The 69,771-nt window shown below is 56.9% G+C and overlaps 1 protein-coding gene across 1 annotated transcript; it reads left to right on the top strand.

Moving 5' to 3' along the window:
• The first annotated feature begins 10,201 nt into the window (after nt 1-10,201).
• On the top strand, nt 10,202-63,747 carry HS6ST1 (heparan sulfate 6-O-sulfotransferase 1). Its single transcript, XM_055261254.2, has 2 exons — nt 10,202-11,014; nt 60,403-63,747. The coding sequence occupies exons 1-2, from the start codon at nt 10,488-10,490 to the stop codon at nt 61,109-61,111; spliced, it is 1,236 nt and encodes a 411-aa protein (XP_055117229.1). The 5' UTR covers nt 10,202-10,487; the 3' UTR covers nt 61,112-63,747.
• Nucleotides 63,748-69,771: the final 6,024 nt, after the last annotated feature.

Below are 69,771 nucleotides of genomic sequence, written 5' to 3'. Positions count from 1 at the left end.
CATCTCTAATAAAAATACAAAAAATTAGCAGGGCGTGGTGGCAGGTGCCTTATAATCCCAGCTACTCAGGAGGCTGAGGCAGAGAATTGCTTGAACCCAGGAGGCAGAGGTTGCAGCGAGCCAAGATCACACCACTGCACTCTAGCCAGGGTGACAGAGCAAGACTGCATTTCAAAAAGAAAAAAATTAAATTTTTTGCTCTTTTCAAATTCAGAAAGATTTTAAGAAATGACAATATTCTATGCTGTAAGAGGGGTGAGGCGGCACTGCCATTTACTGCTTATGGGAGGCCAAACTTGAACCATCCTGGAAAGGAGCTTGGCATTATGAATTAAGACTCTTCCAATGATTCCTCCCGCCAGCCCCCATTTGGTCCAGCAAATGCTCCTTTAATAAAGTATCCAAAAAAGCCTGAAATGCAGACAACAATTTGTGCATAAGAGTGTTCATTACAGCATTCTTTTAAATGAGAAAACAATGAACGATCAGAAACAAAAAAGTGAAATACCAAAGAAGCACAAAGGCCCAACACTAAGGGAATGGGGAAGTAAATTATGGTATGTCCAAAATTGGAAATATTGAGTAGTCAAATATTATGTTTATGAAGTTATTCTTAGTAATTTACGAAAATGCTGAGGATAAAATATTAAGCGAAATAAAGCAGGATTCAACACCATACATGTGATGTGCTCTCAACTGCTACATGAACATGCAAAAGAAAAAGGACCAGAAAGAAATAAAATCATTAGGAGTTCATTCTAAATAATTAAAGTATAGATGATTGGCATTTTTTCCTTACAACAGTTTTCTACTTCCCTACAGTTTAAATGTTTTCCAGAGTTGATAATTACCAAAAACAAAATCCACCTGTTAAAAATTTCAGAAACTGAATATGCTTCAGCTTGCTATTCCACTCTGCCCCAGCCCAGGTCCAGATACTGCAGTGGGGAATGGGTGCACCTGAAGGGGGCGGGTGACGCGGCTGCAGGGCAGGTATAAAACGGCAACTCTCCTCCCCTGAGCCTAGCTCCTGGAAGGAGGCTTGCCCACTAGCTCCTACAGATTCCAGCCCAGCATAGAGCCAGGCCCAAGCCACCACCCCTGTTCCAGCGACAGGTGGGCAGGTGGAATGGGTGTTCTCAGCCCTAGCTCCATGTCACAATCACCCACAAGCATTTCAAACCTGGTGCCCAGGCCCCCTACAAGAGGCCCCCTACAGACTCTGGCTGGCCCTGGAGCCAGCATTTCAAAGTTCTCCATCTGATTCTCTTTGCCCAGGGCCTAGCCCTGCTGGGGAAGTAAAATCCTGGTAAAAGGGGCACAAAAACCAGAGGGCTAGAGATGGCGGAGGATGGTCAGAGGGTGCTTGGACTGGGCCTGTGCCACCTGCCTGAACCTGGGAGCAGGACTGCCCCTCTCATTGGCAGTCCCAGCCAGGGCAGCAAGCCAGACCAGGCCCCACAGGCCAAGGCTGGGAGGTGCAGGCCAGCACCGGGCGGCAGTCACAGGGAGTCTCAGGCGAACAGAGCAGGTGCCTGGACAGGACTGCTCCTCCATCATTCATACCCGCCTTTGATGAGTGCTGATCAGACAGCAGGTGGGCAGGGCCCACAGGGCAGCAGGGTGCACCCTGTAGGGCCTCACAGAGCCAGGAGACTGGCACCGTGATGCCCACTCACTCCAGACGCAGACGTACTTTTCTTTCTTTCTTTTTTTTTTGAGACGGAGTCTGGCCCTGTCACCCAGGCTGGAGTGCAGTGGCGCGATCTCGGCTCACTGCAAGCTCCGCCTCCCGGGTTCCCGCCATTCTCCTGCCTCAGCCTCTCCGAGTAGCTGGGACTACAGGTACCCACCACCACGCCCGGCTAATTTTTTGTATTTTTAGTAGAGACGGGGTTTCACCGTGGTCTCGATCTCCTGACCTCGTGATCCGCCTGCCTCGGCCTCCCAAAGTGCTGGGATTACAGGCGTGAGCCACCGCACCCAGCGTTTTTGAGACAGAGTTTCACTCTTGTTGCCCAGGCTGGAGTGCAATGGCGCAATCTCGGCTCACCACAACCTCCACCTCCTGGGTTCAAGCGATTCTCCTGCCTCAGCCTCCTGAGTAGCTGAGATTACAGGCATGTGCCACCACGCCCAGCTAATTTTTGTATTTTTTAATAGAGACAGGGTTTCTCTATGTTGGTCAGGCTGGTCTCAAACTCCCAACCTCAGGTGATCCACCAGCCTCGGCCTCCCAAAGTGCTGGGATTACAGGCGGGAGCCACTGCACCTGGTCGGATGTGCTTTTCTTCACGTTAAACTTTTTATTATAACTGTGGGTTTGCACGCAGTTGAGTTCCTTCACCAGTTTCCCCCAATGGCAAGTGGCTACTATCCTGTGGAAATACAGCACAGTATTTTAAGCAGGCTATAACACAGGGACAGCAGCAACCTTGTTCAGATTTCCCCAGTTCTGCCTGCTCTCATTGGTGTGTGTGTGTTCGGTTCTGTACAACTTGATTGCATTGTTTGAAATATGTGAATACACCTATCTTATTTGCATCTCCTGGTCCTGCCACCTCCCTCTTTTGCAGGAGGCATCTTTTTGCCTCGGGTGGCCTGGACTTTCAAGAATAAAAACTCAGCTTTAGAATTCCAAAACCAGGCTTTCTGAGTTTGCACCTGGCCCACGGGCTTGAAAGGCAGACTTTGCTGAGATGAGGATTTTGTAAATCTTTTATCTCTTAATATTTCATGATAGGACTAGATGCCCTGGAATACAGGGGTGTCTGTGAGGGGCTCTGTCTGCCCTTAGGAGCCTCTGGGTGGAGGCTGCTCTGCAGGGCAGGCCCAGCAGGATAGACACGGTGGAGCAGAGGGGCTGAGTTTGTCCTTCCTGGGTTTCTCTGTGGCAGAGATAGAGGCCAGAAGCTTCTTATGCCTCAAATGGGGATGCAGAGCTTGACTGAGGTATGGGCAGGGGCAGGCCGGCCCCCCATGGCCCACCAGGGCTGGGCTTTTCCTATGACAGCCAGGTCTGGGGGTTGTAGTAAGGCCCAGAGTCCTGCCAGCTGCAGACCTGGTACCTGTGCCCATGGCACGCCAAGCAGGCTCCACCAGCCTCCCTAGCTGGACAGTGGCCAGCTCACACCGGGGCCAGCCGCTGCCTGTGAACCTCGCCCTTTGCTCTTGCTTTGGGGCCCTCTGGGACTCCCAAAGAATTCAGATCTCGGAAGACCACACATTCTCTTGGGGTGTGTGAGTAGGGACCAAGCAGCCTTGAGACAGGGCCTGAGGGTGGCCTGAAGCTAGAAAGCAGAGGGCAGCACTAGCAGGGAAGGCCCGTGTTGTCCTGGGTTGGCTTTCGGTGCTCTGCTGGGGAGGGCAGGCTGCAGTGGAACAGGCATGGGCTGCCAGCCGTGGACGCCGGGGAAGGGCAGGAATTGGCTCACTGTGCTACCCTCTCTACTTTTGTGTGAATTTAAACTCTTTGTAAACAAAAGTTAAGAAATCAAATAGAGCCTAACAATTATTGGATCAGATTGGGATTACAGGATGGAAGTAATACAGGTTTTCTCTGCCACACAGTGGGATGGGCTCTCAGGAAGATGGGAGCAGATAAAAAGAAAAAGCCATGATGGGGTTCTGGTCTGTACAAGGAGGTATAGATTTCTCCAGCTCCCCTCTTCTAAGTCCAGCTACAAACCCTGGAAATGGCACCAGAGATAGAGTCAAAGGAGGGTGTGGAAAGATGGAAGAGGAAGGTAAGCACGTCAAGACCCTAGGACAGGAGGAACAGCCCAGCAGCAGGGCACCTTACAACCCCACCCGGCAGGAGGAAGTGGTCCAGGCCGGGCTGGGGGCTGGGCTCTGCCCAGGAGCCCAGGACTTGGGTTTCCCCAAGGGCTGGCAGTCGGGAAATGGGAAGGTGAAGAGGACCCTCAACCAAGGCTCTCACCAGGGAGGGGACACTGTCCCCTTGGCCGAGTCACTATCCTCTGCTCAGCCTCAGCTCCCTGACCTGAGAAATGAGGGAATTATGCCCATAGGGCAGCCGAGAGCACCGAATACAATCATGCACAGAGGAGGCCAGTGCACTGGAGGGCCTGGCACACAGGAGAAGCCGCATAGCTGGTTTTGAATATGTGGATGCTGATACGATGCTTCCCACAAATCGACAGTAGGAATACCTAGCCCTTGGCGTAGACAGGGCTGTGGAATAAGCGTTTGCTTGCTCATTCCTTACCATGACCCTATGAAGTAGGTCCCATTATTATCCTCACTTTACAGATGAGAAAACCAAGGCTCAGAGAGGTTAAGTAATTTGCTGAAGGCCACACAGCTGGTTAGACAGAGCTGGGGTGTGAACATAGCACCTTTACTCCTAATGATAATGCTTAACTTTGTTTTCCTACAACTAAGGCTGAGACCTTCCTCCTTGACCTCCAGCCCAGGTGGTCCCTCCAGGGACCAGCCTGAGGGTAGCAGGAGTGTCCCAACCCCAATCACTCAAAAGCCAAAGTCAAGGGCAAAACACCTACCAGGAGGCCCTCACCCGGCCCAAGGCTAGTCAAGACAGCATGGCAGTCGCGACGGTATAGACGTGGGTGGCCTCGGTGTGGACTCTCTTCTCCAGCCCCCTTTCCTGAGGGGTGCTTCTCCCAGCCTCATGGGCTCAGCTGAGCACCCACTGGCTTTGTGACCTTGGCAAGTGGCCTCACGTCCCTGGGGCTCAGCCTCCCCATCTGTAAGAAGAGGCCCACAGAGCTGCTGTTGGATTATAAGAGATGCAACCTGACAAGGGCTCAGCACGCAGACCTTGCCCATAGGGTGATTATTGTCGTCAAAGACATGGCCTGAGGCCCTGGGTGGAGCGCAGCCTCCAGCCCAGCAGGTGTGAGCCACACCCCATCCCGTCTGCTGACAGAAATGTGCCTCCCTCTTGTCTGCTGGCCTGAACAGCACTTGTCACCAGCCCAGGCCTTCAGCCAGGTGGACCACTTGGTGCACCGCACACCCATGGTGTGACCGTGTCCCTGGACGCTCTGAGAATAGAGGAGATGCTGTTGCTGCCCCATAGGCCCTGGGCCAAGAGAAGGATGCAGACTCCCCACCAGGAGCCGAGGCCCCCCCCAACCCTGAGTGTCTAATTCCCACAAACTCTCCTTCTTAAAGGAGGGCAGGGAGAGAAATGAACAGCAAGAACCATTGCTATTTGGTGCAAAAAGAAACATGGTCACTGAGAGATTCCAGGAAGTGTCAAGGCCAGCCAAGTTTACCGCTGCCGTGCTGATCCCTGGCCTAGGGACAGGTGAGCCCCCTCCCCACAGTGCCACAGGGGTGGGCAGGGCTCACTCCATAAAGCCACCACTGTGTCCCACCTCTGTGCCGCCACCCAGGGCCCGGGTCCCACCAAGGCCCTGGGGCCCTGCCCAAGAAGAAGCTTCCATCAGAACAGTCAACTGACTTGTCAAGCCAACTGTAATCTAGCAAGAGGGCGACTCTTTAATGGCAGTGGCAATGAATGGAGGTAAAAAGAGCAGGACCTGGTGACGAGGAGCATGGGGGCCGGCCATCATCCTCCAGGAAAGGCACTGGCACCGAGTGAACTCCACAGACAGAGGGGTGCCCAGTCCAGCCAGTGGAAAGTGGAGCAGAGCGGGAGCTGGTCCCGTGCCCCAATGGTCAGGTGAGGCTGCCTGGAGGGCACTGACCATGCCCTTCTGGACACCAGGGCCCGGGACTGAGGCCACCTTCTTCCACCTGTCCTCCGGCCCCTGGTGGCTCAGGCAGCTGGGGTGGGAGCAGCAAGCACCCCACGGTTGAGTGACTTTTCTCGGACTAGACCATTTCACCCTCAAAAGGGCCGCCATCCACCCCACTCCACCCCCAGGGAACTTCCCCACCAGTGGAGCTTGTCAAGCTGCTCAGTGCCCTCTCTGGTGGCTCCCCCGACCCGGCTGAGTCGGAACCCCTCTGGGCAGTGAATGACAGCCATCTGGGAGGAGACCCACTGGCCACTGGAAGCTGCAAGCAGTCACCCCCACCCCATCCAGGCTGTGAGCCTGCCTCCACCCCAGCCGTCTAAAGACATGTCCCTTGGGAAGTTCCAAGCAGAAGAACCAGTCGATGCCCTTGGGGCAACGTTACCAGGTCCCTGTCCTGCCTCCCAAGCTGGCAGAACCCGCCAGGCCTGCCCACAGCCCCGCTGCCCGGGGAGGAGGGTGGGCTCCACTGGACAGACTCGGAATCCCGGCCGGGCAGAAGGCCAAGCCCCCCACCTGCCAGCAACCCCACATCACACGCGAGGGCAGGGGGCCAGCCAGGGGGAGGTCACCGGGCCAGCAGGGCGGGGGGAGGGGGGCAAGGGCCGGGGAAGCCCGGGACCACACTGCCGCTCCGAATTGCTCAGGTTCTCCTCCTCTATTTATCCTACCCTCTTCCCCTAAGGACTGAAGCGGGCCTGGACGTCCTGGAGAGAGGGCACAAAGAACAGCGAGGCCTTGGGCGGGCGTGGAGGGAAGGGAATGGCCCTTCCGAAGCCCCGGGCCTCTTCCAGTGCGGTCCTCGAACCGAACCGCAGGACCTCTGCTGTCCCCGGGCAGCGGCGGGAGCGCGTCCCTCGGGCCCTGAGAAGACCTGCCGCGTCTGCGGGCTGCGTGGGAGCCCAGGCGCCCCGCGGTGCTGGAGGAGGAGCCCAGCACGGGGCCGCTGGGCGGCAAAGGGGCAGAGGGAGCCGGCTCCCTGGAGGAGGCGGCTGCGGACGGGGACTGGCGACTTCGGAGAAGGTGGCGTCCACGGCGCGCAGCCCGGCGCCCCAAGCCTGCCGCCGGGTTGCGGTCGTGCCCGGGACCGGGCCCCGCGGGTCCGCGCGAGCTGGAGTCCCCTCTAAAAGTTTGTCCCCAAACAAAACCCCTCTCTCCGCCCCGCGTGGGCAGCGGGGCCCGCTCCAGGGGAGGCTCTGAGGACAGACGCGACTGCCCTCCTACACCCCTTGGCAAACAACAATGGGCGGCCGCCGGACGAACAACGAGGGAAGCGAGTGTGGAAAATCCCCCAATTTTTTGCAAAGTCAACCGCGGGCGCTCGGGGGCCGGGCCGCGTGCTGCCCCCGCGCGGCCGTCCGCGGGACTGTGCGCCGGGAGGGGGCGCTGCGGTTGATCTCGTGGTTCTCAGACTCTGAGACCGCACGGTGGGCCGGGAATGAGGCTTTTTTCCTGAAGACGAACGTTAATGCCTTTTCTGGGATCATCACAGTCTGCTACTAGCCGTGTTCTTTTACTTTTCTTTGCCATTAAGTCAGAGATCAGACATCAAAGAATTGGTGAAGTGGATCTTCAGGGGACAAAGCCACTGAGAAGAGCTGCCAGTGCTTTTCTCTGGACTCCACAAGCAGTCAGGGCTAGAAGCTGCCCCTAGCAAATACTTAGTGCATATGCACTCTCGGGGCTGGGGCAAACCTTGGCCACAGAGGAGATCACCCAGGGAAGAAAGGAAACAGCATGCAGAGCGCGCCTCCTGAGGGCCTGGCTGTGTCCGCTGACCTCCTGGAACCCCACGCCAGCCCCGGACTGCGCGCTTCTGTCCATTTTCCAAGACATGACGCTGAGGACTCATGGCGGAGAGTACTGAGAAGTGGTGGGGAATAGCGTGATGCAAGCTGCCCCGCCAACGAGGGCTCGAGCTGCCTTCCACTCGGCTCAAGTGTCCACTGATGGGTGGCTCATCTGACTTGGTTTTCAGACCCCAGAAACTCACCTACAGCCTTGGGGTCTCAGGTGCATGTGCAGGGCTTCAATCAAAGTGGAAGATTGAGCAAAGTCCTGTAGGCAGCCAGGCAGATTTCCCTCCTCTTAAGAGAATTCTGGAAAGAAAGGGCTTCCTGGCTAATGTGAGTGCTCCCCATCAACCAGTGTGGCAGGTATGAAGTTTGATTAAATAGCTTGTCCTGGGAGATGTTGCTCCATGGGTCAGGCTGCTCTGGCTCCCATTCAAGGGTGGGACCTTATCACAGGCACTTCGTCCCTGCCTGGGCCTCAGTTTCCCCCTTGGGACAGTGAGATCATCACAGGGTGGAGCCATGGCCCAAGTACTGATGGCTTTGTTGGCCTTCGGAGCTGCTCCAGCTTTCCCTCGAACACTCTGGGCCCACGTTCCCCCTTGGTGGCAGTGACGGTCACCAGGCTCTGAGGAGTAGCCCCTGTAGACGCTCTCGCTGCCCTCATCCCTGGCCTGGGGAGCTGGGGCAAGTGCAGAGGTGGGGAAGGGCAGGGTTCTGGGGCTCACAGCAGGAATCAGGATCCCAGCTCCGCTGACTCTCATGGGGTGAGAATGGTTGACCTTGGAACCAGGGTCTTAACCCCTTTGAACCTCAGTTTTCTCTTCTGTAAATGGATATCACAGCCTACCCCCGCAGATTTGCTGATGGAATTGGAAATGACACCTCTACAATGCCTGGCACCCAGCAGGTCTCCAAAAGAGCAGCCTTAATTATGATGTAGCACTTGGTAGAGGATTCTTATCTGGGTAAGGACATCTAGGGGGTGGACCCGGGGCAGCTCTGCTCCCCTAGGCCATACAGGAAGGCTCCCCAGGGCTCAGGCACAGACTGTGTCAAGGGGCTGCAGGCAAAAGCAGGCAGGTCTAAGCACACTGCAGGGCGGCCCCACCTGTGTTCCACGGGGACTGCACCCCCACTCCTACAGGAATGAGTCACTTCTGGAGAAGCTTGACCAAGCTGCCCCCAGGACCCTCGGGCCAGGGACAGTTTTAAAGCAGCCTACAAGATGAGCAGGGGCTTCGGGGCCCTAAGTCCCACTGAGGACCCCACACCATGGACTCCAGGGTGCGCTGGGCTGTGTTGAGGGTGCTGCACCCGCCTGTCCACAGCGGATATTCCTGCGGTCCCTTTGGAAAATGCATGCCGCCCGCTCAGCTGGGTTTGGGGTGTTGGTTTTTCCAGCTCTCTGGGTTTGCTTCCAGGAGGGCTTTCTGGTGTGACGTTGTCTACGTTTAACAGCTTTACTGAGGCATGATTGACACCCGATGATCGCTTCCGGTCCCCAACAGAACGGAAGGCAGGGCACCACCACCCCCGCCCCGCCCCTGGCAGGGCTTGATGTGGACACTGGGAACCCACGCCTGGCAGCCAGACTCGCTCCCAGAGCCCGCGCTGGCCTGAACCAACACACTAGGGCCCACCGCGGCCGGCCCTGCAGCTGTGAGATCCTGGCAGGTCCCAGCCCCGCTCCTGCGCTTCCGACGGGCTGCAGCCTCCGAGTACTGCCAGAGCCCAAGCAGCGTGAGTGGGCACCTGGCGGGACCCCCGCCCACGAATGCCGCGTGCTTGCCAGGCTGGACGGCGGCAAGTGAGGAGCCCGCACCACCCGGCCCACACGTGAGCCAGCGGGGAGCGAGTCCTCCGCAGCCAGGATGGGCCCGGGCCGCTGGACTCTCCAACTGACCCACGAAAGACACGTTTCTTAAGAATTGGCTTAATGTTTTGTAACTCTTTCATTGGAGTATAATAAACATGGAGGGGGGAAAATGCACCTTGTCTGAAATTCCTTTCAAACAAGGAGGGAGCCATAAAGCCGGTCCGCAGACCTCTGCAGACAGCCCAACATCGCTTCAATGCGGGGCTGCGGGGCACTGTCCCAAAGCCAGCCGCAGGGGTGAGGGGGTCGAGCAGGAAAGGAAAGCCTCGCTTTCCCTCTCGGCCCCGGTGGTGGGCGGCCCCCGCCGCCCTGGTCCCTGGAAGTGCAGCCCAGTCGGCTAGCGTCTAACTTCAGCGCCCCAGCGTGCAAGGTCAAGGCCTTTCCTCCCGTGCGGGCTGCGAGGACGCGGGCGGCCGGGACTTGGGGAGGAGGGGTTACGGACCCAGGCTCCAGATGCGCCAGCCGCCGGGCCCCCTTGCCGCGGCCCCAGCCAAGACAGCCTCCCACGCCTGGGCTCCGCACTGCCGGTTGGTCCCCCCTTCCCCTGCGGGCGGAATCACTTCCCAGTCGCTGGCTGCCCGCCTGCTAGCGGCCTCGCCACCGCAGCAGACCCAGGTCCCGCGCCCAGCACCCGCGGCGAACCCCGGCACTCCGGAGGCGGGGCCGAGGATCGGCGCGGGCGGCAACTGCAAGAGACGCCACGGGGGCGGGCCGGGGGCGGGCCGGGGCGGGGCGGCGGCGGACTGCGGAGACGCGGCGGCGCGCGGGGCGGCGCAGAGCGTTCTCGGCGCGGAGCGGAGCGGAGCGAGCTGGTGCTGGGGGCGCGGGGCGCGTTGTGCCGGCCGGGGCCGAGCGGGAGCGGAGTCGGGCGTCGGGCCCGGGGAGCCGGGACCGGGCGGGGAGCAGCCATGGCGCCGCGGAGGGTCGGGGCCCGCGCCGCTGCGGGCGGCCTGGGCGCCGAGTAGCCGGGCCGGGCCGGAGCGCGGGCGGCGGCGGAGGCAGCTGCGCCCGCGCCTCCTGCCCTCCCAGGCCCGGCGCCCCGCGCCCGGGCCCCGGCGATGGTGACACATGCGGCGGCGGCGCGCCGGCGGCAGGACCATGGTTGAGCGCGCCAGCAAGTTCGTGCTGGTGGTGGCGGGCTCGGTGTGCTTCATGCTCATCTTGTACCAGTACGCGGGCCCGGGACTGAGCCTGGGCGCGCCCGGCGGCCGCGCGCCGCCCGACGACCTGGACCTGTTCCCCACGCCCGACCCCCACTACGAGAAGAAGTACTACTTCCCGGTCCGCGAGCTGGAGCGCTCGCTGCGTTTCGACATGAAGGGCGACGACGTGATCGTCTTCCTGCACATCCAGAAGACGGGCGGCACCACCTTCGGCCGCCACCTCGTGCAGAACGTACGCCTCGAGGTGCCGTGCGACTGCCGGCCCGGCCAGAAGAAGTGCACCTGCTACCGGCCCAACCGCCGCGAGACTTGGCTCTTCTCCCGCTTCTCCACCGGCTGGAGCTGCGGGCTGCACGCCGACTGGACCGAGCTCACCAACTGCGTGCCCGGCGTGCTGGACCGCCGCGACTCCGCCGCGCTGCGCACGCCCAGGTGAGCGCCCGGGCGGCGGGATCCTCGCGCAGCTGCGCCCCCGAGGCCGGGCCGTATGCCCGCCGGGCTGTGCTGGGTCGGCCCTGCCTTCCCCACCCCCTTCTGCCCTCTTGGGGGCCCCCACTCGCCACCACCCCTCCCAACCTGCCGAGCGCCCGAGGCTCCCAGCTGCTCTGGTTGGGCCGGCTGTCACCGCGCTTTCTGACCTCGCTCTCACCCTCTTCCTTGCCTTGTGCTGCCCCACTGCCGGCTTGGCTGCGCAGCGCCCGGGTTTTCTCCGGGGTCCCCGCCCGCTGCCCTCGGGCCACCTTACCTGCTGTGCGCGGTGAGGTCTGGCCCGCCGGACTTGGGGACGCGGGCTTCTGGGTGTGTGCGTGGCCTACTTGGAATGTTGGCTTCCCCGTGCCGCTTCGGTGCTGTGGTCCCAAAAGTGGAAGTGAGAGTAGTGAGGTGCCGCCCCTGTGCCTGGAGTGCCTGCCTTCGAAGGGTGGGGGAGCTGCCAGGGAAGGGGGCTAGCTCTGCCCGCCTGCCTGCCGGTGTGTGCAGGTAGAACAAAGGCCCTGTTGACCTGGGGCTGGAGGCAGGGAGGAGGCAGTACCGCCTGTCCTCCCAGTGGGGCCTGCCAGCCGAATTCTTCCAGGCACAGGCTTGCCTGGAGAGAGGAACAAAAGCCAGCCTATGGGGGACCACCTTCCCCAGGAAGCCACCAGCCAGGTTGGGGGTAGTTGAGCTGGTCCAGGGGACTTGTGCTGCCACAACCCTTCTCTGGGGTCCCCCAGCCCCATGTCTGCGGGAGTTGGGGAGCATAGAGCTGGGCTGCGTGAGGACACGGAGCATGGGAGGGGTGCCGGGGCAGCTCTTCTGGGAAGCCGTTTGTAGGGAAACCTGGGGTGCTGGTGGGTTTCCAGCAGTTAAAGTTGGGGTTATTTTCCTCCTGTTCCTGTTGGTGCCCATTCGTCCTGCAGGGATGTCCTGCGAGGCCTTTCTCCCCAAAGTCTGGGCTGGGAAGGGCCAGGAGCAGGGCTTCTTGTCTGCCTTTTGTTTCTCTTCCAAATTTGCCTTAGGATTGAGTTTGCAGACAGGCTGGTGGTAGGAGGCTGGGCGGTTGTAGGCGTGTTGGCTGGCACTCTTGGGTCCAGAGGCTGTAGGCTCTCAGGTGTGCCTGGGGAGCCTGGAAGGTCCAGCCAGCCTGGAGCTGAGTCGAGTCCGAGACACTGCTCCCCTGCACAGACCTCAATCCTTGCTCTGTGGTCTTTCTCAGACTGTCAGGAAATTGAGGTCCTAGAGTTGGAGGGGCATCTTCCCACTTTCCTTTCTCCCCCCACCCCCCACTGTACACACACACACACACACTGCAGCTCCCAGCCTGGGAGGTGATGTTCTGGAAATTGGGATCCTAGAGTTGGAGGGGCATCTTCCCACTTTCCTTTCTCCCCCCGTCCCCCACTGTACACACACACACACACACACACACACACACACACTGCAGCTCCCAGCCTGGGAGGTGATGTTCTGAGCCCCTTACGGCCACATTCTACACTTGGCGGTCACAGAGCTGCCTGTCTAGGGCCCCTGAAGGATTGCTTCCGGCCCAGCACTTAGTCTGCTCTGCACAGATGCACGTTCCTGCTGCAGGGCCCCCCAACCCTGGTCCAGGCGCTCTGTGCTAGGTTCAGCTGTGCCTGGGACCACAGCCATGCCCCCACCCACCCTTCCGCCAGCCAGAGCAGTAGGCTCCCAGAGTTGGTCACTGACCAATACCAACAGACGCCTCCCTACCTGTGGGGGCTGCAAGGGTGGGGGCCACCCCCTTTGCCAGAGGGACTTAGCTCAGCAGCTTAAGAGGAGTGCGTGGAAGCTTCGGGCCGCCAAAAAGCTGGAGCTTTTGAAGCAAGCCTGCTCAGCAGAGACCATCTCAGCCCTAGATTGCAACCAGGACGCTCTTCCTGCAGCCCCGCATGCCTGTGGGTCCCCAGGGTGAAGGGCCTTGGCCTCCTTTCTCTGGAGTTTGTCCATGAGAGTGGGAGGACCAGGTGGGGCCGATGGGGCCCCAGGTGCTACACCAGGAAGGCCCGGCTACCCCTGCCCAGGGACCATATGTGGAGCAAGAATGGAAAACGCAGATGCCTCTGGCGGAGGTGGGCTGCCAGCCTGGAAATTGCTAGCTCAGCAGCATGCGGCAGGGTTGGGAGAGGCTTCCAGGGCCGTCAGGAGGCCCCCTCTGCCGCCCACTCTGGAAGTGGGTTGTGCTACCAGGCAGGTGACAGCACCCCACCCTCTTCTCCGCCTCCACTCCCTTCAGTTCTGTTGCAGGCACTAGGTAGATTGCTTTTTTAATGAGCTTCCTCAGGAGGCAAGGTAATCTTGGCTTTGTGCTCACAAGGCCGAGCTGCACTGAGTTCCACCTGCTGAGCACTGCCCCGCCACCTGAGTCCTCTGGCCCAGGCTGGGGCTGGGCTAAGCTGCTGTGCTGTGGCGGTTGGGATGTGCTTCCTCCATCTGCCCAGGGACCCAGCAACTCTCTATCAGGGGCGGTGCCCGTCCCTGCTGGGGTGCTTGGTGTTAAGTGGGCTTGGTGTCAGGAGACTCAGGTGTCACCCTGGCCCTCCTGCGATGTCTTCACTCTGGCTCTGCACTGCCCTCTCCATGTTCTCTGAGAACTGAGACCCTCTTTTCCTCTTGGCTCTGCCCGCCTCCCTGCCCAAGGCTGCCTCCTGGAACGTCTCCACCAAGCCCCTCCCATCCCCTGCTGCGGTTTGGGAGGGCCTCAGTGGGCCTGTGGTGTGCGTCCAAGAGAGGTGGGGCTCTTCCGGGCTGCCAGCCTCCCCATTGCACAGTGTCAGCCTGGGCTGCTCTGAGCTGGGCGTCCGTGGAGATGGACAGGCTTTTGACGTCTTCCTGGAATATGGTTTGGAACTTCCAGTGGCTGTTAGTGCTTGGCTGCCTTGGTAGAGAAGAACAAGTGTGAGCAGAGCGTTGGCGGGTCCGTCTTTGGTCCCGTGTTCACCGTGGGGGCTGCCTCATCTGCCGACATCAGCCAGGGTGCTTGTAAGACTGCACTGGAAGGACTTTTGCTGGCTGGCCTCGAAGAGGTGTGGCCATCCCCAGGCAGCAGCCAAATGGCCAGCCATTCCAGAGACCACTTGGTTAGAATGTCTTAGCACCCCACACTCCGCTGTCACTCAGAGGGTCCAGACGGTGGTGCTCCAGAGCCAGAACCTCCCTCCTTCCTCTTCTCGTCTGCCTGAAGGCAACGCAAGAGCAGGCATGGTCAAGGTCTTGCCCAGGCTACCCTGGAAATGTCTCTGAAATCATGTAGGCTTCATTTGGGGCCACGGAGGGTATCTGGAGCCCAAGTGTGGCGTCTGGGCCACCGTGGCTAGGGACCCGGGCCCAGCTCATGTCCTCTCTGCACCAGGACCTCTCTGGAGCCTTTAGTGGGCTCGCAGCTTCTGTGACGTTGCCCTGCAGAGACAGTGCTTCCTTGCAGGAGGGATGGCGCAGTAGCCCGCACCCTCGCCTGTGACCTGCCCTCCGTGATCCTGAAGCCTTCTCAGACTCCAGAAATCCGCCTGGTGCTGGGCCGGTGTGCCCTCCACCTGGCGTGCCTGCTCCCTTCTCCCACTGTTCTGCCTGCTCCTCCCCTCCTTTCAGTCTCTGCTCAGACGCCCCTTCCTCCAGGAAGCCTTCCCTGGCTTTCTGTTCCTAGGCTCCCCGTTGCCTTAGGCACCTCAGCTGCTCTCCCGTCTGCCACCCTGGCACCTGTACAGTGCATTGGCACTGCCCTCGTGCTGGCACCGTGAGAATTTTTTTTTCCTGGGCTCTGTCCCCGCCCTTTCCCTGTGACTTGGGTTCACAGAGTCAGCTTTGAGTGTCATGCTGTTCCCTGAGAACCTGGGGACTCCTTGCTGGGGCACCAGGTGGGGGTGGGGCTCCTTGGTGGGGCACACCAGGTGGGGGTGGGGCTCCTTGGTGGGGTGCACCAGCTGGGGGTGGGCTTAGATGAGAGCCTTTGTTTCCGTGGCACACGACAGTTTCCACCTTACCTTCATAACCACTTTCTTCTTTGAGATCAAGGGACAAACCTTCATCCGCTGTGATGGGGACAGATGTTACCCAGAGCATGTGACTGGGGCCAATGAACAGGACCTGGGGACCAGGCTGGGGGTGTCACTGTGCCTGCATTGCCTAGAGAGGGCTTTGGTTAAGATGAGAAAGGAATCTGTGGTCAAGATGCTCGTAGATTTTCACTAAAAACAGATAAAAAATCGTTGTTTTTTTTTAAGCAGACACATGATAAGGCAAACTTGTGAATGGTTTGGTGGCAGGATCATTTTAGATGGTCCTCTGGCTTGGGAGATCATTTCTGCCATGCTGCTCTGGTGGTCTTCAAGCCACAGCTTCCTGTCCTAGGCACTTCACACATAAAACCTGGGCTGCTCCTGCTCCTGGATCAGAGATCCCAGTCCCAGAGAGTTCAGTGCCCACCTTGGTCCCCAGGGCCAGGGAATCCAGGTTTCTTTCTCAGCGGGAGTTCTGGCTGCCACGCGGGGGAGTGGCCATGTTGGGTCTGGCGTCCTCCAGGGCCCAGGAGGAAGGAGGAGAAGGGGCCTGGTCTTCTTGTCCTTCAGGGACTTGGAGGCTTTTTCTCTCACACCCCCCTTTGTTGTGGTTATAATGATTGTTTGGTAGAGGAGTGGGAGGAAAGTATGAGGCAGAGGGAGAGAAGGAAACTCATCCATTCCCCATACATGGTTTTTCCACTGTAATTGAAGCCGTCGTATACATTACACCATAAATGTTGTCTGTTGTCATGAAAAACTTAATATTTGAGTGGCTGCAGCTGCTCCACTCTAGGTGTGCCACCGCTGGCTGGCAGTGGGTGAATGTGCAGGTTGCCCGTTCTGTACTCTGTGGGGACTGCTGCAGGAATGCTCCTCATGTGTCAATGTTCTGCATAGCTCTCATTTCCTCTGGAGATGCCTAGGAGTGGAATTTCTGAGTTGAATAGTCTGAATGTTTTACTGCTCTCGGTACAAGTGTTACCTTCCTCTTCAAAACACCCACTCCTGGTATGCTCCCAGCTGTGGTCTGTGAGCACCCATGTCAGTGGCACGCTCATTGGTACTGAATGGCGTGTGAATATTTTTTTGAGATGGAGTCTCACTCTGTCCAGTGCAGTCTGGACAATGATGGCACGATCCAGCTCACTGCAACCTCTGCGTACCGGTTTCAAGCGATTGTCCTGCCTCAGCCTCCCAAGTAGCTGGGATTACAGGTGCCCATCACCACACCTGGCTAATTTTTTTTATATTTTTAGTAGAGATGGGGTTTCTCCATGTTGGCCCGGCTAGTCTCGAACTGGGGACCTCAGGTGATCTGCCCGCCTTCGCCTGCCAAAGTGCTGGGATGACAGGTGTTAGCCACCGCGCTGGCCTATTGTGAATTTTTTTTTAATTTTATTTTCTTAAATCACCAAAAAGTGCCAATCTTATGGTTTTTATTGCAAAGCCTTGCCCAATGAGTATGCCCTTGGAGTGGCCCATCTATGTAGGGCGCTTGGGAGCAGCCATGCCCAGCCACCCACATGTCCCTACCTGCTCACAGGTGGCTGAGTTTCACCCCTGCTGAGAGAGGGTTGCAGCTCCCAGGGGCCTGGGGTGCACCTCCTCTGGGTGCCCATCACCATCCCACATGGCATTTTGTGGGACTGAATTCCACCTCTATGAGGAACAGGCATGACAAGCCATGGGGGCATGTAGAGAGGCTGGCAGGGTGACTCTTGTCCCCTGCGCGCTTAGCAGGCACTTGGAATGGGTCATCTTGTTTGGACCCAACACTCCCCCAAGACAAGTATATGAAGATCGGCCGCATGTTCCACACAAGGAAGTCAGGCCCCAGAGAAGGTGGGGAATTTGTCAGTCCCTCAGCCTGGAGGGCCAGGAGCTAGCATGTGGACATCTGTTTGTCTGTCCTGAAGGCTATATGCCGCACCCAGCCCTCTGCTCCCAGCAACCCCTGCATGCTCATGGAAGGCTGTCCGCAGGTGGGGACGATCGTCGCCGGCCCAGACCAGCCAGATGTAGAACACGAGGGCTTCTGAGACCTGGGCAGACATGGGCAATTTCACATGTAGGCCTGTGTCGTTGCGTTTACTGGAAGACATCTGGCAGCCTTCACTCAGAGCAGAAGGACAGGCATCATGCCTGGGCCCTGGGCTTTGCAAATGTAGTGCTGGCAAGGCTGCCTGAGAGTCGGCCCCTGGCAGCAGAGACTGCCCATGGCGGTGCTTGGCTCCTGGCACAGTGTGGCCACCCCTTCTGCCACCTCCCCCATAAGATTGGGCTGTTTTCAGGTACTCCTCTGGTCCTGCACCACCGATGCCACCACCGGCCCAGAGAGGATCAGCCGTGCAGGAGGCAGTGCTGTGAGCATGTGTGGGTGCAGGTGGGTCTAGGCCATCCCTCTGCTCCAGTGTCCTTGCTCTGCCCCAGTGAATGCTGGAGGGTGAGGGGCTGGGAAGCCCAGGAGTCTCCCCAACCCCTCAGCTTCCCTCTCTGGGTGCCATCACCATCCCACATGGCATTTTATGGGGCTACATTCCCCCTCTGTGAAAGACTGTGAGGTGTTTCTGGGTCAGACCTCAGCCCCCGCTTGGTGGTAGCGTGTGGTGCGTCTTTTGGGTTTGAGGCGGGAAGAGCATGAGAAGCCGAGCTCTGGGGAGCAGTTGCGGAGTGGTAGCATGTGGGGCCCAGTCAGAGGGGAGCCCCACTGGAAGGGCTGCGTGATTCAGGTGGGAGGCAGACTCGGGCCATCCCCTGCCAGCTGCTTTTTGGGCACTTCTCTGCAGCCACCTGTACACTCACTGGCACCTGCTCTCCTCTCCTTGTGGCCCACTCCACAGCAGTATTTATAGGTGAGGTGACATTTTGTTTGCAAAAATGTTTTCATCTCTTAAGACTGTTGTTCTTGCCTTTTCAGAAACTCAGTTGGCTTTTTGTGAAGATTTACTGTCTGGCTTGGGTTTGGGTGGGGTATGTTATGCTAAAAAAAAAGTCCTAAACCTAGAGGATAAGTTGCTCCAGCCAAATGACGGTGAGCTGGTGGTAGCAAGAGGTGTGGGCTCCAGTGCCCTGAGTGGGTGGAGAAGCCTCCCACACACAGGGTTTTGCAGGATGAGCAGGAGTGTGGAATGGAAGCAGCGCTCGGAAAGCACAGCTGGGTTTCAGACACATCATCCGAGACCTGGCCACTCACAGCAAGAGGGGGCAGTGGAGATGGGACGGCGTGAGTGGAGAGAGGCCCCTGCTTGCAGGCCAGTTGCTTTCTGACTGTAGGACGTGTGGCCTAATCTCTCTGTTCCTTTCCTGAAAGTGCCCCTTTCCTGATAGGACATTTTTCCCAAGTCCCCAGCTTGCAAGGGATGTCATTTTGGAAAAACATGGCAGGTACACGCCCACACAGGAGCATTCAAGTGTCGATCCTAGACCACCCAACCCAGGGTGGAGGCTGTTAGAGGACATTTAGGATCCGCAGATGGGCGGAGGGAGGCTGTCCAGCCACCAGAGACCACACACATCCTACCCCAGCTGAGGTGTGAAGCTGGGGCTGTTTTCCTTGACCATGGAGCGAAAACCATCCAGGACAGCTCTCCCCCTCCATGCCACCAGCTGCTCCTGAGCCAGCTCTGTGGGTGCTGGGAGCTGCGCTAAGGATTTGCACCTGTCCCCGCCAGCCTGTGGCCTTCTGCTGCCGCGGTGCCCCTGCCCTGAACTCCCTCCAGGGCACAGGACCTTTGAGGCCTCACACCCACCCCACCGTTGGTCCTTGATTCCTTGACTCACACAGTGTGTGGGCTGGGGCTGGGGCCCGGCTCACTGCGGGGGGATGCCTGTGGGGGTGACATGCCCCAAGTTCCACAGGGCCACCTCGGGAGCTCTTGGGTCCTCTCTCTGCAGACCAGGCGCTGAGGCTGCGGTGGAGGGCAGGGAGTCCGTAGGGACTCAGCTGCCTGCTCAGGCCCTGGGCTGTGTGTTGGGTGGGCTTCTTCTGGAAAGCTCTGCTGAGAGTCCAAGGAAGAGAGGAGTGCCCTGGGCAGCCCCTCCTACCTTGTGGCTGGAGCCGGTGGGTCTCATGGGCCCAGGTGGATATCTGTCTGAGCCTCAGTCTTCCCATCTCTAAAAGTGGGGTGGCAGTCTGCCATTTGGTTCTGTAGAGGAACCAGTGACTTATTAACTGTGACCCAGGTGACCGCATGATCCCTCAGCCCCGGACTGTGTCCATGTCTTATGGGAGCCATGGCCCCTCATAACCCCTTAGCGTTCTGCAGCCTAGTGCAGGCCCAGTTCCTCATCTGGAGAGCCAGCCGTCAGCAGCTGTCCGCGTGCCATGAGGAGACTGACCGCGGGGCCAGGGCTTCAGTGAGAGGCAGCTCCCAACAGCCTGCACCTGGCCTGCCTTTGAAGGCCACACGTGACCAGCGCAGCTGCCTAGGATTGTTTACACAGAGAACGTTAAAAGGCCCAACAGGAGGGCCATCAGAGCAAATCACTAATTGTCTGGAAGGATACAAACTGGAGAGATTGAAACTCTGGAGTTAATTGTTTACGAAGCCTTGAAGGCCACAGAGGTCAGTGGCCATGGGTGACCGCCCCCGCTGGGCAGGGGCAGGGGCCTGTTATCTCCCTGTGACAGGGCCTCCTGCTGGGGCAGGCCTGGTCCTTGTCCAGGATCCCAGCTGTTCCCTAGGAGGGGCTCTCCACTGGTCAGCCCAGGCCACTGCTCAGAAGTTGTATCAGGTGGACATTGGAACGTCCGATCTCTGGGGCCAGCCCAGTTTGCATTCTAGCTCTGGCCCCATTCCCGCCTGGAGAAGTTGGGAACATTCAGCCTCATTTTCTTTTCCCACCTCATGGAGGGGTAGGAGATGAGAGTCCACTCTGTAAGCTCCACACCATCCTTCACCCTCCACAGCAAACAGGGACAGAAGGTTCTATGGGTAAGCCAGCAACAAGGAGGGCAGGCGAGGCTGGCCAGGACCCACCTCGGGGCTGGGAAACCCTGGGACCATACCAGGGGTGGCAGCAGAGCAAAAGAGAGGCCCCAGGCTTGCAGCCAGACCAGCTGGGCCAAATCCTGGCTTTGCATCTCAGAGGCTTCTGCAGCCCAGATTCCCCATCTGTAAAATGGGCATACTAATGCCTGTGCGGTAGGTAGACAGTTGGAATTGTACCCACAGTTCCACTGTGGCCTCTGTACTATAAGAGGCTAGAATCTGACCCATCTCTCCTGGAGACAGGGAAGAGACCTCCAGAGCCAGCTAGGAAGTCAGCTCTTGTTCTCACTCCATGAATTGGGTGGTTTGCAAGGAGCTTCCCTCAAAGCAGCTGAAGTCTGTGCAGGTTGGGTCCTGTTATCTGGGACATCACCACCAAGCGTCATCACTGGCCTTCCAAGGTGATGACCTGGAGCATGCTGTGTTTTGGCTGTGAGGGTCTCCTGCTCACCTTGGGCTATGGCCTTGGGACCACCCAGTGTCTTCCTGACTGTGCCCATTTGACAAAAGGCTGTCTCTACCAGGATCTCCAGAAAGCTCTGGCCCTCCCTGGCCAGCAGCCAGGATGTAGAGACTGTGCACATCTGTCCTGATGCCCAGGTCGTGAGACCCTGTGGGTGGCAGCCTGACCCCACCCCCCGGCCATCTGAGAACCTCGAGACCCAACCAAGAGGAACTCAGGGTCAGGTCAAGAGGAGGAAGGGGTGGATGCCACGTGATGCTGGCCCTGCACAGAGGCCCGCCTGGCTGAGGGCCCAGGCGTTGTTCCTTGGATACAGTGGTTCCTTCCTTCCCTGGACCCCACCAGCTGCTATCACCCCCTACATGGTATCTCCGGGGGTGTAACTGGGAAGCCTTGTGGAGTTTCACCTGTGTTCCCACCGCAGGCTCAGCTGGGTGCGGCTCGCAGGTGAAGACCCCGGCTCCACCCCACCCCTGCCTCCCCACAGCCATGCTCAGCACCACTGTCCCGTGTTTCACGTGTTTCCTGCCCTTGTGTTTATGCTTTCGCTGTAGATGTGTGTATTCCTTAAACGATACACAGTGCTGTTTTGATGTTACTAACTTTCCAGAACCGTTATCAAACTCTGCTTGACCTTCTGCAAGTTGCTGTCTTCACTCAGCCTTGTTTTGAGATTTATCCCTGTTGGTCCCTGACATACATGTTTAATTCATTGACTGCTTGACTTAACATCAAGGTAGTCCAGACGGATCTCTGCTCGGTTCTAATGCAGCTGCGGGGAGCATTTCACTTTGGCCATCACAGTCCAGGTGCGGCCACGGTGCTCGCTCACGGTCCTTATGTGTCCGTAGGAGTGTGTCAGAGGGAGGTTCTCCTCACCACCATGCTCTGCCTGTGGTTCCCGATTGGGCGGGCACTCTTGGCTCATTTCTGCCAGGCCAGGAGCCGGGAAATGGGACCTCTGTGCTCTTAGTGCATGTTTCCCCATGGCGGAGAGGTGGCATCTTACCATGTGTTTATCTGCCATTGAGGTCTCCCCCACCAGCCTGTTCACGTCTTTGGCCTGTTTTCCCCTACAGGGTTGTTTGTTCTTTGCATATGGGTTTGTAAGGGTTCTTTATGTGTCCTGGTGCCAGGTTCTATGGGTAGCATGCTCCCTCTTCTCTCCTCCTGTTCATCATTTCTCCATGTGTGGGCTTGGGCCTGTGGCATCCCGGTGCCTGCACCAGGTAGGGCCAGGCTGGCCCAGGCACATCCCATCCTCCAGCTGAGGCACATGCCAAGAAGAGGTATGCCTGCTGACCTCTGAACCCCATGGGACCCTGCTGGTGGTGAGAGCTCAGCCGGGGGCTTGTTAGTGTGAGCGGGTGGACAGATGGCAGCTGACCAGCATCCTGCCTGCAGCATGCACCCCCCCAGGGCCTTCCCTGGAGGTCCTCAGCAGTGCCCACGGTGGCACCTGCACGGCCCTGAGCCCAGGAAGGCCAGAGGAGCAGGCAGTTCCTCCTGGGCCAGGGCCCCCTCACAGCAATTTTGCCCCATGTATTGGAGTCCCTTTGAGATTGAGTTGGAAGGAAACCCAACTAAAACCAGCTAAAACCAGAGCCTGGAACCCACGGCTGTGAAGTCACAGGGCCCCCCCACCCCAACTCCCAGTGAAAATCTGGGTGGGCCTTTCCCAGAGTGAAGCCTGCCTGTGTCACCCCTCAAGCCCGGCCAAAGAGCTGGATGTCCACGCCCTGTGCCTCTCAGCCTCCCCCCATGACAGTGACGACACTGCTCTCTGTGCCTCCAGCCTGGTGTCTGGCCCTACCCTCACTCCCCAGGCCCCTTGGGCACTGTCTGCTGCGGGCGCACCCAGGGCTGCCCCTGCGGGGCACAGGTCTGTGGATAAAACTTCTCGCATCCCCTCGGAAAGGAGCGTGGGGATGGCAGCCCCCTCATCATCCCAGCCTTGGAATGTGCCCCCGCCCCACATGGCCCCAGCCCCATATTTGCAGCACCCCTGCTGCCGTGCCCCCACTGGCTTAGGACAGAAGGGCCTACACATCACCGTCCACCTGAGAATTAGAAAGCGCCTTCTGCTGCAGGGCTTGCAGGAACAAATGTTTGCAGCCCCTAGGTGGCAGGCGGAGCATCTCCCCTCTGAGTTATGAGCTTTAGAGGCTCCTGTGTAAATATTTACCTCTCTGGAGCATTGGCGACCTTGGGAGATCGGGATCTGTAAGCACTGAGGTTTTCTGTTTGCGTCATCATGGCCAGGGTGGGGTGGGGGTGTTGTCGTGGAGCAGGGAGCCGGGCTGTGGAGTGTGCAGCTGTGTTCTCCCTGGAATCCTGGCCCACATTCCCTGGCAGGGAAATCTCCGCAGCGGCACAGCCACATCCTCCAGCCCGACCACATTTGATGGAGGGAAAGCCAGGGAAGGCACTGTCCTGTGGTGTGACACCAGCGTGGTGGCACTGCTGAGGAGCAGAGGCACAATGAGGGTATTCCTGTCCCGAGGGTGCAGTCTGGGAGCAGGGAGGGGCTGTGACCAACTGCCACCCACTCCAGGCCAGGCCAGTCTCATTCAGGCCACACTGTCAGGGGCGCTGTTTTGCAGATGAGTAAACTGAGACTCAAAGAGCCTAAATAACTCATCACCTAAGGTCACCAGTGGCAGAGCTGGGATTCACACACAGGCCTGTTCCTCCAGGATTTCCCCCAAACTCCTCCTAGTGACAAGGCGCAGGCAGGTCACTCCCCAGAGTGGGGAGCCAGGCGTCAGCCAGGCGTGGGGCTCATGTCCGCCACAGTGCCTGCCTCTGGGAGGGTAACGCAGCTGCTCTGCGAGCAGGTGGGCTTGCCAGGGAGCCCAGGATGGTGCAGGGACCCTGGGCAGGTCCTGAGGGACTGCTGGCCCACCCTCCTCAAGGTCCAGCTGAATGAGTGGCCGCCTGCTGGAAGCAGCTGTCACCAGGTGTGATGCATCAGCTCCCCTGAGAGGATCAAGGGCAGGCAGAGCAGATGGTCTCCCGGGGGAGTTGAGAGGGTTGTGATGTCACCTGTAAGGAGAGAGAGGCCCTGCCCAGGCACTAAGCCGGGGAGAAGGTAGGCCCCAGAATGAGAGCGGGTTCCAGCTCTGCCTGGAGAACAAGGGCCTCAGCCAGCCAGGCTTCAACCCTTGCCACAGCCTCCTTCCTTCCCGCCCACCGCAGACCCCAGGGCTCCCGGTTGGAGGGGCTTGGCCCCTCCTCTCCTGCCTCTGTTCCCTTCTGGCGGGCAGGAAGGTGAGCAGGTCTGGGCAGTTGGTTTAGCTCACGCAAGTCCAGACAGGGCTGCTTGTCGGCACACGTCCTGAGCCCTGCAAAAGTTCAGGCCTCCCAAGTCATGCTTTAAAACTGTCCAAGCAGGCCCGTCGGGAAGCCAGGCCCGGCAAGGAGGGGTTTGTTACTCTGCTTTCCTGGAAGCCGGGCTGGCAATGTTCCCAGCAGAGAACATCGTTCTTATAAAGTAGAGGGGTGTCAGGTTTCAGCCAAGTGGGTAAAAGGCAGGTAGTGGGATTGATGTGGCTGTTCCAGGACAGGAGCAAACCCCCATCCTTAAGCAAGTGGGTCAAATGGGGACCCAGGCAGGCAATGGGTCAGGCCAGCAAAGGCTGGAGAATCCCAGAATGGAGAGCTTAGGAGGCCCTCATAGCAGGGAGCTGCCTCCTGCATGACACCCTGTGCATATCACGCAGATCACAGGCACTGCCCTGGGCCACCAGGAAGGCCCTGGGGACCACGTTCCATGGGTTGCCACGGAGCCAGGGGATGAAGGCCTGCAAGTGTGTGTGGGTGCTCAGTCACCGCCCGCCCCCCCCCCCCCCCGCCCAGTGCAGCCCAGCCCAGCTGCAGGAGAGGAAGGTAGCCACCCCTGAGTGTCATGAGATGCTGAGTGCTCCAGGGTGGGTCCTCTCACTGACCCAGTGAGGGCTGCCACCGCTATGCAACATTGCTGTGAGCACTCTGATAGGATACAGTGTCCCTGTCACTGTCCTCTGGTACAAGGGTGCCTCCATACCTTCCCAGTAGCAGAGGGGTTTTGGCCAGCATCTGACTACAGCAGCTGTGTGCATTGCTGCAGTGCTGGGCTCTCCCGAGAGGGGACCCACAGGCAGAAGTCACCAGCCAGACGGACATGGTCAGGGTTTGCACCAGCCAGCCCAGGGACCTTTCTGGAGTCCTGTGCAGCTGTCCGTTAGCAAGGCAGCCTCCAAGGGATGCCAGGGCCTTACAGTCTGTGACAGGTACTTGTTTCGTCCTCCTGCGCCTTAGCCAAAGACAACTTAGTGCCCAGGCAGTGGTCCTGGTCCTGAGGGGCTAGAGGCCCTCCTCTCGCCAGGCCTGTACCATGCACCATCTCTGTCCCTGGGGAGCACCCACACAGGGGGAGACTCCGTTTCTAAAGGCTCGGACTCACTCCAAGAGGATGAGCATGGCTGGTAGCATCACCCCGCGTAGGGGTCGGGGAGGGGGAGCTAGCTATATTAGGGTTCTCCAGAGGGACAGAGCTTGTAGGATATATAGAGACAGGTGCGAGAGGATTTATTAGGGGAATTGGCTTATGCAATTAGGGAGGCTAAGATGACCTGAAATCTGCCATCTGCAAGCTGAAGAACCAGGGAAGCCAGCGAGGAGGTTTAGTCCAAGGCCAAAGGCCTGAGAACCTGGGGGCTGTGGTGTTAGGTCCCGGAGCCCAAAGGCCCGAGAACCTGGAGTTCTGATGTCCAAGGGCAAGAAGATGAGTGTCCCAGCTTCAGAAGAGAGAGGAGATTCGCCCTTCCTCCCCCTTCCTGTTCTGTTCAGGTGTGCGGTAGATTGGAAGATCGCTGCTCGTGTTGGAGACGTCAGTCTTCCTTTCTCAATCCACCGATTCAAATGCCAATCACAGACATACCCAGAAACAAAGTTTTACCAGCAATCTTGGTGTCTCTTAACCCAGTGAAGTTGACACCTAAAAGTAGCCACCACAGTGGCATTTGGGTGAGGACCTGGGCACCCACACTGGGCTGCAGTAGCATTCTCCCGAGAGGGCCTCAGCCATTTATTTCCAGGTACCTCCCAGAGGTCCCTTTAGCAGGCAGGCTGGATGTCATGAAGCAGAAGGATGTTGGCCAACAGGTGGCAAGTGCCCACTTGACGGGGTTGGCCAGCCAGTGTCCCCCCACCATGTATGGAGGAGCGTCTGGGCCCAGACAAGTGCGTGCACAGGTGGGACTTTAAGCTCAGGGTTTTGCATGATTGGGTGCTAGACGTGGAAACTACGTTTTAGGTACTTCTCTTCGGTTTTGTTCTTACTGTAACAGTAATGCATGCTGGTTCTAGAGCTTGTTCTCAGGCACAGAGGCACTACATAGAGCTGTCCTCAGCCCTCAGGGTGGCCCCATGAGTGTTGTGCTGTTAGGGTCAGGGTCAGCCTGCTCCCAGCTCCCCAGCTCCTCTGCGTGGGCCCGTGTCCCTGGGCACTTCACATGTCCTCCTGGCCCTGCCTTTACTGTCTTCTGTGATGCTGCGAAGCACCTCTTGGCTGCATGTTTGGTCTGCATCTTGGGGCATCCTTTCAGAGAACATCGAGAGTGGAGGTGTCCTGGCTGTGTGCCTCGCCCTTGGGCATCAGGGGCGGGGCAGGCCCAGGCCCCAGAAAAGCCTGGCATTTCCTCCCGGCAATGGGCAGCAGGTCGGATGTGTGGGCCTGGCACCCGGGGTTTAGACTGTGGGGGACCAGAGAAACATGTGGTCAGCACTTTGGAGGAACACACAGGGAGGGGTGAGGACAGGAGGGCGTTGCAGGCAGAAGATGCCATGAGCAAGGCCCTCAGGGGCAGGAAGTCGGGGGAGAAGAGGCTGGAGCTGGTGAGAGGCCAGGCCTTGCCCTGTACAGAGCAGGGACCTGGCCGGCTGTCTTCCCAAAAGAGGCCTTGGGAGGGCGGACTCAGATGGGGGCCGATGCGGAAGAGGTCCCACCACAGAGCCGTTGGAATGGGAGACCTAGCCGCGAGGGCTGGGCCTGAATCAGGAAATGCCTTGAAGCCCAGTGGTGGCAGGGGCATGGTGGGGAGCATCCCCAGTGCAGCTTGAGGGAGTGAGGGGAGGAGAGGGAGCCACCATGTCCAGGAGCCACTCAGTCACCAGCACCTGCGTGCAGAGCCATTCCTGGGCCCCAGGAGAGGACTGGGTCCACCCTTGGGGAGCCGCTAGCCCTACACCTAGAGGAGCTGCAGATAGTCACAGGGCCGGGGCTGGGAGGGAGTGGATCAGATGGGAGTGTCTTCAGCTGGATGGTTAGTGAGAGAGTCCCACACATGCACTCCCACATGTGAACACACCACGTACACATCAGTAAACATGCAGACACACACACACCCCTAGCCTTGGCTGCAAAGCCCCAGCTCAGCCTGACCCGTGTGTGCTGCCCATGGCATTCTTTGACCTCAGGGTCCCCAGTTTAGCAGGTGGCCAGTGAGTCATGGGGCCTGAGACCAGGTGTCCTCCCCTAGTTACGCCTCTCAGACTCCCTGAGGCAACAGCACCAGCTCGGAGCACAGCACCTGGCCAGAAGTCCCCATGCACAGCCTCCACTCTGGTCACAGTGAGCGGTGACACCCACTGCCTCAAGGTGTCCTGAGGGATGGGACTGGCTTCAGGGCTCTGACGGGAATGTCTTCTGATTGGGGCATGACTTTATCCAGGGAGAGGAGCTGGCGGCACCATGGAGAGCCCAGTCCTCTGCCTTCCCTCCCCTCAGGCCAAGCTGGAGCCTCTGAGCTGTTCCCACCAGGGAGACACCGGCCAGCATGGTGTCCCTGACTGCCTGGCAGCCGCGATGCCTGCGTGAGCCAGTGGGGCCCAGGGACACATGCTGCCCAATGTCCATGAGTGCCGGGGACCCTGTGGAGGCTGGGCCCAGCGGGCAGTATCAGCTGCAGGCCTCAAACCAGCACACATGTACCCCTGAGGGTGAGAGGCTGGAGAACTCCCAGGGTTGACCAGGGGCTGACAAAGCACCCACGCTCTCCCACACACACACACGCTCAAACCCGTATACACACATCCCCGGCAGTAGCTCATGCTTTGGCGCCAGTGGTGACTCAGAAACATTCTGGAACAAGAATTCCTTTTTTCCTTACAAGTGGTTGGCACTTGGGGACGTTTCTTTGTATTTGAAATTCCTTCCCACTGGTCCCTTTAAGAGCTGAGCAATTTTCCACTCTGAGCTGGGCTGCTCTTCCATCCTGAGCCCTCAGAAGTCTTTGGAATGGTCCCAGGATATTAGAGGAGATGCTTTTCCAAAGAAGATGTGCTGTCATTGCAGACACAGGAAGGGTAGCCTGGAGCCACATGGGCCCTGGGAACCCCTGCCTGACACACAGGGTGCAGGAGCCATGCAGCCCCTGGGGATCTCTGCCCAACACAGAGGGGTGCAGGAGCCATGCAGCCCTGCCTCACACGAGGGGTGGCTACAGCTACGCAGCCCCCAGGAGCCCCTGCCCCTCACAGAGGGAGGGAAGGCTGGTTTCTATAGACCATTCAGGAGGCTGTTGCTGCATGTGCCCAAGCACCCAAAAGCCCAGACTCCTCAAACTTTGTGACCCAGGGCTCCCATTCCTTTCTTTTGCCCTCCCCAGCTAATGACAATGACAGAGGCACTCATTTCTTAGGCATGTGCCATTGCACCCACCCACAGCACACGGTGGCGGCTCTCCCTTGAGAAAGATACTGGCCGAGGCTCGGACGGGGTGTGGGACTAGCTGCTCTGGAGGGTGAGACACGCCCAGAGCAGCTGGGAGGAGGGTCTGCACTAGGCACCTCATGGATTGACTATGGGGGCAGCTGGCATGGCAGGGGCCCTGGGTGTGGCCGGGTGATGGTGCCAGGCAGGAGTTGGGCCCAGTCCTGGGCATCCTCGTCCTCCACCTGCGTAACTCAGGGCGGCCCGCCCACCCTGCCCTTAGTTGTTACAGCCTCAGCCAAAGAGATTAATTACCAACAAGTGCTGGACAGACAGTCCTATGGGGGTCCCAGCTGTCCCTCCCTACTTGCTGGGAGAGGGACTGGAGCTGCTCAGCTTCAGGGGCCAAGAACCCAGAGATACCCCCGTGCACACAGCGCCCTAAGTAGACACCTCCACCAACACACGGCCCCCTTGGCATGGCCCAGGTGCAGGGCTGGGGGCAGGCGTACTGTGGAAGCCACACCTGGTCACCAGCATGGTCCAAGGTGGCGCTGGTTTGGGAGAGAGGGTGGGTGGTCCCCCCCGCTTCTCCAGTGTCCCATCCCTGCCAGGGTCCAGGTAGGGAAGGTAGCTGTGTCCTGGGGCTGCAGGCCCTCTCCAGAGGGCAGGCTCCCCTGTGTGAGCCTCCTGCACAGCCTCGTCCATGCCAGCTATGCCCTCAGCTTAATGCCGTGGGTTGGGGATGGGCCTGTAGTTCTGGTTGCAGGAGCTTGGAGTGTGCTTGGGACTTTGGAGAAGCCCCCCATTTTACAGAGGAAGCCGCTGGGGTCCTTGGTTTGGTGAATTCAACAGTATAAGTAGAGTGTTACCCAGGTCCAGGTCTGACTCCCATGCTGCCCCAGCCTGGGCTTCTTCACAAGACAACCTGAGTGCTGATGGGAAGCGGCTGGCGAGACCCTGGCCTGGAAGTGGGGTAGCCCTCTGCCCACCAGAGCCACCCTGCCTTGCTGGCACTGGTGTTTGTGCTGCCGCAAGCCGTGTTTCCTCCATCTGCTCAGAGCCCAGGGGTCTGCCGCCCTCACCTGCACCCCCAGCCTCCGCCTGGCAGATGGGCTGTGTTAGCAGGGCCGGGATGGGGGAGGGGTTATGAGCCTCTCGGCCACAGCTCCCTACCCTGTGTGCCTCTGTCTCTCCGCCAGTTGGGGTCCCTCCAGGCAGGCCTGGCCCACTGTGATTACCCTCTGTGCCCCAGCTTTCTGCCAGGGCCTGGCACAGGTCATGCGTGGCCTTCAAAGACAGAGATCCACTGTGCTCCTCACCGGCATGTGAGCTCTCTGCTTCAGTTTCCTCATCCACCACATGGGGCTGGGCCTCAGTGTGCCTTCAGCTGCTGCTGTGGCTGTTCCTCACTGGGCCTGGGGTGTCCAGGGTAGGGGTCTGGAGGACAGGGCATGACCTGCCATCCACTCAGTCTCCCCACATGTTGCACTGAGACTGGGGCCAGCAGAGCCTCAGCAGCATAATTTGCAATCTGTGTTGTGTTGACCTCTTATAGTTTGCTAAGAGTGGGCTGGCCAGGGCGGAGGCCTCGCTCCTGCTGATGGGCCTGTGTCTGAGGGTGCAGCTGCAGCCTCAGTTTGCTCCTTTGGAGGACAGGAGAGCAGAACACCACCTCCCATGCTGTTGGGGTGCGTCGGGGAGTTGTGGTGCAGAGCAAGGAGGGAGCTGTGTGCTCTCTGCTGCATGGCAGGAGGCAGGCACTTGCGGAGCCTGCTCTGTCCCTCCAAAGAACAGAAACTGGGTCCTTGGCTAGGTCACACCTGGGCCCTGGGCCACGTCCAGGTGTGTTTCTGCCCCATCTGAGGCCGATTCTGGTGCTCTTGACCTCTGGTCCTCTCATTCTGAGAGCCGAGGAGTACCCCACACACTCATGCAGGAGGGAGAGAGAGTGAGGGGTGGGTTAGGCCTGGGCCAGCCCCACTGGTGGGCCCGGGGTGGCCGTGCCCAGGGAAGTGCTGCTTTCCCTCCTGAGAAGCTGCTGGGACTTGGCTCTTGAAGACACTCATTGTGGGAAAGCCTTTTTTTGTTTTTTATTGTGGTGAAGTATGCATAACATAAAATTTACCATTCTAACCATTTTTAAGTGTACAGTTCAGTGGCATGAAGTACATTCACATTGTACAGTCATCACCGTCATCTGTCTCCAGAACTTTTTCATCTTCCCAAACTGAGCTCTGACCCCATTAAACACGAACTCCTCATTCCCCTTCCTCCAGCCTCTCACGCCGTCCATCCTACTTCCTGACTATGAATTTGGCTGCTCTAGACAGCGGATTTAAGTGGAATTATATGATGCTGTCTTTTCACGACTGTCTTAGCATAATGTCTTTAAGGTTCATCCATATTTTATCCTGTGTCAGAATCGCCTTCCTTTTTAGGGCTGAATAATATTCCATTGTCTGTATGTACCATATTTTGCTCATCATCCCTTCATCTGTCAGTGGACACTTGGGCTGCTCCCTTCTTGCTATTGTGAATGATGCTGCTGGGAACATGGGTGTACAAATATCTGTTAAAGTCTCTGCTTTTAGATTGTTTGGGAATATATCTAAAAGAGGAATTGCTAGATCGTATGATAATTCTATATCTCATTTTCTTTTGAGAAACCACCATACTACTTTCCACAGTAGCTGTACCATCTTACCTTCCCACCAGCACTGCAGAAGGGTTCCAGTTTCTCTACATCCTTGCTAACATTTCTTCCTGTTTTTTAATAATAGCTAGTCTGATGGGTGTGAAGTGGAATCTCATTGTGGTATTGATTTGCATTTCCCTAATGGCTACCGATGTTCGTCTTATATCTGCTTGTTGGCCATTGGTCTGTCTTCTTTGGGGAAATGTCTGCTCAAATGTCACACATTTTTTAATTGGGTTGTTAAGTTATAGGAGTTCTTTATATATTCTGGATATTAATCTCTTATCAGATATATGATTTGCAAATATTTTCTTCCATTCTGTGGGTTGCCTTTCACTCTGTTGATACTATCCTTTGATGCACAAATGTTTTTAATTTTGTTTTGTTTTGTTTTTGAAACAGAGTTTCACTCTTGTTGCCCAGGCTGGAGTGCAATGGCAGGATCTCGGCTCACCGCAACCTCCATCTCCCAGGTTCAAGTGATTCTCCTGCCTCAGCCTCTTGAGTCGCTGGGATTACAGGCATGCGCCACCACACCCAGCTAATTTTTGTATTTTTAGTAGAGACGGGGTTTCTCCATGTTGGTCAGGCTGGTCTCAAACTCCTGACCTCAGGTGATCCACCCGCTTCAGCCTCCCAAAGTGCTAGAATTACAGGCATAAGCCACCGTGCCCAGCCTAAACGTTTTTAATTTTGATGAAGCCAAATTAATCTAGTTTTTCTTTTGTTGCCTGTGTTTTGCTGTCATATTCAAGAGATCATTGCCAAATCTAGTATCATAAAGCTTTTTTTCTATGTTCTAAGAGTTGAGAGTTTTAGGTCTTACCATTGGTCATTAATCCATTTTGAGTTAATTTCTGTGTATAATGTTAGATAAGGGTCCAATTTCATTCTTTTACATGTGGAAATCCAGTTTCCCCAGCACCATTTGTTGAAAAGACTGTGTTTTCCCTGTTGAATGGTCTTGGCACCATTTGACCATATATGCAAGGGTTGATTTCTGGGCTCTTTATTGTATTCCATTGGTCTATATGCCTATCTTTATGACAGTACCACACTGATTTGACTACTGTAGCTTTGCAGTTGTTTTGAAATCAGGAAATGGGAGTCCAACTTTGTTTTGTATTCGTTTTGGTTTGGGTTTTTTTTTTGTTTGTTTTTGAGACAGGGTCTCGCTTTGTCATCCAGGTTAAGGTGCAGTGATGTGAACATGGCTCACTGCAGCCTTGACCTCCCAAGCTCAAGCAATCCTCCCTCATTGACCTCCCAAAGTGCTGGGATTACAGACATGAGCCATTCTTTTTTGTCAAGTACTTTGGCTATTCAAAATCCATTGAAATTTCATATGAATTTTCGGTTAAGTTACTCTATTTACGCAGCAAATACTGTTGGGGTTGTGATAGGGATTTCATTAAATCTGTAGATTACATGAGTAGTATTTACATCTTAATGATAGTAGGTCTTTCAGTTCATGGACATGGGATGATTTTCCATTTATTGGTGTTGTCTTTAATTTCTTTCATCAGTGGTTTGTAGTTTTTAGTTTACAAGTATTTCACTTCATTGGTTAAGTCTCCTCCTAAATATTTCACACTTTTTGATGCCATCAAAAACATAATTGTTTTGTTAATTTCCTTCTTGTTTGTTGCTAGTGAATATAAATACAACTGATTTCTTTTAATTTTTACTTTAACAACATTGTTAAGTTAGTTTATTAGCTCTAACAGGTTTTTGTGTGTGGAAGTGGATTCTTTAGCGTTATCTACATATAAGATTATGTCATGTGAGAAGAGAGATAACTTTCTGTTTTTCTTTCCAATCTGAATACCTTTTACTTATTTTTCTTACCTAATTGCTCTGGCTAGAACTTCCAGTACTCTGATGAATAGCTGTGGCAAAAGTAGACATCTTTGCCTTGTTCCCAATGTAGAGGAAAGCTTTCAGTGTTTCACCATTGAATATGATGTTAACTGTGAGTTTTTCATATCTGGCTGTCTTAGCTCAGCCTCCATAACAAATACTATAGCCTGGGTGGCTCAAGCAGCAAGCGTTTATTCCTCACAGTTCTTGAGACCCAAGTCCAAGATGAAGGAGCCAGCAGATTTGGAACTGGTGAGGGCTTGTTTCCTGGCTTGTATCCTCTGCATTTCCCATGGCCAAGAGAGAAAAAATCATCTCTCATGTCTTTTCTTATGAAGCCACTGGTCCCATTCATTATGGCACCACCCTCATGACCTAAATACCTCTCAGAGTCCCCACCTCCAAATGCCATCACATTGGAGATTAGGACTTCACCATGAGTTTTGGTGGAACACACACATTCAGTCCATAGCAATGGCCTTTATTACACTGAGGTAGTTTCCTTCTGGTTCTAGTTTGTTGAGAGTTTTTATTATGCAGGTACATTGAATTTTGTTAAATGATGTTTCTGCATCAGTTGAGATGATCATATGGTTTTTTTCCTTCCTTCTGTTAATGTGGCATACTATATTGATTTTCATATGTTGAACCATCCTTGCATTCTAGGGATAAATCTCACTTGGTCATGATACATAATCATTTTTATATGCTGTTCAATTCAATTTCCAAGTATTTTGCTGAGGATATTTTCATCAGTATTTATAAAGGACATCAGTGTGTAATTTTCTTGTTGTATCTTTGCCTGGCTTTGATATCAGGATAATGCTGACCTCATAGAATGAGTTAGGAAGTATTCTTTTCACTTCAGATTTTTGGAAAAGTTTAGGAAAGATTTGTGTTAGTCCCGGGAGAGCCTCTTAGGTCTCAGCATGTGCTGGGAGCCTAGTTACAAGGCCTGGCAGTCAAAGGTGTGGACACCCAGGCAGCTGCCTGGCTGTGTGGCCCTGAGCAAGGGCCTTCACCTCACTGTGCCTGACTCCTCAACTGTAAACGGAGAGGAATGGTACCCCCTGCCCTGAAGTGGAGAGAAGAATGGTACCCATTGCCCTGGAGTGAGGACAGGACCAAATGAGCCAGTATGGGTGTGCCCAGCACAGGGCAGGCAGCAAGGATGCTGCCTGTGCCATCGGCCGGCAACATCTCACAGTGTTCACAGTAGCCCTTCAGGACAGAGGGACCCAGGGCTCAGAGGGCACTGGATCTGCGCATGGTCACTCAGCTGCTGGTTCCTCACTGGGCACATCCAGACCCCTCTGCCTTCAGACTCCTGCATTTCTGCCTTGCCACACGGGAAAACCAAGAGAGGGAGGTGGGTTGGAGTAGGTCATGGGGCCCACTGAGCCTTGGGTATCCTGGCAACTGCCTCTTATTTTCCTTGTTCCTCTTGGAGCCTCTCTGGGGAGGCCAGGGCTGTGTCCATGAAGAATCAGCACAAATGTGCCTGAAGGAAGGAGTTCCAGGAAGCAGGAGGCTCCAGGGCCTGCCCACCCAGGCTGACACCCCTGTACCTTGTGGGCCACAGCCAGGGAATCCCAGAGCCTGGGTGTGGGAGGGTAGTCCGAAGACCTCTTTTGTCTCGCCCTCCACACACACACACACACACACACACACACACACAAGCCTCCCTTCTTCGCAGTAGAGCCTCTTTACTGCCCAGTAGCCCGCCCTCTTCTCCCAGCTCTCCAGGCCCCAGAGCACTTGTCCTCAGAGGGGCCGCAGCTCCCAGGTGGGAGTGTGATGGCGTTTCCATCCTGCCTGGGCCACCAACCTATTGAAACTGGTGTCATCTTAAGGACAGCCAGCGCCTCTTGACTCTGACAGCCTGCCCCAGGATGAACAAGTTTTTAAAGGTGGCAAGTCCCACCCACCCAGTAGACAGGCTGAGAACAAAGGAAGACCCAAGCAGTAGCGAGGAGAGCCATTCCCTCCCTCGGGGGCTGCGGCACTTCATGGGCAGGGCCCGGGGCCCTCTATCACAGCCCACCCCGCCCTGTGCCCCCTCTGATGCAGTAGAGTCAGTGAATTGTCAGTGGCCTGGGGCAGGCCATCCAGAGCACAGTGCCAGGGCCAGGCACAGGGCGTGAATGACAGAAGAGCCACATGGGGTCTCAGGAGGAGGCTGTCAAGTCCAGGCTCAGGTTCCATGGGCCCAGAAGCTGTGATGTGAAGGACAGTGCTTCATGGAGTTTGGGGCAGGTTTCCAGCAGAGGGTCTGGGCCAGCAGGGCAGGTGCAGAGAGGAGAGGGCAGGGCTCTGCCCTCAAGGAGGTACAGAGCCAAGCCTACTGGCTTCAGGGCCCAGGAATGGTGCCATCGTGGTGCCCCTGTGTCCCTGCAGTGTGGTCTTAGCATGGACCCCCAACCTGTGGTCAAACCATTGCCCTGGGATGTTCAGCAGGACTGGGTCAGCTTCTGCCTGGCTCAGCATGGCCATTCCACACTTAGAGGCTGACCACAGGACTAACTGGATCCTGTGTGGCCACAGACCCTGCTCACATAGCACTGGCCTCCTGAGTTGGTGGTTAATCCCACCTTCCTCAGCCCCCAGAGGACCCCCAAAACAGGTGCTTGGTATAAATGTAACTCGCCTTCCTTCACTGGTGACCTGAGGCCACCTGATGGCCTCTCTTTGCCCTCTGTCCCCGTGGGCCCCTAAGAATCTGGGAGCATGTTCCTCCTCTGACTCCGGGCCCTCCAGGCCACACCAGCCCCCTGGTTTTGCTAAACACCCCCCAAGGCTGTGGCCCCGGGAAGCGCCCCTCAGGACCATGGTCTGCTGCTGCTCTCCCTCCAACTTCGAAGGTCTCCTCCCCTCCTGGGGTATGAGGAACGGTGGTTTCTGGGAAATCTGGAGCCACCCCAGTGTTCACAAGGAAAGTGCCCAGCAGGTGGTGGCAGCCGCCACAGTTACTCCTCAGACTAGCTTTACTCATGGCTTTAGGGAATGACGGTCATGCTTCATTCCAGGCCTCAGAGCCTTAGCCATTCCCAGGCCTTGCTCTGCCCAGGCCCAGGCTGGCCCTTGGGCAGGCTTATGGGGAGCCAGGCCAGAAGAGGAGAAAAGCGCCATATTGTGTGACATACCTCTGGCTCAGAGCGGGCTGTTCCTGGGAGCGGTGCCCTTCTGCAGGGGACAGGGTGTGCGGGTGGGGCACTGGAGTGCCTGGCTGGTTTGGGCCCCACTGCGTGCAGAGCAAGGCCTGGCCTTTGGGGAGGGAGGCCTGGTGTGGAGGGGCAGAGCAGGGACCAGTTCCACTGGGCCCGTGGGTGAAACTACACAGGCTGTGGGCGGCGGGGGGCCGCAGCCACGCCAAGGACCCCAGACCCAGGGTGGTCTCCAGCGCTCTTTTGCAGTAGGAGTGGCAACAGAGTTGGGGAGGCTGACAAGTGGGAGGCCTGCCTGGGCTCTCCCCGACCACTGCCCTCCCCCACACCCCATGTCTCAGGTGCCCTCCTGTGAGTCGAGCCGTCTTTTCCAGCAGGAGCCCGTCAGCTGATAGCACCCCTGCCTGCCCTTCCTGCTGCCCTTGTTCCTCTGCCTGCCCCCATGGCCTTGTGAGTCACCCCTCTTCCCCTCTGCCCCATTCCCCCTGTGCCATTTGCCCTGGCCTGCTGCACACTGAATGCCCTGAATCTGGAGCCACTGCACGGGGCACTGCCCTCCCCGCTTCCCACAGCCCTTGTTGGGCTGTCCCTGCCCACTCACATGCCCACATGCCACAGCCTCCCCGTGAGCCTGGCCGCCCTCCCCGAAGCAGGGGTGGGCCCTCCACCACCCTCCACATCCTCCCCAGGATGCCTGGCTGGTTCCTTCCAGCTTCTGGGAAGCGAGGTCCCAGAGCGCCGGGGTGAGGAGCACAGTCTTCTCCAGTACGTGTCTCGCCCCGAGTTGTTCTGTGTCCAGACTGCTGTGGGCGTCCCTACCCTGAAGAGGTATTGGGTGGGTAGCTGGGCCTGGAGCACAGGGCCCACTTTACCTCCTCAGGAGCCCAGCCACAGTTAAAGCCGCGCCAGGCCAGGGTCCTGCCAGGTGTGGGCCCCATGGAAGGACACACATGGTGTGAGTAGGCCCAGACTGCCTGGCATGGACCCTCTGGGGATCCCTCTCCCCACACCTTCACCAGGTGGTCTCTGTGGCACTGGGAGGGCCTAGAGCTGGGCAGGGCCAGGAATCCCTGGCACTCTTGCTGGGCCCAGCCCCCTGGCCTCAGTTCACCCTCCTCACTGTTGCCCTGTGCTGCCTCCCCTGCCGGCTCCATCCAGGCCCCTCTCCTGACATCCAGGGGCCTTCTCCTGAGCCAGACCCTTCCCCACACAGCCACCCTGGGATGGAGGAGCTTGGCAGGGTCTCCCCTGGCCTCGAGAAGAGTCTGCATTCAGAGGAGCCTGTCAGCCCTGAGCAGGGAGGGTGTTGGACAGAAGGAATGGAGGGCAAGAAGCACCTATAGGGAAGCGTGTGTATGCCCTTGGGGAAGAGCCTGTGGACAGACGCCTGCCGGCGCCTCTGCACAGCTGTTAGCCACATCTTTGCTGGGTTGCCTCCGTGAGGTCTGTCCAGGGCCTCCCCATGGAAAGAGGAGGGGCCAAGTGATGGAAAGCAGCAGGACTGGTATGAGGCAACAAGAGCCCCAGGCTGGAGAGGCCGGGCCAGGTGAGGCACACAGCCTGTGCCCTGGCTCCCTCAAGGTCCACCTTGCCCCAGGCATGGCGTCAGCCTGTGTAGGACCCAGGTCCTGCAGCCAGGGGCTCTCCCTCAGGCCCTGCTGAGCTCATTTAGAAGCCAGCTGCTCCTGCTGACGTACCTGCTGAGCTCACCCAGTGCCTGGGGCTCTCCCTGCCAGAGGTCTAGCCCCCAAGAGACACAGTGAGGATCCAGACTGAGGAGGCCACTGCTTCCTCCTGCCACTCCAGTGCCATGGCTGCCCCAAACCTCCAGGACTCACACCTCACTGAGCGCAAACCCACAGCCTTAACTATGGGGTGCTCTGGACCCAGGGCAAGGGCAGTGGGCAAGAAAAGTAGCCCTCCCCCATGCCGGGACTCCAGCTGTCTGAAAGGGTGTGTGAAGCCCTCAACCTAGTAACACCTGCACTTTTTAAATAGGAGAACCTAGGAGGGGAATTAGAAAAGAAGGAGCCCTTAGACAGGGTCGCACAAAGACATGCCCCAAGGAACAGTCCTCTGAACAGAGGTGGGCCATCATCCTCCTCGGGCACGGGGTACTCAGTAAAGACAAGAAGGACAGACAAGGGGACTCTACTGGGACAATTAGGTCCCTAGTTCCTCCTTGTTCTGTTGCGTCAGCTCAGATCCCCAGTACATGCAGAATTGCCTCAGAGAGAGTGGACATCTTTGTCCTATTCATGATCTTAGAGGGAGTGCATCTGACTCTTCCCCATGGGGACCATGCTTGCTCTAGGTTTTGGGGATACTTTATCAAATTAAGGAACTTTTTTTTTAATTTGAGACAGTTTCACTCTTTTGCCCAGGCTGGAGTGCTATGACACGATCTCTGCCCACTGCAACCTCCACTTCCTGGGTTCAAGTGATTCTTGTGCCTCAGCCTCTTTATAGGTGTGTGCCACCATGCATGCTAATTTTTTTTTTTTTTTTTTTTTTTTTGTATTTTTAGTAGAGACGGTGTTTCACCATGTTGGCAAGGCTGGTTTTGAACTCCTGACCTCAAGTGATCTGCCCACTGCAGCCTCCCAAAGTGCTGGGATTACAGGTGTGAGCTACCACACCTGGCCAAATTAAGGGACTTCTAATCCTAGTTTCCTGAGAGTTTTTATTATGAATGGTGTTTTTAGCAGACGCTTCTTACACATTTACTGAGATCTATAGTCTGTTGCTGTGATGAGTCACATGTATGGATTTTCTCCTATTAAGCCATCCTTGCATACCTGGGGTTACTAAGCATGGTCGTAGTGTAATATCTTTTATATGCTGAATTGGGTTGGATTTGATTAAGATTTTTGTTCAGGAATTTTTGTATCTATATTTGAACTCGTTGAGCTTAGCAGATGTGTCCACCACGCTGCAATTTTCCTCTCTTCTGTATTTGTCCAACTTTGGTATTAGGATTATGTTGGCCTTACAGAACAAATCGGGAGTGTCCACTGCTTTACTGTTGTCTAGGAGGGTTTGCTTACAAAAATCTGGTTCTTTTAAAATTTGGTGGAAATAGCCCGGCACTTACTTTGTAGGAATTTTCTCCCTAACTTTTTATCTTGAAAAATGTCAAACTTACAAAGTTGTTGATATAGTAGCAAAGTGAACCTCATACCTTTCACCGACACCCACTGCTTGTTAACATTTTGCAGTATTTCTGCTTGCTCTCGCTTGCTGTTTACATATATGTATATCTGTAGATACCTGTGTACTTACATGTGTATTTATATATGTAGTTACATACATGCTTTTGCATTTTAGTAGAAACATTTGAATGTAAGCTGCAGGCATTTCCTCAATATTTTAGGAAGATTTTAAACTACTGCTTTGATTTTTGCTTTTTGAGATTATCGGGCTATTTGTGACTTTTATATTTGGACATTTTATACAAATAATTTGACAGCTATCCTCTCTCTGTCTCTTACATGTTCTCCTGGTGCCTCTGACCTGTGGTTGGTGAAAGCAGGTAAGTCTGTTCTGGCAACTTCCTCTCTTTGCCAGCTGGGGTGGGCCCATCCTCACACCGGGCGTCATGCTGTGACCTCCAGGAGGCATATTGTCTTGTCTTGTGCAAAGAGGAAACAGATGCCAGATGCATTCCTTGAGGAACTCGTCAGGGTCACATAGCTGCTGTGTGGCAGATCCCTTAGCAAGCTGGCGACCTGTTTCCTGGTGCTTCCAATGGCACACCGGCTTCCCCTGGGAGCCCCGTGCTGCTCATCTCAGGGACCGTGCACGTGGGTGAGCAGCAGACAGGCCTTGTGGCCTGTGAAGTCAGACACCTCTGGTATCTGGGAGACTTTGGCTGCAGAAGGATCTCTGAGTCTCCATTTGCCCATCTGCAGGGGGGATCTAATAGTGGCGACCGTACCAGGGTTGCAGGAATAAAATGAGCAAATGCCTGCTGGGCCCCAACCTTTTTTGGAGGCACCAACCACAAAAGTGCTTGATGGGGGGGGCCATAAAATGGCTGGTTCTGGAAGAGTCAGCATTCCCGAGTCCCCAGGGTCACTGCTCAGGTAACAGCTTTCTCAGTGCATCACCCGGAGCTGTCACCCTCCCTGTAAGCAGAGCCAGGTCAGCAGGGCCATGGGAGTGTAGAGTTGGATGCTGCAGTTAGCTTGGGCACAGAATGGCTTATCTCTGGGGTATGCTGTTTAGGCTCTGAATTTCTCTATCTGGGGAAAAATAGTCTTCATTCAAGAGCATGCAAGGCCATCTCTCCCCGGCCCCCTCTGTGTTTATATGGACTCGGGGGTTGAGGGAGCAGGTGTCGGCCCCTCTTCTCTGCAGAGAGGCTCTGTGGGATCATGTGGGTGAGAACCAGGAGGACTTTGCCTCGGACCCTGAGATGAGTTGCTGTGGGGCATGGCGCCTGCCACCAGCTGTGGGGTCAGCAGGAGGTGGAGCCTGGAGGGGTCCCAGGGACACCCCCAGTGATCCTCAGATGAGCTCTCGTCCTCCTGACCCCGAGAAAGGCTGATTACTGGTGATGAGCCTGTGGCTTTGGAGATGTCCTGAGAGGCTGCTGGGGAGGCCCTGAGCCTCCCGGGCCTCCCCGACTCTCCTACCTCCTGTGAGAAGGTCAGATTAGGTTGTGTACATTATCCTTTCTGTTTGTTTGTTTTCTAATATATGCTTGGTTATATAAAATTGGAAAAATACAGAAAAAGTAAAAGAAAAAATGGCCCAGGGCCCTAGGCCCAGGGAGATGCCATCCTCACACCTGGCACGGGTTGCATTTCTGCTCCATCTCCCCAGTTTATGTGTTTTCCAGAGTTAGCATCAGGCTGTACTCACAAGCTTTCATGTGGCTCTTTTGCCCATTGTGCATGCAGAAATGAGCTCCTGTGTTAATGCAGAGTCCCCAGAAGGGCTGTGCTTTTCTACTGCCGTGGAGTCACCGGGCGTAGGTATCAAGTCGTGCCGGCTGGCCTCAGGGCCCTGAGCACTTTCTCACCTGGCAGGGACAGTTTCATACCTGGTACAAATACCGCACGCCCCGGCAGGATCTGATGCTGCCTCCAACCTCCCTCTCGGGCCTCCGCGTCTCTCTCGGTGGGCCCAAGTAGCCATGGTGAATGTGTAGTTACAGGCTGTAAGGAAGGGGAAGGGCCATGTGAGTCCCCGCAGTAGCCTCAGCAAAAGGCCTAGAAGCAGAAGGAGTGAGCCCCAGAGCTGTTGGCCAGGACAAGAGGAGGCCATGGCTCTGGGGACAGGTTTCAGGCCGAGCCAGCCCGCCCCTAGCCGGCTGCCCTGCTGCCCAACTGCATGCCCTGTGAAGAAGCAGGGCGCCGTCACCTTCCCCTGACCCCAAGGTATGAGTGTGTGCGTTCAGGCAAAAGTGACATCTTGCCTGCCGGTGTCACAAGCCAGAAAGTGCCAGGCGGGCAGGCGTGAAATATGAATGGGCAGCCTTCATGCCCGGCGAGCAGCCCCTCAGGACCCTCACGCCCTTGCTGGAGCCCTGCCGTGGATCAGCAGGCAGGAGAGTCTCAAGGGCAGTGGGACACAGGTGAGGAGGTAGTCTTCACCCCTTCTGCTCATGGAAGATCTCAGCAGAGCCCCATTCCAGGTGTCCAGTCAGTAGCATCTGGGCCTGGGCTGCTCATAGCCATGCTGGGCTTTTGGGCAGGGGTCAAGCTCCCAGAAAGCCATCCGCCTATTCTCCCCTCATTGAAGAGGGCTGGTGCAGAGCACCCCTGGACCCGGCGTCTGTAGCTGGCCCTGCTGGGAAGACGTTGCCAGCACCTCCTCTTGTGGCCCCTACCCTGGTGGTGACTTCTAGGACCTCCAGAAGTCACAGCCTTACCTGACACCTGCTAGGTGGAGGCGGTCCTAAGCCTCACATCCCAGCCCTCTGCCCAGTTCTCTGTGCACCCCCACTTCAGTGCTGTTGGAGAAGCAGCCCGTCAGGGGGCCTGCTGGGGGTCTCATTCACCCTCACTGAGTGGAGGGGGGCAGCTGTCCCTGCCCACAACTGGGAAGTGCATCTCAGGGGAAGGGGCCTCACCTGCACCTTCTTTGGGGCAGTGCCCTGGGCCCTGGGTGTATCCACTGAGGTGCTCTTGCAGGGGGACTGCCCTGGTCAGGAATGGGAGTGACCATTCCTGGGGCCAGGAGGAGTTGGGCGCTTCCTTCCCATCTGTGCCTTTGTGGAGGTGTGGTGGGTGTGGCCTGCGCAGCACCCCGCAGTGTGTGTCCACTTGATGGCTAAGCCACCTCCTGCCCCAGAGGGTTCATTGTCAGGGCCCAGTGAGATCATGCAGGTCAGGGGGCTTTGAAGGAAAAGCGTTGGGCTTCCCCCAGTGTGGGGCCTCTGCTTCCTGGTCACTTGCTCCCCGACCACCCCAAGGGGAAGGTGGGAGTCTCAGGCTCCTAGGGGGCATTCAGAGGGGCCTCCTGCCTTGGGGGATGCTGTTCCCCAGGCAACCAGGTGGGTCCTTGGTTTCTCTCTCTGGGTGGGCACAGCTTTGCAGGGGGCAAGGCGTATCGTGGCCAGCAGCCTGCTCTGTTTTCTGAAACCTTTGCTGACCTTGTTTGTAAAGCCAGCACAGATTTTCACCCGCCTGCAGACATTGTTAGGGAAGGGGCTGAGGAGGTATTTCCTAAACCTACGCTAATAAAGCCTTTTGTTTTTTATTTTTTAACAAGTCAGTATTTTGACACAAGGTCAGAAGTTTTCCTTTTTCCCACCATTTAATAGCGGTGTCCTGTCCTTGAAACCATGAACTCATTTCCTCTTCTGACCAAGCCGTGCACTTGGATGGCCTGCAAAGCCTGGGTGTGCAGTGCAAGCTCCCAGGGGCCCTCCCCAGCCTCCTGCCTGTCCTCTGCTGCTCTGCAGGTTTGTATGGAATTCAGCCCCCGGCCCCCTTGCCAGGCCTGCTCCTCCTCGTCCTCCAAGCTCCTGACCTGGAGTCTGATGAGGCCCCTGACCCACCCGTCCCTGGAGCTTGCTTGCCTGGGTCTTTAGTGGCCATGTTCCTGGCCCTGCAGGATGCTGTGAGAGCAGGACCCTGACTCCAGCCTGCAGACCTCGGCCACGATAGATTCCCCCTGGGAGGGAGGAATAGGAATGGCAGATTGGATGGGACAGGGACTGTGACAAGGTGAGATCACACAGCTCACATCTGCTGCACCTGCTGGGGTCCCCCACGCCTGTCCTGGGCTGGATGAGCCCTCACCCCTGCAGGGTGCTGTAGGCTGTAAGGCTCCCTACATATGCCACACACCAGATCGCCAGTCTGGGAAGTGGCTTTCTGTCTACGTGTTTTATGGAGGCAGTCCCTGGGGCTCAGAGGGGCCAGGTGACTGTCCCCAGGCTACACAGGGGACAGCTGGCAGAGCAGGAATCTCACCTGTTCATCCATCTGACACTGTGACCTGTGTGCCCTCTGGCTGTCTCATCCACTTCCTCAACCCCCTTGCCGGACAGAGCTATTTTGGGGCAGACGGCACCTGTCCCACTGCCGGCCTGAGGGTGGGGTGGAGGCCCTCAGCTCCCAGCACCACCCATCAGTGGAGAAAGGCCCTGGCCCATGGGGATGGTTGTCCGAGCCGGCGGGGAGCAGTAACTGGCAGGCAGGGACACCCACCATGGGAAGGGAGACAGTGTATGGACCCCCAAGCAGGAGTCAGCCTGGCAGGGTGGATGCAGAGGCAGGGGTGCCACAGACGGGCCTTCCCTCGAGCCTCACTGCCCTTCCCCCAAGGCTTCCATCCCACAACCTGCCCATCCCCCAAGGCTTCCCCTGGTCCTAGAACCTTCCCTGCACAGTGCAGCTGAGTCCTCAGGGTAGCAGAGCTGGGCCATAGCAGCAGGCATCCAGGTGAGCAGCTTGGCTGTGAGGTGGGACAAGGCCTTGGGAGACTGGGTGCACAGACGCCCAGTGCAGGGCAAGGCAGGGCCTCACGTTGTTGGGCCCCAGTGGGGTCTGTGGACCCTGCCACCAGGGCAGGCCAGAGAGGGAGCCACCTGCCCTTCCCACGTAGGGAGTGGGGTACGTCCAGAACCTGGGGGCTGCCTTGTTCTCCCCACCTCCATACCACATCCAAGGGCATGGGACAGAGGAGTCAGGCCTCCACCAGACCCCTGGCTGGGAGGCCACAAAGAAGAAGGGTAGAACCCCAAAGAGCGTGGAACACTCATTTCCCTTACTGGGAAACAGGCTAGATGGGGACTGCGGCCCCAGGGCCTGGCTGGTGGTTGGTGACCTAGAGCATGCAGTAGGCGCTCCATCAGTGCGTGTTCTCTGGCATGCCGCCTGTTTCCTGGAGGCCAGAGGTCAGGTCACAGCACAGGGTGATCTGGTGAGGCCCGGGCACCAGGCCTGCCAGCGGGGCCACAGTGATGGCATCCTGGAAGCCTCCAAGGAGGAGTGCTCAGCAGGAGCACTGGCAGGTCCAGAAAAGCTGAGCTCAGCATTTAGGCCCAAACCACCAGGTGGGGGGTGGGGGGTGGCAGCCATGGGGTCCCTCTCCCTTTCTGGCTCTGGCCCTGGGAAAGTCACAACCTCTCAGGGGCTCAGTCAGCCCCGTTGTTAAGAGGGACAATGGGGCTGGGCACAGTGGCTCACGCCTGTAATCCCAGCACTTTGGGAGGCTGAGGCGGGTGGATCACCTGAAGTCAGGAATTGAAGACCAGTTTGGCCAACATGGCAAAACCCCATCTCTACTAAAAATACAAAAATTAGCTGGGTGTTGTGGAGCCTTAGCTTCGGAAGGCTGAGGCAGGAGAATTGCTTGAGCCCAGGAGGCAAAGGTTGCGGTGACCAAGATCACGCCACTGCACTCCAGCCTGGACAACTCCATCTCAAAAAAAAAAAAAAAAAAGGACAATGGCACCTCCACAGGGTGGTAGGCACTGCTGTGTGCACAACACCTGGGGCAAAGGGATGAGTAGCTAGGGCACGGGCTGGTGTGTGCCCGTGGGTGTCATGTGGGAGGGATGACAGAGACTTGGGGTGTTGTGGGACTGGGGACAGATGGCAACAGGTGGGAGGGAGGCAAGAGAAGGCCCCTAGGGTGGGGGGCCACCTGTGGATGAGGTGACCAGGTGCCTGTGTTGGAGACTTGGGCACAGGGGCCATCGGAGGGTGGAGCCGAGATGCCTAAGCCGGGTGCCCCTGCCCTCCCTGAGCACCTAGTTGCAGACTTGGCTGCAGGAGCTTGAGAGCAGGGTCTAGCCAGGATGCCTACATCCTTGTAGGAAAGCCCCCGGGAACAGGGCCGGCAGGAGGGTGGCTGTGGGGCCCTGGAAGTGGGGTGAGGGTGTGGGGCTGCCCCATGGGTCTGACTCAGCCCTGCTCCAGCTCTGTCCAGGCCTGTGTCCCTCGGCAGGTGAAAGGGCCACCCAGCCTCCGTTTCTTGACCTAGAATGTGGGATTTACAGCTGTGGGGCCCATTTTTGCCATTTTTATATCCAAATCTTCACAGTCCCAGGAGTCAGTTGCATTTTAACCCAGGCTTGCGGTGGGAGAGATGTTTCGGCAGGAGTGGTGACAGCTCTAGAACTCAGGAAGCCACCAAGAGCTCCCTGCATCTTCCTCAGGAGGGAGCTGAGGTCTTCCTGCCAGCAGGCACCTCACCCACAGGGGTCGACCCACACTCCAGCAGCCTGGCCAAAGCCCACCCCTGCCACCCCTATAATGGGAGAGGGAGGGGCGAGAGCGAGGCCGAGGCTGCAGAAGGCATGCTCATGAGGACCAGGACATGGGGCCCAACAACCTCCAGCTCTCACAGAGTTCCAGGTGTAAGTGTCACTGCTGGAGGCCACCACCTCACCTGAGAGACCTGGCCCAGGGTCATCTCCTCCACGTACACCTCCCTGGCAGACCGTCTCACAACATAGCTGCACAGTAACTCCTAAACCACCATGTCCTTTGCCAGGGGGTCACTGGGATTGCTCCCCGTCATTTGGGGTCCCTGCCACCAAGGAAGAACTAGGCCAGCAGGGAGACAGAGATGTGAGCACTGCTGAGCCCCGAGGCTGGAAACCTGCCAGGGCCCCTTCTGTCCAGACTGGGAGCTGTTGCAGTGACAGAGGCCTGCAGTGCCCCCTGCTGTGAGCGGATTTCTGTGCAGTGCCCCGGAGTCCCTAAGCAGTCACCCTGGGGCTCGGGGGACACTGTCCCAGCAATGTGTTGGGGAGCCAGAGAGTCCCGGCCTTTTTCAACTACAGGAAAGTGGGCTCGCAGGGGTGGCCTGCATAGGACACACAGCTGTGGCCTGGAGCCAGGTGCTTGGATCTGATAGGACAGCTGTTTGTATTTGCTGGAGAGGTGACTTTGGAGGTGGAGCTGAGTGAGTCGAAGTGGAGATGACAGCCCCCTGGCAGTGAGGACGGAGTCCGTGAGCCCCTCCCCAGGGTGTCTGGTCCCCTGAGGTTCAGAGGCCCCAGATGTGGGGTGGTCAGCACCACCTATGTTAGGAGCTGTGGCCTGCAGCACCTGGAGCCCAACATGCTGGGCTGGCCTGTGCGCCCTGGGCATGCTCAGGCTTCCAGGCTGGGCCCTCTGCTCCTCCGCAGTGCCCAGCTCCCCTCCAGGTAGGAGCTCCTGGCAGGCATAGGCGTCTTCCTTGGATTCCAGGCCTCCACCTGCTGGCGGGAGTGGGAAGGGGCTGGGGCAGTTGCAGAGGCACAGAGGTGGGGCTCAAGCAGCCTTGTCCCCACCCTGCCACTTCCTGCCTTGCAGGGACACACAGGCCTGCCCCCGATATGCCCTCCTGCCTCGGGGTCTCTGGCCATCTGGCTTCCCGGCAGGGGCTGGCAGTGCCGTTAGGACGCTGGCGGAGCTGCCCTCAGCTCCTCAGGCAGCAGCGCAGCTTTGCACCCGCAGCATTTTCAACCATCTGCCGCGGGCCGGTGGGGGCTGGGTAGGGCTGTGAGGGACTGGAGAGACCCTGTCTAGGAGGCCAGAGGGAGGCCCGCCTAGCGACCCACAGCGAGGTACCACCAGGTTGGGCCAGAGTCCAGGGCTTCGGCTCTGTCCCTCTGGTGCTGCTGGACAGCCACAGTTTCTGTTTAAAGTGGTTCAGCCTGGTACTGCTGCGTCTTCACTGCAGGGCTGAAGGTGGATTTTTCTTTATGCAGACCACTCTGACTCTTCACTGATGCACTGTGCTCTAAGGAAACGGGCTGTGATTTTTGTTCCTAGTCAGAAAACACCACCCTGGCCATGGTTTGGGCAGTAGTCAGCAGGGCGTCCTGAGCAGCATTTCCAGACCATTGTATCTGCCTGGCCTCCGGGGACTGGCAAGGTCAGCCTGCCCTTCCCAGCCTGGAGGCTGTGGCTCAGCAGGTGAATAGTTCTCTTCAGTCAGCCACAGCCGGGGTCCAGGTGGACATGAGCTCCAATCCCAGTGTTGCCCTGACCAGCCATGTGGCCTGGGCTGGTTATTGAATCTCTCTGGGTCTCAGTTTCCTCATCTGCAAAATGAGAATAATGCATGCCTATGGGGTGACTGGGTAAAGCGCCAGGAGTTCAGTAAATTAATCATTCAGTTACTCCTGAGCCCAGGCTGCTGCCAGGCCCCCCTGGCCCCGCCCAGGAGCCCACCCTGTCATCTCATTCAGGTCCCTGGTGTATCTCCCTGAATAGATGGATTAGGTTCAGAGGCCAAAACGGGGCAGCAGTTTATTTTTTATTTCCCTCTCTGGAAGGGAGCCCAGCATAAGCAGACCAGGCTGGTGGAACGTCAAGGAAACACCAAGAACCCAGGCTCTTTCTCTTTGCTCTACAAAGTGGGGCTTCTGCCTCATGGTCCAAGGTGACTGCTGGTGCTCAGCGGTCACATCCGCTTTCCAGTCAGCAGGAGGAAAACAAGGCAAAGAAGGCTGTCTCTAAGGACATCCTGATGGCTGGACAGTCACACAGCCACATCTGGCTGCACATCATCTCCTGGGCATCTTCCTCCTCAGGGACTTTCTGCACTGTTTTCTAAGCCTGTTTCTTGAGGGCCACATGAGCACAGAGCCCTGTACCACCTGGACTGCCTTTCCACCCATCTGTAAGAATTCAGCTCCCCTGGGTGAGCCAAGGAGGTGCCCCTGCCCCTCATGCCACACTTTGCTAGAGGTAGGCAGAGCAGGAGCAGCATCATGAGGCCAGCAGGCACCAGCTGGCCAGTCCTGTCCAGACCCAGGTGCCTCCGTCTGCCAGAGGGGGCAGGGCAGGGAGATGGGCCTCAGCCCTGCTGCTCCCTTCCTGCCAAGGGGCTGGGCTGAGGCTGGACCTCAGCTGACCCAGCTCCAAGCCCAGCCCTCGCTTGAGGGGCTGGGAGGGGCTGGGTGGCCTTGGCCTCTCTGGTGTCGCTTCCTCATCTCTCCAGCTGGGACACGCCCAGGCTGTCAGGTCACTGGTGAGGGGCTCCCTGGGGTTGGGTCAGCCTTACCTGTCCATCCGGGTGTCCTGCCAAAGGTCCCATCAGCTGCAGGCTCTGCCTGCCCTGTGTGTGTCCTGAGGCAAGAGGGGGCTCTCTGGAAGGGGTGTGGGCAGCACAGCCTTCCCAGGAAGCACATGGGTGAGGACTGCCCCCTGTGCCCACACAGCACCTGACCACTGATGTCATGGGGCCTCTCTCCAGACCTGGATATGTTTGGAAGCAGATTGAGTTAATGAAAAAAAAATCTGACTACTCTTCTGCAGACGTCACCAAGAAGGGACAGCCTTAGCCCAGCATAGGCTCCCCAGCCTGCTGCCACCAGCTCAGAACTTGATGATCTGGGTTTTTCTGCAGGCAGAGGGGAGGAGCTGCCTGCCCTCGGGCCAAGCCAGGCCTGGTGCTGTGGCACTGGGTCAGGTGCAGGCACACCAGCACAGGTGTCACCCCAGAGTGGTGGGGAAGCCGTTCCCTCTCAGGCAGTGGCTCACGTGCCTGTGCCTCCTGGGAGCAGGTCCTCTCCTCTGGGCTGTCTCCCCACGCCCTGCCCTCCTGGACCTGCAGGTGCCCCCTCTTAGAGGGAATGACACCATAGACAGCCAGCCCGGCCTTGTGGCCCTGGAGAGCTACGCCCAAGGGCCACTTCCTGCCACAGGAAAGAGGCGGTGGACACCCGCCCCAAGTGGGGCGCTCAGCGGCTTCCACCCCACAGTGGGACTTGGAGCCAAAATCAGACTTCCGCTTTTTCTAACAAACTGGGCAGAAGCCGGACTGCTTGGTGCTGTCAGAGGCATGGGCACCGGGGGCCCCTGGCGGGGTTGGCACAGACAGTGCTGATGAGGGTGCCGGTGGTGTGTTAGGCCGTGAGCTCCCAGCTTTGGCATCCTCCTAAGGGTTGTCATTTCCTTCCTGTGATGACCCAGGCCTCACTGAGGCCTGGTTGCTTTCCGAAGAGAGCCATCCCTGTGGTGTCCCATGGGCCTGGGGCAAGGCCAGCAGTCAGGGCAGGCTGGGGAAGCAGGTGCTGTCGCTGACTGTGGCCGGGTGCTCGCACAGTCCTCAGAGGAATGTTCTCCCAGGTTGCCTCTCTGAATTTCTGGTGCTCTTGGAGTCCAGGTTTGGTTTTGTTGGGAGACAGAGTCTCGCTCTGTTGCCCAGGCTGGAGTGCAGTGGCACAATCACAGCTTACTGCAGCCTTGAACTCCTGAGCTCAAGTGATCCTCCCACCTCAGCCTCCAGGTAGCTGGGACTGCCGGGAGGTACGCATCAGCATGCCTGGCCTGGAGTAGGGTTTTTAAAACTAATCACTGAGATGCAACCTTCATGGTGTGGCCACTGTCCTCATGGTGGGACCCCTGGTCCCTGGGAGATCAAAGCACACCATTGGAATAGAGGACTTTCGGAGCCCCTCTCAGAGCTTCCCTCACCACGCCATGTCCTTGTCCTTGGGGGCTGGAATGTGACACGCATGCTTGTTGTTTCACTGAAGCCAGCCCCCAAGGACTCTTCCTCTGAGCCACGAAAAACCATTCATTTTCTTTCAGTAACTGAGTCAGAAGTAATGCAACAGTATTTCTTAAAAAAAAAAAAATAGTTCTGTCATTCTGACTCTAAATGACAGCGTCCTCACCCACAATTAGGGAGCTTCCCCTCTGTTGGCACTGGTATAAAAATTGCCATTGTTTCATGGTCTGAGTTTAGAAACTTGTGGGTTAGACCCTTGTTTCATGGAACCCACCCCCGCACCCCCATCAGCTTCGGGCATGAGAGGGGAGGGGCCTGAGGACAGGGCACACCCTGGACAAATGCAGTGCAAGCAGGACTGGTGCGGCCGGCCCCGTCTGATGGCCCCTTTGCAACCTACACCCTGTCCCAGGCAGCAGGGAGGCTTTTGTGATCTTCATTACATTATTTCATATAAATCACTTCTTCTTGGGTCATATTTCCTATCAGGTTGTTTATGTAATGTTTAATTACAGACAATATAGAAATACATAAAGAAAAGGTTATGGTCACATTTGGGCTTATGGGTTTTCACCGAACTCTCAACTCCTGTCAGTTCAAACATTTTTATAGTAAAATTTTGAAAAAAAATTCATTATCTCACTGCCGAGACAGCCACTGAGTAGTCCATTCCTGTCCTGGGTGGTGTTTTTTCTGAGCATGTATATATCTTACAAAACCATGACCACAGAGTGCTGTTGTCCTGCACATTGGAGGGGGATAGACCCTTGCTCGTGGAACCCCACAGTCAGCTCCAGGGGTTGGTGCAGGCATTTCTCCACATCTTCAGGTCTTGTCGGCACCCCCGCCGTGGGCCGCAGGACCGTCCGCTGTGTGTCTGCCCTTGGCCTCCACCTGCATGGCCGTGACGACTCCCTGTGACAGCCCACACTCCAGTGCACACCCTCTGAGGCAGCCCTGCCATGTCTCGGCCCTTCCCTCCAGGGCCAGCACCTTCCTAGAGGTGGAGTTACTGCACCAGCCCCTCACCAGGCTCCAGTCTCCTGTGCCCCTCCTTCCCCACCCCAGCTCTGGACTTCCCACATGCCCTGAACCAGGTTTGAAGTCTCATTTCTGGCTGGAGTCCTGAGCTTCCGGAAGGCAGAGTCAGCAATAGGAAGATGCAGGCATGAGTTTGCGTCAGATCAGCACTAGAAGGCAGAGGAGACAAAATGAAGCCCCCTGCAGCCATGGGCATGACTCACTGGAGGAGCGAGGGACAGGTACCATGGGCTACAGTGCCCGACCTGGTTGATGCTGGCCTCAGCTGTTGCCTGCCTGCCCCGCCCTCCTGCCTGGAAGGCACTCAGAGCTCCTGGGCTGTACCTGCAGGATTTTCCCTGGGGTGCTCTGTGTTTGAGTGGGGCTCCCAGGCCAGTTCTAAGTTTGTCCTGTAAGAATCCAGACTTTAGAACTGGCCACGCTCTGACAGCCGTGCCTAGATCTTACCTGATTGTGGGGTGCACTAAACCAGTGCCCAGAAAAATGTCAGAACAGCTTCAGGTCACAGAAGGCATTAAACCAAGCATAATTAAATGCCAAAGTGTGTGGGCTGTCACAAGAAGCTGCAGTTTGTGCAGACTAGAATTATTTCATAGCGCATTTCAAGTTCTTTGACGTTCATGCTTCATTTTTGAAATCCATGTGAGTTTCGCACTCAGGGCCATTACTCATCCAACCTCGTTTTCCTATAGAGTTAACCAGACCCTCCTTGGTCTGGCCCTGCTTGTGTGCCTTAGCCCCACTGGCCATATCTTCACCCTCCTTGGAGAAGCTGCCCTGTTACCCACAGAGGGTCTCAGGGGCTGACCCCTCCTGTCACTTGTGAGAGGGAGGGACATAGGCCGGCTGCACAGACACAGGCGACCCCCACTGCAGATAGGGCACCTCGGAGATGGCCACACATCACAGCTGCTGCCCACTGACTGGATGGTGGTAGTGAGCAGCCAGTGGTGCGGACAGGGTCTCCCTGTCACCCTCGAGTGACCAGTGTGTGCCCCATTCAGGGGTGAACGCTGGGAGCCCTGGGTCTGTCCCAGTACATGGCACACATAGGTGTCCACAGAGATCTGCTGTGGATGTCAGGGTGCTGTGGGGGCCATGCAGCAGGATCACAGCTTAGGGCTGTGCTCACAGAAGATGCCAGAGGTTTGCCACCCTGAAAGAATATCGTTTGCCAGCAAAGTCACTGGGTAGGGTCCCCGGCCTCCCGCATCAGGTTGGCAGCAATGAGGGAGATCCCTTAGGAGAGAAGTGTCCCTGTTTGCATCCCCAAGGCACTCCTACTCCTGGACGGTGAACCAACCACCAGCCGGATGCTTGGGCTGGGCAGGACCTGTGGTTCCTTCCCAGCGTGGCCACGGAGCATTCAGACTCATTAATGCATGGTTAGTTACTAAACCTCAGGGCAACCCCCACTGCCCTGGAAACTGGCCACCCTTGAGGTGGTCCTCCGTCACTGATACCCACAGGGGCCCTCCACCCCTTTCGTGGAGCCTGTCTTGCTCACCGCAGCAGCAGCAGCGTAGCTGGTAGGAGGGGAGGAGAGGGGAGAGGAAGTGCTGAAGACGCCTGGAATCTGCTGGGCGTGGAGGTAGCAGGGGGTTGTAAGCAGAGCAATGGGTAGAGACGGGCAGGGAGCTCTGGGGACGGAGGCTCTGGCTTGACAAGACTGGTTTTCCTGGAAGGCCAGCTGGGCCTCTCAGGCTGCCTTCTAGAGTCTCAATTTTGTCTTTCTTCCTTTCTTTAAACTTTTATTCACACGAAGTGTTTGGGACATACAAAAGAACTTGCATAATATACATAGGAAATAAATGGTAACAGTGAACACCTGTACCCCCAGCTGCTCACCGGAGGCATGAGGACGTGATCAGCACCACGTAAGCCACTGTGAGCACCCAGCGCCGTCCCAGCCCCACACCCCAGGGCTAGCCGCTGACTTGAATTTTCCTGTTTCAGCTCATCACTTTTTTAAAAAACAGGCCGGGCTCAGTGGCTCACGCCTGTCATCCCAACACTTTGGGAGGCCGAGGCAGGCTAATCACCTGAGGTCAGGAGTTTGAGAACAGCCTGGCCAACATGGCGAAATCCCATCTCTACTAAAAATACGAAAAAATTAGCCGGACATGGTGGTGCACGCCACCACGAGTAATCCCAGCTACTCAGAGGCTGAGGCGGAAGAATTGATTGAACCCAGGAGGCGGAGGTTGCAGTGAGCCAAGATCACACCACTGCACTCCAGCCTGGGCGACAGAGCGAGACTCTCAATAATAATAATAATTTCAACATATATACGTGTATCCCTGAATAGTGTTTTCTGGAGATTTTCTTATTTTTGAGAACTTGATAAAATACACGTTACCGTCATAATCCAGTCCTGATGTGCAGTGCCCCATGGTGTTGTGAGTAGCTGCCATTTGTTCATTTTTATTGCTGAGTGGAGTATGCCACTGTGGAGGTGAGCACGCCACCGTGGAGGGCATTTGGAGCTGTTAGCAGAATGCTGCTGCAGCCTCCCCAACACCTCCTGGTGTGAACAGCAAGATTCCTCTGCAGTGTGCATGTGGGAGAGGACTCACCGCACCTTGGGGAGTGTGTACCTTCTGCTTTCCAGTGAAGACACTTGGAGATGACTGTTCTCACCATCTCGTTCACATCTGTAAGCAGATGGCAGGAGGGTCGCCCTGCATTTGTGCCTACTCTTGCTGCTGCCCAGCTTTGCCTTCCCACCGCTCTCCTCGTATTGCCTGTGGCTTCCTGTGCCACTCCCTTGGTAACTGATGCAGTGGAGCCTCTTTCCATACACTTTGTTGGTCAGTTTCCTCGTTGTTTTCTGTTACTTTTAATTTTTTTAAAGTAATTCATACACGTACTTAAAAACAGATCGTTCCAATTGGCTTATGATGAAAGCCAGCAGATCTGCTTTCTCTTTCCAACCTCTCCAGAAAACCATTTGCAGCTTTCTCAGTATACTTCTGGTGTTTACCTTCATATTTCTAAATAACGTATAGTGCTATTTCTTAATGTATTGATTTAGATATTCTCTGTTTACTTTGTTTCGATAGATGAAGGTGAAGCGTTCTTACACCCTCACACAGTCTGTCCTCACCCCACCCATCACCCACATACAGTTAAAACTCATGTTTTTATTAAATCAGTAATCACTGTTTACATGATGATGCCTTCAAAACCATCATTTACCACTGAGGCAAGTAGTGTACTTCATTTTCTTTTCTATATAACTTTTTGTTTTTCCTGGAATTAATGATTGCCTTGTCTTTTTACTTGCTTTATTTTCTATCTTCATGGATTAATTTTTTCCAAATGATTCCAGAATCTGCCACACACCTACCATTCATTTTTTCCCACCAAATAGTCAGTTGTGTCAGGCCATCTGTCCATTCCCCTTCCACCCCACCTCCTTTTTTTTTTTTTTTTTTTTTTTTTCCTGAGATGGAGTCTTGCTCTGTCACCCAGGTGCGATCTCAGCTCATTGCAACCTCTATTTCCTGCATTCAAGTGATTCTCCTGCCTCAACCTCCCAAGTAGCTGGGAACACAGACATGTGCCACCACTCCCAGCTAATTTTTGTATTTTTAGTAGAGACAGGGTTTTGCCACCATTGGCCAGGCTAGTCTCGAACTCCTGACCTCAAGTGATCCACCCACCTTGGCCTCCCAAAGTGCTGGGATTACAGGTGTGAGCCACCACGCCCGGCCTTTGCCCCTTTTTTCCTAGAGCTTCTGTCCCCCTGCTCCTGACAGGCCCAGTGGGATGTTTTGCTGACATCCTGGAACTGCCCCCTGGGTTGGAGCCCCTGGCTCCAAGTTTGTTTTTTTTTTGTTTGTTTTGTTGTTTCTTTTCCTTTTTTGCTAAATGAGATGCCTACTCCAGGATCTTCCTAAAATAAGATTCACAGAAGGTAAATTTCCTGTCTTTGTATGTCTGAAGACGTCTCTACTGTCCACACTTGATTGATAGTTTGGCTGGGTATGAAATTGAATTGGTCATTTTCCCTCTGCCTTTTGAAGACCGTGCTCCAATGGTTTCTAACATATGGCATTGCGATCGAGAAGCATGCCATTTATGTATTGTTTTTTCTGTCCAGATGTTTCAAGGGTCAACTTTTTAGTCCTCTGTTCAGTCCCCACATTCATTTGCTCGGCACTTGGTCAGCCATTTCAGTCTCAGTGAATGATGTACTCTGGTTATTTCTCTCATCATTCTCTATTTTCTCTCTCCCCTCTTTCTGGAAGCCTTGCTGGCAGGCAGTTGGAGCACCTGGATGGACAGACCCTGCTGGATAGTGATAGGCACAAAGCCCCTACTTTGTGGGGTCGCAGGTGTCAGTGCAGGGAAGACTGCTCTGGGGCACAGACCCTTCAGCAGGGGGTGTGGGGCAGGGATTAGATGAGCCTGGGCTCCTGAGGGCAGGGGCTGGGGACCACCTTGAGTGTGCAGACCATTCCTCGAACCTCTGAGCCGTGAGCTGCCGCCCCCTTGGCACCTCCAGAGAGCACATGTCAGAGAGCTGCCTAGATCTGGAGTGGGCCATTTGGGGATCCTCTGTACCTCACCACACTCCATCCTCTTCCTGCTTGTTTGACACCTCCACCCCGCCTTTTGGCAGATGACAAACTGGAGAGTAAACAGCAGATGCATCTGGCAATGCATGCAATGGAGGAAAGAGGACGGAGGACAAGGCAAGGTGGAGCTGGGGCACCAGGCCGAGGATGGCCAGGACATGCCTGTGGCCAGCAGTGCCTGCAGTGTTCGGCAGAGGGAAGGGGAGGGCTCTGCGTGTTGGGCATGGGACTGGACGCCTCTGGCTCCTAAAGAGTCCCGCCGGCTGTGGAGGGGTGTGCCAGGTAGGGTCTTCCATACCATTCAGGCAGGGGTAGTTAGGAACTGGATGGTGGCCAAGGGCAGGTCACCCTGCCTGGATCAGCTATCACATCTGCAGAAAGGGGCAGGAACACCCACATTTGGCTGCTGGCCTCACAAGCAGCTTCTAGAGTCTGGCTGGCCCTTTGTCTATACCACAGGCTGTGTCTAGGGGACAGAACCAGGGGACCCAGGGCATGGCAATGTTCTGAGCAGAGAAGGTGCGCAGGGAGCCGTGGAGACAGCATAAGCCATTGGGCCTTAGGGCGGGGGCCTCGGTCAGCTCCTCAGGCTCCCCCAGGCGCAGTGTCCATTGCACCATTTTGTTACAAGATGCAGAGCCGCTGGGCCAGCACTGCTGATATCTTTGCACACACCTGCCTCCCTGGTGTGGTTCCCCAGCAGCTGTCCCTGCAGCGGGAGGCCTTGGTCCAGAAGGGTTATGTGGGACATAGGCGCAGGAAGGACAGTTGAGGCTGACAGGCTTGGTCATTCCAGGGACCATGAGGGTTTCGCCTGGCTCGGGTGCCCCTTGCCCCCGCCGTTGCCCCTGTTGGTGCCTGCTAGGCCTCCTGTGCACGGAAGGCCTTGGCAGAGGAGACAGCCAGGCCTGGGGCAGTAAAGGAGAAAACGTCACCTCCAGTGCTCTGAGGGCCCCAGACTTAGATGGCTTTCAAATGAGTGTCTGTCTTCAGCAGCTCACCCTCCCAGCTTTTTCAGAAACCAAAGAGTAAATTGCTCACGGCTTCTCTAAGTGTCTCACACACGAAAAACCCGAGTCATTTCAATGGCTGGACCCAGATAATCAAGCCCTCTCCTCTCCTCCCTGTCTCTGGCCCCCAACTCTGCCTTAGTTGCACCGGGGTCTCACTGTCCCCTCAAGACACTGCCCCTGCAGACGCAGGCAGAGAGGCCTTTGTTCCCCTCAGCTGTGTTCCGTAGAGAGGATGCTGCCGTCGGACACGTGGTAACTGAGCCTGCTGCCACCCTCACCCATGATGGTCCGTAGGTCGTGTGCCATCTGGGGCTACTAGAGCCGGCCCACTGTGCATACCACTCATGCCTGCTGAGTGCTCTGGGCTCTTCTCGCACTCCTGCACTGGCAACCGCTTATCTTTTTGAGTTGGGTCTTAAAGGTGGAGGAGAGGTCTGACCAAGGGGCGGTCACTCATGCTGGCATTCCAGTGAAGGGCATGGCCCATGCAGAGACCAGGGATGATGTACCCGTGTGCTCCTACCTGCAGACCGTGATGGTGCTGGGGAGGGGAGAGGAGGGGGCACCAGGCCACATCGGGAGGGCAGCAGGTGGACGCTCCAGCCCCTCCGCGGCAGAGGCCCTGAGCTTCGCAGGGGTGAGGAGGCTGTCATTCGGAAAGGTCGCTGCCAGGGAGAAGGGACTTAGAGAAGGGAGCCTTGTGGCTGTGGCCCATGGCTGCCCTCACCACCAGGCTCCTGATTTTGGGTGGCCAGGGACCGTCTGAACCCCCAGGGGACCTGGGTGTGGGGTTGGCGTAGGCCATGTCCTGGCCCTTCCCAAGATGCCTGCTTCACTTCCATCCCTCTGCACTCTGGTGCTGACCTGGCATTTGCGGTTATGTGCCCTAGTGGCAGCCGCTCGAGCTTGGCTGCCAAGACCCACGGTGTGGTCAGACCATGTGCCCCTGAAGAATGAGTTCATCCCAGGAGGGGGAAAGCCCTCGGGTCCATCGGGGCCCTCGTGCCCACCAGTCACTGCAGGCCGGGATTGTGGTAGGTGGCGGCCCCAGCTTTGAGTGCTGCCTCTTCTGGGGCTGTAGCCGCCCACTGTGAGCAGGAGGGTGAGGGCAGGTAGAGTCTGTCTTGCCATGAAGCTGGAGGCTTTGACAGCAGGGGCGGACAGAACTGAGCAGAAACACCTCACAGCCTGGCCACGAGCTCCCCGCTTTGTGCTCCCTCCCTCGCACTCCCCCGTGTTCTGCACCCCCAGAGCTGAGGAGCCAGGGCCCTTGTCCAGGAACAGGCTGGATTGAGGCTGGTGCCTGCATGCATTCCCAGGTGGGAGCCAGGCAGGTGACCCGGACCCTCCACCCGCGCAAAAGCAGCCCTTCCACCGAGGGACCTCACACCACTCCTGCCTTCTCCCTCAGTCATTAGGCCCAGCACTGGCCAGGTGGCTCCAGACATGACCAGGAGACTCTAAGGCTCATCAGCGTCTCCTGGAGCCTGCACGATACACACACACAGGCACAGGCTACACCATGGGAGACCCCATCTGCAGGGTGCCAAGCCCTTGCATGCTCGGGCCTCTGACGGGATCTGTCCCTCCTGCTAACCAGGCACAGGGCAGCTTGCTCTGCGGGCCTTCCAATCAGCTAGCACAGACCCTGGCCAGTGTCATGACTCTGTGGCCCTGGGCAAGTCACTCACCCTCTCTGGGCCATGGGCAGAGAAGCTCATGATGGAGGCATGCCTTGGGCTGCAGAGGATGGTCCCTGAATGAGTGTGGGGCTGGGGCTGAAGGACCCGCCTGTGGGCACGGGGTGCTGAAAATGGGAGAGGAGCTGAGCCATTTGTGCTTCCCGGACAGGGCCTGCTGCACCATGCACAGCGTGTCCTTGCCCTCAGAGTCACCCTTGGGGCCAGTCAGAGTCCCTGTGGCTGTAACTCACAGGGTCATTGGCTGGGGCTAGGAGGGCAAGCCTCTCTGTTGGTTGACGCATCATACTGGTTTTCTGTGTTCAGAAGAAACCCCCCACACTGGCCTGTCTCCATCCTTTTGGTCAGGGCCCCACAGGAGTGGGGAGCGGAGGTCCATGCAGCCCTATGCCTCCCCTGGACACAGGGTCAGCTAGGAAGGGCATGGATAGCCTCTCTTCTGAGCAGTCAGGGCCTCGTGAGCCCGAGGCGGGAGACAGAAGCCTGCCCCAGCCGCCTCGGGCCCTTACTCCCTGGCCCTTGGTCATTTTTGTTTCTAAAACGTTTGTCTCACCTGTTACCTGAAGAAGGTCCCACCCTCTGGCCCTTGAGGCCCTGAGTGCCCAGGAGCTGCTGCCATCAGCACGGATGGGTGGTACCAGGCAGGCGGTGGGTGCAGGGTGCTCGGGGAGGGCCAGGTGTGCCTTGGGGCATGTGAAGTGGGAGCCTGGAGCAGGGAAGCTGAGGCCTGCTCTCGCCCCTGCTGCCCACAGCTTGTCTGCCCCCTGGAGACCGGCTGTGCCTGACCCTGGGGTCGTCAGCTCAGTCCTGCCGGGTCCTCCCTCCACCCCTGGGAGCTCCTCAAGGGCAGAGTCTGGGCCTGCCAGGCCACAGAAAACACCGGGCGGATGACAGCTGCCTGTCCCTTCCTCGGCAGTCTGCATGCAGTAGTGCTGGCCTTGCTGCCTGCCCCTGGAGCCATCACTGGCTACCCCACCTGCTTCAGAGCTGCCCCCGCTGGGGCTTTCTGACATGTCCTCATAGGCGGGGGTGGCCTGCAGTGGCACCGCACCACCTGTCAGGCACTGTGCCTCCCTCCCCACACGGAGGTGTGTGGTCAGATCAGGCAGTTGCCAGCGGACACCAAGAAGCACTTTGTGCTCCCCGGGGTCCCCCCCATGCCCCCCACCCTCGCCCCTGCCCAGGGCAGTGTGAGGGGAGGACGGGAGCAGTGTGGGTACACTTCCATGTTGCCATCTGGGGAATCCTGGCGGTGGGTCAGGGCCCTTCTGGAGCTGCTCCCCCGGGCAGTGAGGGGCCCTGTGGGCTCCTAGGCTGCCTGCCCGGCCCTGGTTCTCCTTGGCCTGAAGCCCACCCACCCCAGTGTGGACAGGAGCCAGGAGGAGGAGCCCTCTAAGAATGACTGCAGCCTCCCCCGGGGCTGACCCCACACACACACCAGGCACATCCACAGCCACCACCACATTAGACCCACCTGTCCAGTGTCTTGACGCCTCCAGTCCAGCATGATAGCGAGCCTGGCAAGGACATGCTTCATGCTGGGCTCCTGCTACGCAGGGGAGGGTGGGAGGTGGAGCCTTCCTTGGGTCGTTTCTCCCTTGTGCACGCACCGTTACATACTGTGCAATGCGTTGACGTCTTGGGGGACAACCCGCCAAGTAGAGTTGGAGACTGTAAAGTCATGGCTTCCCCTGGGGTCCTGGGCTGGCTGGTCCGCTGGGCCCCCCCACCCACCACCAAGCCTTGGCAGGACCCTGGGACTGGGACTGGAGGTGCCCCTCCCTGGCCCCTGCCCACCCTCTGCTCCTGCTGAGTAGCTCTTTGGGTGGCACCGTGCCCAGGCTGTAAACAGCTGGTGAACACTGCTGGTCTCAGGCGGCTGTGGCTCTGGGACCTCCCTGGATGAGGTATTGGTGGCTCCACCCACCAGCAGAAAAAAGTCAAGGTTGTCCCTCCAGAGGAGCCAGGCCAGGTGCTGCAGGGCACTGTGGTGGTCACCCTGGGTAGCCATGTGACCGTGGCATGCTCCTTGGCATCTCTGATACCAGGTTTTGAAACGGCTGTTTGAGAGCTAAATGCAAGAGTTGGTTGGCATCAGAGGTGAAGCCCAAACTCCTGTAGTGGGAACTTTGACTCATAGCAGCCCTGGTAGCCCCCCTCATGCTGCGTCACAGCCCTCACCTCCTCTCCCCGTCTCCTTGCAGGAAGTTCTACTACATCACCCTGCTACGAGACCCCGTGTCCCGCTACCTGAGCGAGTGGCGGCATGTGCAGAGGGGTGCCACGTGGAAGACGTCGTTGCACATGTGTGACGGGCGCACTCCCACACCTGAGGAGCTGCCGCCCTGCTATGAGGGCACGGACTGGTCGGGCTGCACGCTGCAGGAGTTCATGGACTGCCCGTACAACCTGGCCAACAACCGCCAGGTGCGCATGCTGGCCGACCTGAGCCTGGTGGGCTGCTACAACCTGTCCTTCATCCCCGAGGGCAAGCGGGCCCAGCTGCTGCTCGAGAGCGCCAAGAAGAACCTGCGGGGCATGGCCTTCTTCGGCCTGACCGAGTTCCAGCGCAAGACGCAGTACCTGTTCGAGCGGACGTTCAACCTCAAGTTCATCCGGCCCTTCATGCAGTACAACAGCACGCGGGCGGGCGGCGTGGAGGTGGATGAGGACACCATCCGGCGCATCGAGGAGCTCAACGACCTGGACATGCAGCTGTATGACTACGCCAAGGACCTCTTCCAGCAGCGCTACCAGTACAAGCGGCAGCTGGAGCGCAGGGAACAGCGCCTGAGGAGCCGCGAGGAGCGCCTGCTGCACCGGGCCAAGGAGGCGCTGCCGCGGGAGGACGCCGACGAGCCGGGCCGCGTGCCCACCGAGGACTACATGAGCCACATCATTGAGAAGTGGTAGTGGCGGGGAGGCCTCTTGGGGGGTGTGGGGGATAGAACAGGACAGATGACAGGTCCACCCAAGACTGTCACGGGAAGAGCATCCCAAACCTGCTCCACAGTGGTAGCTGCGTCCTGAAAAAAAAAAAACAGAGCAGGGATATAGTGGGGCTGGGCGGGGATGGGGGCTTGAGGAATCAACAGGTACAGCCCAGTGGGTGAGAGGAAAGCGTGCTCGATGGATGCCATGGTCAGGGCAGGGCCTCCAGAGCAGGTGTTGTGCCTGCTGTCCTGGCCCCCTTGGATTTATCACGAAAACTGAAGGTTTGCACAAGAGACGAGGACAGCGGAAAGTGGACCTGCCAGGCCGGGAGTGTGCCCCTCACCAACTATGCACACAGCACTCACTCTTAGCTCCTCTGTCCGGGCTACTAGGAGTGAGACCAGCTTCTGGCAACTGCCCCAGCTCCAGGCCATCCCATAGCCCCTCCCTTCCTGGCTGCCCCCAGTGTCCCAAGGCCTGGGGAGCCCCCAGCTCACCCATCTGTAGCTCCCTCAAGGTCAGGGCCCACCCCATCTGAGGCAGAGAAGACTCGAATCCAGCCCCCAAGAAGCCTACTCGCCTGTCTGGCCCGTGGTCCTGCTTCATGCTTTGGGTCAGGAGGCCAAAGCTGATGTTCAGGCCCCACCCACTCCCTACAGTCCTCAGACCAAGGAGGGGTTTGGGTAGTGGGCCCGAGCTGCATTGCCGGCCTTCCATGGGCCGACTGGCAGCCCAGGAGTGGGGAGGCTTTGGCCAGGGATGCTGCCACTTGTACGTGAGTCCCCGGCTGGCCTTTGGAGGTGACCATCCAGGCAGGCCTGGCTCAGACTGGAAGGGCTGGGGACCAAGGGCTCCCCTGCCTCTGTTCTCCCTTCTGACCCACTGGGATTTGCTAGCAGGCTGTCCCAGCCCCATCACCGAGACACGTACTCAAGAGCTCAAATACCACTGCTCCCACCAGTGTGCGGATTAAGTTCATCAGGCTTCCATCGGCTGGAGCATGGAATCATAGCCCCTGCCCAGGAGCCATACCCTCGGACCACAGTGACTCTGGATGGCCAGGAATGGGGACTTGAGCTTTCAGATTCTCAACTAGCCTTGGCAAAACAGCTGTAGGTGGCCTCCCTGACAACAGACACTCAGCCCTCCCCACCCTGGCTCTCCTTGGATTTCCCCATGCTCCCCACCCCCTGGCAAAAGGCTGGCCATGCTCTGTTCCCAGCAGCCCCGCAGGTTTCCCCACTGGCTGCAATGGCCCTACTAAAAGCCATGTTGCATATCCGTTGTAAGCACGTGCCCTGTGCCCTGTCCCCATTCCTTATGCCCTAGGAGGCCAAGCTGGTGTCTCTAGGAGGGCCCACACAGGCACCCTGGATCCCCCAGAGAGCAGATTGGTGTGCTCAGTCCGCCTGGCTGGGGTTGGCGGGGGTCCTCTCTCCTGCCCCAGCTTCCACTCAGCCACCACAGTTGCCCCACCATGGGGTGGAGACGTGGGTCACCATAGTCTTGGGAGCAAGCGCCTTCTGCAGCACAGGAAGGCGAAGCTGGGGTCAGATGAGGTTGCTACTCCTGAAGGTCTGGCATAAGGGCCCCACCCTCAGGCCTCCTACACTGGCCCCATTTTACTTTGGGGTCCAAGGACAGGGTGGTCAACAGGGCAGGGTGGACAGCGTGCCAGCGCCACACAGGGCCACCTCCCTGGGTGGATGCATCACACTAAGGAAGCGAGTGCCAAGGGGATTTAGTGGTGTGGCTCTTTCAAAGGGAGGCCAGGGTCAATGGGAATCTGCTCGGACAGTCAACATTGGGGTGGGTGCACTCCTTGGAGGAGGAGGAATGTGTTCAGGGGATGGTGAGGTCTTGCACAAGACACGTGGGGCACCTTGGCCTCCCGGCAGGAGGTGGACACCCAGCCAGAGGCCTGGCTCAGGTGGCCTCACCTTCGCCATGGGCTTCCTGGGTGCGCGGGCCTGAGCGCAGGTTGTTTTGTACGTATTGGAATGTGTTAACTTATGCCCCGCATCCCGATTGACACGGAAGCACGGGTCTTGTCTCAGTCTCTTCGCTGCATTTGGAAAGCAGTCTCCTCTCAGGCCAGCGCCGGGCTGAGGTGTCCAGAGGTGGCGGCAGCTGGCAGTGCCCTCAGCCCCCGAGTGTCCAGCCTGGCACTTCCCATTCAGGCCACCTGCGTTTGGTCAACGGTTCCTTTGCCAGCAGCATCTCCTAAATTGTAAGGACTCTGTCCACCCGGGGCCCTCCCAGGGCTGCGAGGACGGAAGCAGGCAGGCAGTGGAGCTAACAGCTTAGTCTCCAGGACCCCCAGACCTGCAAACATCCCCTCCTGGAGGGGGAAGCCAGGAACAGCAGAACTGCCCACAAAACAAGGCTGTGAACTTTTCGGGAACTGGAACTGTTTAACTTGAACCCAGGATCGTTTAAAGCTTTATTTATTTATAGCTTCTTCTTAAAAAAAAAAAAAGTGTTGAAGAAATTTTTTGGTTATTCATACAAAAAAAATGAGTTGATGATGGAAAAGCAAGTCATAATCATCTAATTGTTTTTGTCTAGGTCGAGAATGAATGTTAGCCGATGAAATAAACCCTGACAAGGAGTGACGGGTGTGCTGTGGTCTCTGCGGCCATAGCTGCCCCTCCCAGTGGGGTCTCACACCAAGTCCCAAGGGTGGGGTGCTTTGCACAGGAGCAGGAGGCTCAGTGAGGAAAGTCCCATTAAGTAAGTCATTCTGAAAGAAAAAAATGGGACTTTGTCATCACCATAAAGAGTAACCATTTATTAATCATTAGTGATAGTATTTGGGAAGATGACACCAGTTGAGAGGGAGGCAGGTGCCACTGAGTTACATTCTCATTAACCTCTTCCCTCCTTGTCTTTTGGAATTTTGAAAGATTTCAAATGACAGAGTGGAGGAATAGTTCATGGACACCCACATGCTCTTGGCCTAAATTTTTCACCTTCTCTTATCCTGTGCCCACACTTTCTCATACACGCACACGCTTTTCTGAAACATCTGAAAGTAGGTTGTGATCCTCAGAATACTGCACTCCTAAATCCATCGGCTCGTGTATCCTAAGGACGTTCTGCCACAAAACTCAACCCTGTTATCCCAGCCCCCCACCAAGTTTTATAACAATACAATATTTTCCAATATCCAGATCTTCCAGTTGTCCTAGAGATGTCTTCAGAGCATTTCGTAGCCCCAGGACCACACGGTGCTCCATGTACTTCTCCTGTCTCCTTGAATGGAGGAGAGAGTCCCAGGCACCCCTTCTTTTTTCCATTTTTCTTAGGATTGACATATTTGACCAGTACAGACCAGTTGTCTTAAAAGGTCTGCTGATGTTGGCCGGGCGCGGTGGCTCACACCTGTAATCCCAGCACTTTGGGAGGCCAAGGCAGGCAGATCACGAGGTCAGGATATCGAGACCATCCTGGCTAACGCAGTGAAACCCCGTCTCTATTAAAAATACAAAAAATTAGCTGGGCGTGGTGGGCGCCTGTAGCCTCAGCTGCTCAGGAGGCTGAGGCAGGAGAATGGCATGAACCCGGGAGGTGGAGCTTGCAGTGAGCCGAGATCGCACCACTGCAGTCCAGCCTGGGCGACAGAGCAAGATTCCTCAAAAAAAAAAAAAAGCCTGCAGATGTCAGTTTCCTAGTAGTCAGATTTGGTGAAATTGGGCAGGAAGGCCCTTGGGCGAGGCACCTTCTGTCAGCCCAGGTGACCTGTGGCTCTGTTCCCTGGATGAGGGAAGTCCAGCCTCCCCACTGGGCCCCTGGGGAAACCCAGCCATAGTGGTCACCTGCCAGCTGGTACCTGCCACCATCCCAGTGACAAAGGTCACCGGGGTGTTTCTGGGAGGGTCACGGCTTGTACCCGCCGTCATCCCAGTGACAAAGGTCACCAAGCTGTTTCTGGGAGGGTCACGGCACAAGTAGGGCAGGAGTCAATGTAGCTGCCTTCTTAAAACCCCAGTCTCAGACTCCACGTCAACACACCTGCTCACGCCTAGGTAGAGTGCGGAAGGGAGGAGCAGAGGCCAGACGCCAAGAGGAACTCCCGGGTCCTTCCCAGACACTTCACGCAGAGGTTTATTTGGGGTGTGGACCAGCCCTCAGCCTGGCTCCTCCCTTGGGGGAGCCATGATGGAAGCTTCCTCCACTTTCTGATAGTACCACTGGGCTCTGTAGGGCCAGTGTCATGATCAAAGGTGAAATCAGACCTGAAAATACCTCACTCAAAAAGGGGGTTTTTCTCTCCCTACTTCTCTTTAGAGTTGAAGGCCACCTTTTTTTTTTTTTTTTTTTTTAATGACAGCACTGCCCCAAGTCCTCTCCCGGGACAGAAACACCTCGTTCTGTCACCTGGCCAAAGGCCACTTTATTAAAAGTCCACCTGAGGCCAGGTGTGGTGGCTCACGCCTGTAATCCCAGCACTTTGGGAGGCCGAGGCAGGCAGATCACTTGAGGTCAGGAGTTCGAGACCAGTCTGGCCAACATGGTAAAACCCTGTCTCTAACCAAAAATATACAGCCGGGTGTGGTGACGCGCTCCTGTAATCCTAGCTACTGGAGAGGCTGAGGCAGGAGAATCGCTTGAACCCGGGTGGCAGGAGTTGCAGTGAGCCGAGATCATGCCACTGCACTCCAGCCTGGGCAACAGAGCAAGACTCTCTCAATAAATAAATAAATAAATAAAGTCCACCTGAGCCAAAAACCCAGGAGGCTCAGGCCTGCCCCCTGCCCAGCCCTCATCTCCACTTCCTGCCCACTGCCATAGAGTCCCCACTGTGAGCGTCAGGCTCACCCGATCCTCCGATGTCCCCTGCCCCCTTCTATTGTGCCAAGGAAACCCGCATCTGTCCTTGCTCCCGGGCCTCTGGGTTTGGACAAAGGCAGCTCCTCCACCACCCAGCCTCGTGGCCAGCGCCACATGCCTCATCCCTCCCACCCCGGCGTTCTGTCTTCACACTGGATGCTCCAGCCATGGCCAGCCACGGCCCTGTCCCTGGATGGGCCTGCTGGGCCTGCTCCCCACTGCTCCCCTTGGGCTTCATGCCAAAGCCATCAGGCCAGCATCAGTCCTCACACCCTGCTTAGCTGGGGGCACCTCTACACACAGCGCTGGCTTCTCTTCCTCGGGGAAGCTGGGCCCCAACTACCCCTACCTATGTGTGGTCTCCCAGGTGCCTAGCTTGGGGCCCCAGTCCCCTTCATTGTAGCACAGAGAGGAGCCCATCCTCAGGCCACCCTCGCAAAGGTGGGAGCCCCAAGTCCTCTCCTGGGAGTGTACACCTGGACTCGGGAAGCTTCCAGACTAGGAGGACTCAGGGGGCACACAGTGTATACATGACATGAGGACACCTTCCTAGGAGGGCCTCACCTCAGGGCTCCAAGGACACCCCTGCGGGGAAAGCCAGGGTCTGACTCCCCTGACATGTAGCAGCAGCAGAGAAACCTGCAGGAGTCGCTTTGTCAGATGAGGTCTTGGGTTCCAAGTGGACCGCTGGCTGCTGTTTGCTTCTGTGCCTCCATTTCCTTCTCTGTTAAATGGGAAGCCTGGGCCAGGTGCAGTGGCTCCTGCCTGTAATCTCAGCATTTTGGGAGGCCAAGGCAGGCGGGTCACCTGAGGCCAACAGTTTGAAACCAGCCTGGCCAACATGGCAAAACCCCATCTCTACTAAAAATATAAAAAATTAGCCAGGAGTGGTGGCGGGTGCCTGTCATACCAGCTACTCGGGAGGCTGAGGCAGGAGAATCACTTGAACCCAGGAGGCGGAGGTTGCACTGATCCAAGATCATGCCACTGCATTACAACCTGGCAACAGACTCCATCTCAAAAAAAAAAATGGGAACGCTGCTGTGAGGATCCGGCTGCATCGGGGGAGCCAGGCCTGGCCCCACACCTGCCCACAAATGCGGACAAAACACCACAAATGAGCCACCTGGGGGACTTGTTGAAAGCACGGAATCCTGGCCCCACCCACTGCCTTGCCGCTGCCAAGCAAAACCCTGTGGGCCCAGCCTCTCCTGTGGGAACACCCACACACACTGTCCCTCTCTCTCCCCTTTCTTTCCCCTAAAGGGCCATGACAGTTTTCCATGCAGCCCTGCTGGGCCCTGCCATCCTGCTCCCAGCCCCAAGCTGAGAGGACACCTGTCTGCCTCCCTCCTGCCCGCCCTGCTCCCTGCTGCCTTTCACTGGCCTCCAGCTCTGTCTGCACGAACACTCCCAGCTCAGCCCCGGGCCTTGGGCTTCAGGTGGGACCTGGGCTCCTGGGGCAGACCCAGAGGAGGGTCTGAATTCATTCAGCACTGCCCATACTTGCCCAAAACGTGGCCTCTTTAAAGAAACTACCTACATCCTGTTAAACCAGTCGTCCCCTAGCAGGGACAGGGCGCTCACACATGGTCCCCCTCACCCCACCTTGTAAAGGGATCATTGGTCTCACCAGGACCACCAGCCTCTGCCTTGAGCAGCTCTACTGCAGGGGTGTCCAGGGCGGCAGGAACTCAGAGTCTAGTCTCTTGACTTGGGCGAGACACAGAGACCCCTTCTGGCCCAGTCTGTCCCCTCTGATGGATGCCCTGCTCTGAGCCCCCACCTCAGCCCCAGGTCCCCCTCGCACCCCAACCATGTCTGAAGGCCCACTGCCGTGTCTACTGCACTGCACCCGGCCAGGCCTGCCAGACGCCCCTCGCAGGATTCCAGGCAGGCGCCACAGCCCATCTCCCAGCGCCCAGTCCCAGCAGAGGCCACAGCCATGGAGGGCTGAGGTGGGGTGTCTTCCCTTTCACCTGTGCCCCCAGACTCCACCTTGCACCTTCTCACTGTCCCCTGCGACAGGGCGTCCTCACTGCCCTGTCCTCCCACCCCACTCTGTGGCTTCTCGGAGCCCTGTGATTTCTATGCAAGAGGAAGCCTGGAGACTTTGGAAAACACTTTTCTTTCTCAAACAAAAAGCCAGGCATTCAAGACAAGCCTCTCCAAGACTCCAGGGAGTCGGCCTGGAGCCGTGTGGCTCAGGCTCAGGAATGCTTCTTTGTTCCCCGCGGTGCCCGCCCAGCCCCAGAAGCCCCGAAGGCTCGGGTCCCAACCCGGGGAGCACCAGGCAATGTTGTTCATGAGGGCTGAGCGGGTCGGCCCACTGCTGCACAGCGTCCTCTCCGGGCAGCACCGCCTGACGATGCCTCAGGCACAGGAAGAGCTGGAAGGGGCCCTCGGCTCTGGGAGAAGGACTTCCAGGAGAGCTGGCTGAGCTAACAAAGGCCGCTTGTGTGACTCACGCGCTTGCTCAGGAAGCGGCCCTGCGCAGCCTGGCTGCTGCTTCTAGGATTTGCCGAGAAGTGCAGCTCGGGAAGTGGCCTGAAGTCGGTCCCTTTCCAGCGGGCACTCCATGAGGGCAGGGGTTTTTCTGCCTGGAAGATCTGAAACTCAGGCATTGTGGCAGAGCCTGCTAGCTGTGCCTTGGTAGTTGTTCTCCCCTCCTTCCTTAGTAGTAAAACCACTACATATCAGCGGTGACACAGCCAGCCAGGATCAAGACTACACTTCCCAGCCCCCTTTACAATGACATGTGCTGTCACTATACCCTGTCGCCAACAGTTTGCAAGAGGAAATGTTCCTTGCAGCTTTGAGAGACAATCCTGAAATAGAAGCAACTTACTCCCTTTCTCCTACTGAATGGCTATGATGAGGATGTAATGGCTGGAGCTCAAGCAACCATGTTGGACCATGAAGAAGATGCCATGTGGTGAGGGTGGTCGAGCAACAAGATAGGTCCTTGATGATTGTGGAACCACCCTAATAGCTTTGGGATGCCTACCTTAAGACTTTATCCATATAAAATAGAAATAAGTGTGTTCTGGCTGGGCACAGTGGCTCACATCTGTAATCCCAGCACTTTGGGAGGCCAAGGCAGGTGGATCACCTGAGGTCAGGAGTTCAAGACCAGCCTGACCAATATGGTGAAACCCCGTCTCTACTAAAACTGTAAAAATTAGCTGGGCATGGTGGTGGGCACCTGTAGTCCCAGCTACTCAGGAGGCTGAGGCAGGAGAATCGCTTGAACTCGGCAGGCAGAGGTTGCAGTGAGCCGAGATAGCGCCACTGCACTCCAGCCTGCATAACAGAGTGAGACTCCATCTAAAAAAAAGAAAGAAATGTGCACCTTGTTAAGGCCACTGTTGCTTGGGGTTTCTGTCACTCTCAACTGAAGCTAATGCTAACAACGTTCCGGCCACTAAAGATCAGATTCCTGCGAAGAGCACAGCTGGGGGCTGCAGCCCATTAACACCACCTTCCACCGACTGCTCAAGACACTGCTGCTGTCCTGGCTTCATTTATGTGGAAGTGTTAAAAGGCCCACAGAGGGGAAAGGAGCTTTTTCCTTTTGTACCTTTTGATTTTCGAAACATGTGAATGAGGCCGGATGCAGTGGCTCACACCTATAATCCCTGCACTTTGGGAGGCTGAGGAGGGAGGATTGCTTGAAGCCAAGAGTTCCAGACCAACCTGGGCAACATAGCAAGACCTTGTCTCTACAAAAAAATAAAATAAAATTAGACAGCAGTGGTGCTGCGTGCCTGTAATCCCAGCTACTTGGGAGGCTGAGGGGAGAGGAT

This window comes from Symphalangus syndactylus, chromosome 22 (genome assembly GCF_028878055.3).
Source record: "Symphalangus syndactylus isolate Jambi chromosome 22, NHGRI_mSymSyn1-v2.1_pri, whole genome shotgun sequence".
NCBI lineage: Eukaryota > Metazoa > Chordata > Mammalia > Primates > Hylobatidae > Symphalangus > Symphalangus syndactylus.
Note: the sequence above shows the minus strand (reverse complement) of the source record. Positions and strands in the feature narration are given on the sequence as shown.

Coding starts and splice junctions, on each gene's coding strand:
- HS6ST1 (XM_055261254.2), top strand. CDS start 10,488: ATGCGGCGGCGGCGCGCCGGCGGCAGGACCATGGTTGAGCGCGCCAGC. Junction 11,015..60,402: donor GCCGCGCTGCGCACGCCCAG/GTGAGCGCCCGG, acceptor GTCTCCTTGCAG/GAAGTTCTACTACATCACCC.